This window comes from Lampris incognitus, chromosome 16 (assembly GCF_029633865.1).
Source record: "Lampris incognitus isolate fLamInc1 chromosome 16, fLamInc1.hap2, whole genome shotgun sequence".
Taxonomy (NCBI): domain Eukaryota; kingdom Metazoa; phylum Chordata; class Actinopteri; order Lampriformes; family Lampridae; genus Lampris; species Lampris incognitus.
In genome coordinates, this window is record NC_079226.1 from 36,439,974 (window position 1) to 36,512,062 (window position 72,089).

General features: G+C 45.5%; 1 protein-coding gene and 1 long non-coding RNA gene across 3 annotated transcripts; one reads left to right on the plus strand and one right to left on the minus strand.

Annotated features, from left to right (window-relative positions):
• Nucleotides 1-19,045: 19,045 nt before the first annotated feature.
• LOC130126598 (uncharacterized) lies at nt 19,046-53,623 on the minus strand. 2 transcript variants are annotated; one of them, XM_056296191.1, is made up of 19 exons: nt 53,484-53,623; nt 52,963-53,003; nt 34,828-34,903; nt 33,348-33,496; nt 32,964-33,038; nt 31,840-31,899; nt 31,499-31,696; nt 29,962-30,171; nt 28,573-28,719; nt 28,155-28,212; nt 27,957-28,047; nt 27,725-27,866; nt 26,555-26,659; nt 25,508-25,616; nt 25,230-25,425; nt 24,924-24,998; nt 23,375-23,477; nt 22,656-22,774; nt 19,046-20,348 (listed from the first exon to the last, which is right to left on the minus strand). In XM_056296191.1, the coding sequence occupies exons 1-19, from the start codon at nt 53,485-53,487 to the stop codon at nt 20,216-20,218; spliced, it is 2,091 nt and encodes a 696-aa protein (XP_056152166.1). In that variant the 5' UTR covers nt 53,488-53,623; the 3' UTR covers nt 19,046-20,215. The 2 variants fall into 2 exon arrangements, with proteins under 2 accessions (XP_056152166.1, XP_056152167.1); XM_056296192.1 differs by lacking the exons at nt 34,828-34,903; nt 52,963-53,003; nt 53,484-53,623 and having other exon boundaries at nt 33,312-33,470.
• A 5,236-nt stretch (nt 53,624-58,859) lies between these two features.
• On the plus strand, nt 58,860-60,043 carry LOC130126122 (uncharacterized). The gene is made up of 3 exons (XR_008811704.1): nt 58,860-58,982; nt 59,264-59,384; nt 59,933-60,043. It is a non-coding gene; the product is annotated as an uncharacterized LOC130126122 (long non-coding RNA).
• The last annotated feature ends 12,046 nt before the right edge of the window (nt 60,044-72,089 follow it).

Genomic DNA, 72,089 nt, shown 5'->3' on the forward strand with positions numbered 1-72,089 from the left:
AAGACATATTTCAAATTCATATGGTTTATATATATATATATATATGTGCAGTTTGCACATTTGTATAGTTAAATATTGCTATCCCTCATACATCTGTCATTACATCACACCGAACATTTTAGAGAGCAACAACGTTTTTTCAAACAACAACAATGTGGTTGCCATGGAAATGAGAAGTGCCAGAGGCGCATGAGCGGTCCAGGCAGAAGCATGACTTTTTCATATCCACAAATGTACGTAATTTGAAGATTTATATGTCCTGGTCTGAGAGTATGTTTATTAGGCGTCATTACCAAACAAGTTACTAACTTGAGTATTTTAGTTCAGAAATAAGACGTGACATCACCATCACGTTTTGCTGTTACAACTTTGAATAAAGCATCATAATATCAAACTTAGTTACTGGGAACAAAGTCCTTCCTGTTAATATCCCTCATCCACTTCTGGTGAATCTCCTGGTCCTCTGCCCAGGGACTCTGTGTAGAGAGTGTGGTCTCAGACAGGGGCACTCTTCATGAAGTAAAGCCTTGTTGAAGTTTGCCACTAGTGCTGGCGAAGCTGAGAACTGCACAGGCTCCTCCCGAAACCATAGACATTGTTGTCAAAAGTATTATTATTACATAAAAAGTAAAGGTAAACATAGAAAATTGTACACTTCTTACGACAGCTTGCATTCACACGCGCACATACTATACGACAACGCCGCCACAGTAATGGCGACTTGTTTACTTCTGGTACTTCCCCGGATACTTGTGTGCAGTGCCGGATTTACCGATAGGCTTGGCAGGCTGAAGCCTAGGGCCTCACAATCTAGGGGGCCTCTGGCAAGGTATATAACATTTTTGACACTGTCGTAGGCCTTTCTTACACATGCTGTCGTAACACACTGTAGTCTCTAAACGACCGTTCAGTAACGTTCCTTGCACTCCATTTCAGAATAATACCGTCTTAAGCCAATAACTCGCCACTAGCATTGATTTCTGTATTGAATTTGTCCTCCCAGGGGAGCAGTGAGATAGATAAGTTGAAAACACAGCTGTGCAAGTATCTGCAGAGGACCTTGCCGTTTTCACCAGCCAGGTTAGTAATAAAACTATGCTGATTTATAGCGTCTTTGTTAATGACAGGAAAACGCATACTCGTTTTGTAAACTGTTTTTGGAAGCAGATTTGATTCAGGTTTTGCAATATAGTTGTCAAGAAGGAGCAATTCTTTCAGGAGAAAACCTCCCAAAACAGAAACAGCGAAGCAGGACGTGGAACAGCAAGCTGATTATGAGGACGCAGCCATGATGCCGGCTCTAAATGAAAATATAAAACTAAGTCAAGAGTCACTTACTGGACAGGGAGAGGCTAAAGAGCCACAAGAAAATAATGTGGATAGTCAGAATTTTCAGCTCACACCTGGTAAGATAGGCCAAGTATTCCAGACGCAGATTTAGTCGATGATGCCAAACACAGGTCTGCTGTAGCAGACGCTGGTTTGTGGACGGAAGTATCACATGAGGAAGTATCTTATTGGGTAGAGAGGGACTCCTCTCAAGTTCCGCATCGTTGTGGACCATTTCAAATTCCAAGTGAGTGTACAAAAAAGAGTCCAGGTTTTGCACAAAAGCGCTTTTCTATTCAACAAAAGTCAATGGGGAAGCATATAGCCGAGAGTGGCTTGTGTCGTCTCCCTCAGAAGGCCGGATTTACTGCATTGTTTGTAAACTCTTTCCAACCCTTACATCCTCTGCTACAGCTTTAGCTTCTGAAGGGTTTGATGATTGGCAAAACTCCTATCTTATCCAAACTCATGAAAACTCAGAGAAGCACAGGAATGCCATGTTGACCTACCCAACACGGAAGAGAGGACAAACGTCAACTTCAAAGCTAGAGGAACACATAAAAGCACAGCAGCAGTACCGACGGCGTGTCACGGAGAGAATTATCGCTGTAATATCTTGCAGAGCGAGGCCTACCATTCAGAGGAGACAACGAACAATTTGAATCTCCAAATAACGGCAATTATCTTGGTCTTTTAGAACTAGTAGCAAAATTTGATCCATTTTTACTGGCTCATATCAACCGGTATGGATATTCCAGATCAGGAAATCCCCACTTATTTGTCAAAACTGTATGTGAGGAAATGATTTGACTCATGGCTAAAAAAGAAAAGAAGGTTACAGACGCAATTCCGGCTGACGTGAAAAAGGCTGAATATATCAGCTTGTCGGTAGATTCCACCCCTGACATTTCACACACTGATCAGTTGACTTTAATTATCAGATATGTACTATCACCTCAAGACGGTTTACCAAGTGGGAGATTTTTAACTTTCCTTGAGCTAAAAGACCACACAGGAGAAGGCATGGCTGACTTAGTGTTTAACTATCTCACTATTACTGAGCTTGAAATTGTCTTTACAAAATGCCGAGGGCAGTCTTACGGCAATGCTGCCAACATGGCTGGTAGGTACAACGGTATGCAGCAAAAAAATCATCGAAAAACACATTTGCAAGATTTATTCCATGCACTGGCCACTCTTTAAAATTGGTGGGCTGTTCAGCTGTTGATTGCTGCCTTGATGCAGTGAACTGTTTTGGCATTATCAATAAAATGTATACCTTCTTTTCATCCTCCACAAAGACTCAGTCAAAGTGCCTAAATATTTATCAGACACTAGGTGGGAGGCACTTGCAAGAGCCACAGAAACTATTTTGGGTAGTTACAGCGCTATCACTGAGTCATTTGTACTCTGACGTTAATGGGAAGGGTGATACCAGGCTTCAAGCTAGTAATCTTTTGCAGAAAATGGAAGAACTGTAATTTGTGTTCATGCTGCATTTTTGGACCCGTGTGCTAGGTCATTTTCACAAGGTCAGCGAAGCCGTTCAGAAATCAGAACTGTAATTGAGTATTTGTGCAAGTTTGTGCAGTTCACCTCAGGATTTTTTAAGCAAAATTAGAGAAGATTTTGATGAGCTTGAGCAACAAGCAAAAGCCACCTTGCCAAATGTCAACTACAGAATTATCACAAGGAGACAGAGTGAGGAAACGGCAAGGAAATGATAGAAGTGCACCTGGTCCCAGTGCCTTAGATGAACTCTCTTCAATAGATAAGTTTAGGTTAAAATCCTTTATTCCTATACTAGATGCACTTGAAGCCAATTTAAGAAGAAGAGCTACCGTGTCCAGTGAAGTTGCACAAATGTTTGCCTTTCTTGCTAATCTGGCAGCATCTAAGCAAGAAATTCAGCAAGGTGTTGAGCTGTTGATAGAAGCATACCCAGAAGATATTGACCTGAAACTTACTGATGAACTTTTGCACTTTCACTTGTACGTAAGACAAAGCCACAGGCCTACAGAAAAGCACTCTCTGTCCCATTCAGACCTTTATCAAATCATATACAAGGAAACAATTCAGAAAGCCTTTCTTAATGTGGAAGCAATATTGCGGCTATTTCTTAGCTCAATGGTCACTAACTGCTCATGAGAGAGGTGTTTATCAAGACTCAAAAGAATTAAAAATGAATTAAGGGCCACAGTGTCTCAAGGAGAGGTTGTCCGCACTGAGCATTCTGTGCATTGAAAGTGACAGACTTAGACGAACAAATTTGGTTGAACTTTTGGGTGATTTTGCTATGAGGAAGGCTAGAAAAAAACTTTTTTAGTCTTAGTGTATTTGATGATTGTAGTTTTTTTTAATTTTTTAATATGTATTTTAAAACCGACTGTTTGGTGACAACAAAGTAGAATCTAAAAGTGCCACATCGTCACTGCCAGGTAGTCATGATCATCTTATTAACATTTCCCAGGCAATTAAATTTTAAGCTCAAGGTTTTTTTTCAAAAGAATATAACAGTAAACTTACAATTTCATTTTCCTAAAAATTCCTGTTTATTCCACAAAATGTCTACAAAGTTTGGTTATTACAACAGTTTTTTACAGTGTCAATTTTAACATTTATGCATGTTTTTCAATCACTACGGTATTTAAAAATAGCATCTCATGTCCTTCAAAGGAGGAATTGTGAATTGAGGAATTTTAAACAGCCGTCATCATCCTCGGCTTTACTCGGTTTTGTTTAAAACACTCTTCCATCTTCCTCTAGTCGTGCAGGTGGGGGATTGGGAGGGGTCTCACAAGTGGAATAGCCTAGGGCCTAGGGCCTAGGCCCTAGGGCAGGGGCGGGCAATCTTATCAGAAAGAGCCGGTATGGGTGCAGGTTTTTGTTTCAACCAAGCAGTTGCACACCTGATCCCACTAGTCAACATGTAGAGTCTTTGCTGGGGAACTTGATTAGGGGACACAGGCGTGTAACGGCTTGGTCGGAACAAAGACCTGCACCCACTCTGGCCCTTTCTGGATAAGACTGCCCACTCCTGCCCTTTGGCCTCCCTTCATCTAAATCCGGCACTGCTCATGTGTACCGTCGGCGTTCTAATGAATCTCACTACGCTTCTAGGCAAGACACGCCCCGCGTGGCATTCAAGCGCTAGGATTGGCCAGATTGGCCAGTACTCGTTGCATCCGTTGGTTGGGTTGGTTAAGGTTAGGGTTAGGCGTTAAGGTTAGCTAATCAGAGGCAGAGTTGGGCGGGTCTTCCTACAATCCTAGCGCCTGGATGCTACGCGAGACGTGTCTTGCCTAGAAGTGCCGTGGGATTCACAATAACGCGCATCTCGTATCTGTCACATACACATGCGCATGCGCAAAACAAATCGGGTTTCCATAACGGATCGGATGACGACAGTATCAGCGGGGTACTCTTTTTTTACTCAGGTTCCAAAGATGGGCCCACATCCACCCAATCGCAGTAGCAACAGACCCTTTTACAGCTGATCACGTGATTTTGCTGCCAAAATGCGCGCGCATACTATGCGTGACTAGGTCATAAAAGGGCCTATAGTCGACATAGCCCCTCGTAGTGGCGGGTACTTATAGTGACACATACTCAACACTTGACTTATACTTTTCCTACAAATTATTTTGTGAGAGTAAAGGTCGCCTTTCTAAACTGGAAATTCATTTTGTAGCAAGCCTCTTACTGTAAAAGTCAGCAAAGCTCAACCTGAAAAGGTCATATCAGTGCTTCTTGTGGTTCTTTGTAGAATCCGCACACGCACAAGAAAAACAAAACAACAAAACATCCAGAATCTCTCTTTGCAGGCTTATTCTCCCGTCTACGCTTCCGCGGCGCCGGATGATGACATAACCAGGACACGTTGCTTTGTTTTCTCGCCTTTCCCACCTTTGCATAACGCAACCCCAGCGAAGGGGGAAACAAACTTCAGACAAGCTTTCATCTCTTTTCTTAGCATCAGACAACAGGGCCTGTGACCTGACTTACCCGCGTCTCGTCTTCAGCCCTCCGTGTCATCACAACGATCACAGCCCCCCCCCCTTTTTTTATAAACCGAAGTAAACAAGAATGTGGTCTCGTTTGAGCTAGTGTCCTCATCCTCGTGGAAGGTCGGTCAGCTCATTCATTTTAGCCCCGAAACTCTTCGGGTTTAATATTGTAGCGAATTTCGGGGGACAACGCAACCACAGGAACTGCCGCGGCCGGGAAGCGAACCCGTACACTACCCTCCTCCTTCGGGAAGCGCGTCCCCGCGCTTAAGCGTATCAGCTCCTTCACGCCTCAGGGCGCATGCGCTTCCGATGGCCTTACGGTCGCTCCATCCCACTTCTGACACCAATGTAGCGAATTCGGGGGACAACGCAACCACAGGAACTGCCGCGGCCGGGACGCGAACCCGTATCGCCCGCACCGCAGGAGACATCGCTGACCGCTAGACTAAAGGGTCAGACCCGCCAGCCAGCGGCCAGCGTGTCTTCTTATCCATGCACGTTACAGTATGGTTCAAATTACAAACAACCAAGACGGCCATATGCTGAGAGAGAACAGCGCGCGCGTCGGTCTTCTTCTTCGCTCGTGTCTCAGGTGTTTATCGGTTCTCACCTGGAGATACAATTTCGTTCAGCACACGCTGTTACCCAAAGCGACGTGCCTCTGAGAGTTAGGGGAGTTTTTCCTAATCCGATGCGAGGGTCTAAGGACAGGATGCCGTGTCTTGGGGCAAATGTGTAATGTGTGATAGTGGGCTATACAAATGCAACTGACGTTGACAAGCAAGGGGCTATAGTCAGGGGGCGACAACGCAAGTAAGCGCCCAAAAACTAGGTTGAAGTCTGATGGGGGACACAGGTGTCTACAGGCAGTGCACAGAGGCAATGCATAGGGTGCATAGAAGCGGGGTTTTTTCACACTGTAGCGAATTCAACCATTTGTTCTCTCTCTTTACATGTTGTTCGCTTCATTTTGGCACCCCCCCCCCACCACCACCACCGCCGGCCTCGAAAATTCCATGCAACTTCCTAACACTGAATCAGTCCTTCGGGGGGAGGGGGAGGGGGAGGGTGTGGAGGGGTATGTACATGTAGGAATCAGGGAGGGTGAGGGTGGGGTGGGCGGTATATACATGTATGACGCACCAACAGATAAAGAGAAAGAACAAATTTTGTCGCCTTGTCAAGATAAGGAATGGTTCAGGTTGGGGGTTAAGGTTCACCCTTTGTAAACCAGTTTATTTCCTTTGGGGACCGATGCCAACACGTGTACAGACGGGGCCTTTCATAGGAGGGGGACGTATTGAGAGATGTTCTAAACATGTATAAGATTTTGGATATTAAATCTTCCTCAACTGTGGGCCCCGTTTCTGCAAAACAAAGGCCAATTCATTCCGCCCTTGCAGCCAAACTCTAAAACAGATGGTTTTAAAACGTTAAAAAAAAGGATCCATGAAATATTTCTTACACTCCTCAGATGTATATCATTTTCTTCTAACACTTTCTGGGGCCTGAAAGGCACAGACTTTCAAAGCGCTCTTATCTTGGCAGGTTTTCGGTGACAGCCACGGGCTTGTCTGATGAAGTTATCCATGCCGACGCGTCCCTCCGCTCAGGGAGGCCGAGCTGCAGATGGCCTCTTTCTGCTTGTTGCTCATGAAAATCATCCTTTGCATAATCTGTCCATTAATCACAATCACAAACGTCAGGTGAACAGTAGGCTCGAATAACTGCAGGCCGGCGGCAGCTGGAAAGTGTAAATGTTAGGGGGCGGGAGTTTACTCGTCTCCAATGGAGACGCAGAAGCAGAGGCAGAAGCCGGAGCCAAATCTCTTCCAGATGAACAAATGACCAGAACCTGAACTTGTGGGTTGATAACAGGCTTTTTGATATTAGAGAAGGAAATAAATGCAAGACTTCTCAGGGTGCAAACTGGGAAACAGCAGATCTGCTACTGTTGGGGCAGGGGGGGGGGGTCTGAGGGGATAAGAGGGACATAAGGTGTAGATGCATTTGCGCGGGAAGGGGGGGCTGAAGCACCCCTTAGTGATGGGTGCAGCCCACGACCCCCCCCCCCAGTAGTGGCAGGTGGGTGTGTAACATCTTAGACCCAACGGTACGCCCAACTTTTCCCTAACGTACAAACGCAAAAAAGATAAAACACCTTTATTTTACACAGTGGGTAGCGCCGCGTGGGATGTACATGTTTAATAATAAAGTGAGTAAACACTCCCTTCCTAATCTGCCACACACGCGCCTTACAAACAAAACAATGACGTCATAATGTAGCGACCTGGAGGAGGCGGTCGCTCTGACTGTCGGCGGTTCTGCGCTGGGGGAGCGCAATGGCTGATGGGACTGTTAATGTAAGATGTAAGATTGCGTTTTAATGATGTGGTGTTCGTGTTGTGGCTATTCTTGTGTTGTTGTTTTGGGGGTTCGACTCAGACTAAGCAGGAGACCGTTTACTGACTAACTGACTCTAGAACCGTGACTGGGACTGATGTCGCCACTTGGGTTTTTTTTGGGGGGGGGGTCGTTACGTCGTTGTCAGCTCCGTTCTGGCCGGTGTGAATAAAAGAGCACCCCCGGGGTCGTGCGGTGTTATGGGGGCAACGGGAGTCACGATAAAACAGACATCGCTGCCTCTCGACTCGTTCCCCCACGCCGGCTCGCCACGATACTGTAGCGAGTTCGGGGGACAACGCAACCACAGGAACTGCCGCGGCCGGGAGGCGAACCCGTGTCGCCCGCACCGCAGGAGGCATCGCTAACCGCTCGACTAACGGGTCAGACCCGCCCGCCAGCCAGCGGTCAGCGTGTCTTCTTATCCGTGCACGTTACACTACCCCCCTCCTTCGGGAAGCGCGTCCCCGTGCTTAAGCATATCAGCTCCTTCACGCCTCAGGGCGCATGCGCTTCCGATCGCTCCTTCCCACACCAATGTAGCGAATTCGGGGGACAACGCAACCACAGAAACTGCCGCGGCCGGGACGCGAACCCGTATCGCCCGCACCGCAGGAGGCATCGCTAACCGCTCGACTAAAGGGTCAGACCCGCCAGCCAGCGGCCAGCGTGTCTACTTATCCATGCACGTTACACTACTTTCCGTTTCAGTTGGCAGCCCCCCCCTGCTTAAAACACCTTCCCGCGCGCCTGTGTGTGGATGTGTCTCAGTGATGATTAACTAATTAGCTGAGCAGTACCTGGACTGCATGCCGGCAGGCCGTGTTAGATTAACGGGGGGGGGGCTCTGCTGAAAAACAGAACAAAAGCTCCCATTTCCGAGGTAATGAGTCGTTCGGGTACTACAGCGTCTTCGCGCCCCCGCGGCGGAGGTTCACCAGTAAAGCGGGGTGCGCTGCGGCGTTTTCAAATGGGGAAAAGCAAGCGCGCAGAAGGAAGTCTTAAATCCCCAGACATCTGGTTTCCTACACCGCCTCTAAGCAGTGGAGAGATAAGCGCCCTCTTGAATTTTTTATGTTTTTTTTCCCTCTCTCTTAAGTGGGTGGTAAACATTACACAGCAAAACCGCCCCGCTCGCCCTGCCGTGCTTCCACATTATGGGCCTTAGAGCAGAGCTCAAGGAGGCTTCAAGTGTTTTAAGTGACGGGAGTGGAAACGGTGCCTCTAGGGGAGGGCCAACGACGTCACTTGCCTTATATGTTGCTCAGCCCACGCACTCACAGCGCTGGTTGATGGGGGATTTGAACCGAGCTGTCCGTCACATGTGACGGGTCGTCACCGAGGGGCGGCTCACGCCACTTGGCGTGATGTATATCAGAGGAAGCAGGCCGTATTCCTACAGGAAGTAGCTGGGTACAGACTGGAGGGCATAGTTTTATTACAAGCGTCTCCTGTTGTAAATCACTGCCCACAAAATAACCCCAGAGATTAATGGTGACAATTTCTACCTTCTCTTTTTTTTTTTGTGGACCCACTCCCACCCCCCAAAGGCCCCGATAGAGGTTAATCTGCGGGTTAGGGAAATAAATGACGTGAGAGGGAACTCGGTGCCGGGTGAGACGCACCCTGGGACTCGAGAGGCAAAGGCGACTGGTGACGGACGTCAATCACTGGAAGTCAAAACTCCTCGAGGAAACAATGAGAGGATTTACAAGCGGTGACATTTTTTTTCTTCTTCTTCTTCTGTGCCCTTGAACGTGTTGCCTCCGGGAATGCAGGTCGATCGCCGGATGAAATATAACCCGACTGCAGGCTCTAATGATCGCAACACACACAGGCCACATATTTCTCCCTTATTAAGCCACAGATACGAGCCGAGGCACGCCTGCCTCTGCACCGCATGGTGTTCGGAGGTGGCAGGAGAACCCGCGGCCTTTTCATTTACAACCCGCCGTAATCATGTAAACGACACCGTCGCCATAAATCTCTCCATCTATCACACTCGAGAGACGGGGGAGCCGTGACACCTCTCCGGCGACTGCGCGCGTGGAAGTCTGAAGGAGATGAAAAGGGGTGAGAGATTCAACTTTTAACCTGCCATTAATCAGAAAAGCCAACAAAAGAGCGTCAATGTCATTATTCCACCGCCTCCTCCCATCACCCCTAAAGCCACCGCTTTAATTATGCCACAAATAAATCAAGGGGGCGGGTGTAGGTACATACACCCCCCCCCCTCCCCCCGTTCTGCCTCTCCTTCTAATAGTCTTACAAAACAAACTAAAAGGCGTCCGGGTAGCGTGGTGGTCTACCAACACGACACTCGCCGGTTCGAATCCCCGTGTTTACCTCCGGTTTGGCCGGATGTTCCTACAGACACAATCGACTCTGCGCATAACTGTGGTCCACTGACTTCCGGTTTCTACCGGCGTGCGCTGTTGACAATGGCGAATTTTTCGCGATGCCTGCAAAGGTGTACCATGGATAAATGTTATAACGACATGCACAGAATTGTCGACAGACTTTCATCTGCGCGTAACAGCAAACGGGTGAAAAGTTTCAAGTTGTGCATATTGTAACGTGCATGGATAGGAAGACACGCGGGCTGGCGGGTTCGCTTCCCGGCCGCGGCAGTTCCTGTGGTTGCGTTGTCCCCCGAATTCGCTACAATATCAAGTTACGTCTACAATTATGAGGATGAGCGTCCTCATCCGTGTGGAAATTGCAGGAAAGTAGAGACGGACAACTCTCGTTCACTACACGAACGCGTTTATCGTTTATTCTTCCGTACAAAATCACAATCCTCAACCACATGGCGCTGCTCCAACCAACCTAGTCCTCGCTCCGCCTTCTCAACCCGGAAACCCTTTCTTAAAGGGCCCGTCCGCTACATACGTCCCCCAAGAATTCACCATAATAAAAAAAAGTCAATGTGGAGGGAGGCGGATGGCCCGGCTGCAACGGCTGTGGCGAACTGGTGCAGGGGCGGGGGCTAAAGGAGGGGCCTTAAGGACCCTGTGGCGGTGTGGGGGTAGGACGGTTGGTGGAGGAACCTTAGGGGCCTTGTTGGGGGGTGGGGGCAGGGTAGAAGGACGCCCCCGCCATGGGAGCTGGGCAAGTCCAACAGGTCGGTCCAAGTCCAAGACAGCCAGTTTAAGGCGATCTACTGAAATGCGCTCTGACTTGTTGCTGACTTCCATAACAAAGAGCTTGTTTCCGGTCTCCAGGACATGGAACGGCCCGTCATAGGGAGGCTGAAGGGGTCCATGGTGGGCGTCGTGACGGATGAAAACATATTCTGCCATCTGCAGACTTGCGGGGATGTGGGACTGTGGGAGGCCGTGTTGCGAAGTGGGGACCGGTGTGAAAGGTCTGGCATTATCCAGGAGTGTGGTCCGTTGATGGGCTGCAGACCAGGGAGCTGTAGTGTTGGGGACAAAATCCCCTGGGACCCGCAGCGGCTGTCCATAAACCAGTTCAGCGGATGAGGACTGGAGGTCCCCCTTAGGGGTGGTCCTGAGGCCCAGCATGACCCAGGGGAACCTGTCGACCCAGCTGCTATCCTTGAGGCTGGCCCGAAGAGCGGCCTTCATAGAGCGACAAAACCACCATTGGCCTGCGGGTGGTATGTGGTGGTGTGGTGGAGTTTCACCCTTTTGTTCTCTGCGACTGCGTTCCAGAGCTCAGATGCAAACTGTGAGCCCCGGTCTGAGGAGAGGTCACATGAGGTGCCGAACTGGGCGACCCAGGTCCCGATGAACACCCGGGCTACATCAGTGAGCGTCGTCGATGACAGTGGGACGGCTTCTGGCCATCGAGTGGCCCTGTCCACCATTGTGAGGAGGTAAGTAAAACCGTGGGAGGGGGGCAGGGGGCCCACTAGGTCCACGTTTACATGATTGACCCTCCTTTCTGGCACCGGGAACTGTGCCAGGGGGGCCCTGGTGTGGCGGTGCACGTTAGAGCGCTGACACGCCACGCAGGTGTCAGCCCAGTCTCTCACATCTTTTTTGAGCCTGTGCCAGACGAACTTGGCTGCCACTAGTCTTTGAGATTGCTTTTTGCCAGGGTGGCAGAGGCCATGGACAGTGTCGAAAACCCGCTGCTTCCAGTCAGTGGGAATGATGGGTTGGGGCCGGGGCCGACCCGTGGAGACGTCGCACAAGAGTGAGGTGCCAGTATCGTCGAAAGCCATGTCCTCTAAGTGCAGCCCTGTGACAGCCATCCTGAATGCCTGCATGTCCGGGTCGGTGGCCTGGTCAGCTGCCATGCGGGCATAGTCAAGACCCAATTGAACAGCCCCCGCAATGGTGCGGGAGAGGCAGTCAGCGACGAGGTTGGTTTTGCCAGCAACATGCTGTACATCCATAGTGAACTCCAAGCTGTAGGAGAGCTGTTGTTGCTGGCGGTTGGACCACGGCTCACTCACCTTGGTCATGGCGAACATCAGTGGTTTGTGGTCCACAAACGCCGTGAACTGGTGGGCCTCCAGCAGGCAACGGAAGTGTTGAACGGCGAGGTAGAGAGCAAGGAGCTCCCGATTGAAAGTGCTATACTTCCGTTCGCTGGGGCGTAACTGTCGGCTGAGGAAAGCAAGTGGCTGCCAAGCACCGTTCACCCACTGCTCGTGCACCGCCCCGACTGCGTAGTCTGAAGCGTCTGTAGTAATGGCGATCGGAGCTTTGGGTGACGGTTGTGCCAGCATTGTTGCATAAGCCAGAGCAGCCTAATGTCCACAAATGCCCTGTCCCTCTCTGCAGACCAGTCCACAGTGTGTTTGGTGGCCTTGTCTTTCAGGGCCTCATACAGGGGTCCCATGAGTTGAGCAGCTTGGGGGATAAAGCGGTGGTAAAAGTTCACCATGCCAAGGAACTCCTGTAGGGACTTGACTGTGAGTGATCACGGTAACTTCATGATAGCGTCCACCTTGCACGGGAGGGGTACTGCCCCGTCTTTGATTTATCTCTGGAAACGTCCAGCAGACAAACATTGGGGTCATCGGTGTGGAAATTGCAGTAAAGTAGAGAGGGACAATTTCTCTCACTGACTATATGAATGCGTGTATCATTTATTCTTCTGTACAAAATCACAATCCTCAACCACATGTCGCTGTTCCAACCAACCTAGTCTTCGCTCTGCCCTCTCATCCCGGAAACCATTTCTTAAAGGGCCCGTGTCTACCTATGTGCTACATACACTAGGCTATGTGACGTAGTTCCGCTTCGAAATAGTACTGCTTGTACATTTCCGCTCCCTTTGTTTACATCGCGCTGGCGCCGAGCTAGCTAGCTAGCATGATAGTTTGCTCATCATCATGAGTCTATCCAGAAAAAAGTTCAAGACCAAACATGTTCAAAAACAACAAAATATATACTCTGAGCATTGCTGTGTCCCACTTTGTTCGGCTAGCTCCAAGTTTAACGGCATACTAAGTTTCCATGGCTTTCCAATCTATCCTGACCTGAGAAGACAGTGGCTGGTAAACATACGCCGGGATCATTTCACCATCACCTCTCATATTAAGGTCTGTAGCAGACACTTCTCCACTGATCAGCTCATAAAGCCAACAACACTTGATGGTCGAAGAAGGCTTGTTAAAGGTGCTGTACCGACGCTCTTTGGCTATACTGTTAAGACACCACAGCGCAGTGTGTGGGAGAGAGCAAAACGGCCCATTGATCCAGTCCCTCCTGAGGAGCAACACGACAGCACAAGGGATTACGACTATTGCTCTGTCCCTGAACCACCTGCACTGGACATGTCCTTGTCATCTGTAGAAGACAAAGACAAAGAAATTGAAGACCTGAGAAAGGAATTGCAGGAGTTCAGTGTCCAGAGAGAGTTTTGGTTACAGTGGTTTGCAGGCTCCGATGCCGACATCCGATTCTATACCAGGTAACTTTAGGTCCAAGTTGTATGCAACTGTTAGTCTAACGTTAGCTAACTGTTTGACATCAACCATTAACATTGAACCTAAATTAAATTATAAAAATCCTAGTGTTGTGCATAGCGATGTTTTCACTCTCGACTACAGTACAGTCACAGGTGATTAATAGCGTATACATTGCCCTGCTGCTATATAGGTAGCTGTGCGCAACTCAACTTATCTGATAGCTAGCTAATCGGCTAAGCTAGCTATCTACACACTACTGTTAGCCTAGCTAATCTCTTGACACTAGCTAGCTAGCTAATGTTAGTCTAGATTCAACTAACTTTTTACAGCATGGTATTTGAAGTAAATAGCTAACTAGCTACGTTTTAGCTATCAAATGGTAATATTACGTTAGCTAACGTTAGCTAGCTAGAAGACGACAGCTTTAATCATACTAGGTAACGTTAGCTAGATACCTTCTACTACTAGTGTTATGCATAGCGAGTGAACAGTGCCTAACAGCCTGCTAAGGCTGATATATATTAATGCTGGTTAAGAATATATGTTACAACGTTGTTGTAGCTAGAGAATTAACAACTGATAAAGCACAAAGCATTACCCAACGTTAGAAAGACAATTAGCAAGCTAATGTTAGTAGCTACAACAAAGTGTAACGTTAGCTTAGCTAGCCTAGTATTTGACATTCGTTACCATTAGCTAGCTAGTTACTCACTCATCCATAGTTGTTTTCTTACCTTCGTAATTGTGAATGTAGGATGCAGCATACAACCTAAAGCCCTTGTCCAATTTGCTGGTTGGTGTTGTTGTGGTTTGCTGGCAAATTCTGTGGACATCTGTTACTTTGAGCTTTGGGAGCTCCTGCAAAGAACGGGTGTAAAACAGCGCCATCAATAGACCGGAAACACACAAGCAGTATTAGGTAGAATGCGGAAATGATTGTGCAAAGAGCGCATTATGGTGAATTGTGCCCATAGAGTCCGCTACATCCTCATAGTTGTGGACGTACAATAGCACACAGGAAACTGGTATGACCGCTGCAGTAGCAACCGGCAGTCAGTGGACTAGAGCTATGCACAGAGCCGATTGGCCGTGTCTGCGGTTGGGAAGCCGGATGTGGGTATGTGTCCTGGTCGCTGCTCTAGCGCCTCCTCTGGTCGGTCGGGGCGCCTGTTCGGGGGCGGTCGCGTGATATAGCGTGATCCTCTCACGTGTTACGTCCCCCCTGGCGAAACTCCTCACTGTCAGGTGAAAAGAAGCGGCTGGCGACCCCACGGAGGAGGCATGTGATAGTCTGCAGCCTTCCCCGGATCGGCAGAGGGGGGGGAGCAGCGACCAGGACGGCTCGGAAGAGTGGGGTAAAAAATTGAGGAGGAAAAAAAAAGGGGGGGGGGACTGAAGAAATAATCATTTATTTGAAGCAGTACAAGATGTAGTGAAGATGAAGTCAGACGATTTCGTGAGGCTTTCTTGAAATCTAGGGTGCCCAAATAAGAAACGAAATTATTCAATCGCAAAGGTTGTGGAGGTAGGCCAAAGACATGCTACTGTAGGTGTGTGGTTGTATCGGCATCATGTGGCGCCATGCACAGCACCTACAGCAGTCCCACTACGAGGTGTGTTTCCAAGGGCAGACAAAAGGCTTTTCTCTCGCAGTTTCTCACAATAGATATTCCACCATCACAGATGACAGTGTGCACAAAAGACTAGACGTTCATTTATCTTCCCAATATGACCCCGATGCAAATGAGGGAAATGAAAGCAAGCAATCAATTCCTTAATTTGGCGCTGCGCTATTTCAACTTGTTAAGTGGGGGGAGCCTCTGTCCACATTCAAAGCGAAGGTCAATTTCTCATTGTGACAATTACTGTATGCAATTTACCACGAGACAAAAGAAATACAGCAAAAGTTGCCAAGAGCCCAGAATGAGCCAGATGCGCCCCGCAGCGCTGGCCTGACGTCACGACATCTTCTACATCTCCATCAGCGGGCTCACAAGAAAGGCACACACACACACACACACACACACACACACACACACACACACACACACACACACACACACACACACACGCACACAAGCACACACAGACACACACGCACACACACACTGCGCAAACACACACATCCATGCACAAACATACACACTCACACACTGCAAACACACACTGCGCACACACACACGCTTTGCAAACACACTCACATGCACACTGTGCAAACACACACACACACACACACACACACACCCACATGCACACGCACACACAGAGGTGGGTAATACTGTGTGTGCAAACCAATATAAAGAAAGACCACTATTGTTAGAAACTGACGGTTGGAATGAGGGGTAAACATGTTCCGGGTCGTTCTTTTACTGAGGAGTCATCTTCACACTTTAGCTCCATTATGTTTTGTTTTTTTTATTGTTTTTGAAAGGCTGCCATATTTACACTTTCCAAATCCATCCATTATCCAAACCGCTTACCCTGCTCTCGGGGTCACGGGGATGCTGGAGCCTATCCCAGCAGTCAGTGGGCGGCAGGCGGGGAGACAACCTGGACAGGCCGCCAGGCCATCACACAGGGCCGACCTATACTCTAGGGCCGATATTATATATATGTAGATAGATAGATAGATAGATATGTAACCGGTTATTTTCTTGGCCGGTGCGGGATTCGATACGAGGTGTACTGCACCACAAGGCGACATCACTAACCGCTCGGCTAAAGGGTCAGCTCCGTTAGCTAGGGGCTAACGTGTCTTATTAGTAGTTTACAGTCGTCACCCTCCCCGGAAGCGCGCCGTCGCGCTTTGTTATTCCCGCGCTCCGAAGAGACTTCTGAGGATCTGCACACTTCCGGATCCCACCGCTGCCACCAATGTAACCGAGGGTTTGTAGACGTCGCCTATACTGTATGAAACTATAAAATAACAAATACGGAGGCTCCACCTTCACACGAGGACCACTTTATTTGGATTCTTCCCCCAACCGAACTCCACAGCAACAACGCTGCGTACAGCACTTCCGCTCTCTCTTCAGCCTTCAAAATAAGAGCTCACGGCATATACTCTGGCAACAGCTTATAACAGGAACTTAAAATCACTAACAGGCAAGTCCAGAAAAATAGGTTACAGTGTCTTTCTTTTTTTAAAAATGTATTTCTGATTTTTTCTCCTCCCAATTTAGTGGCCAATCGATCCCCATTTTTAGTTCAAACACCCACCCTCGTCCAGCACGCGTTCGCCAACTGCGTCTCTCCAGCCGGCCGTCTCGAAGGAGACGCCTCCCCGCTTTGGTGACAAGGCGACTCCGGGCCGAACCACTGCTTTCCCCCCACACACACACACAGAGACGAACACAAGCCGACTCCGCCCCCCTCCCGAACACAGCGGTGCCAATTACTGCTGCTTCACCGAGTCCGGCCGTAGTCGGATCTGACGAGACCGGGGCGCGAACCCCCGCTCCCCAGTGGGCATCCGCATCCACACAAAGCCGATGCTTAGACCGCTACGCCACCGCGGACTCACACGTGTCTCTTTTGCCACCAGCGTTGGATGACCGGCGTTTTACGCGTCTTGCGGTGTGTAACGTGCATGGATTAGAACACACGCTGGCCGCCGGCTGGCGGGTCTGACCCTTTAGTCTAGCGGTTAGCGACGTCTCCTGCGGTGCGGGCGATACGGGTTCGCGTCCCGGCCGCGGCAGTTCCTGCGGTTGCGTTGTCCCCCGAATTCGCTACAGGTGGAAACCGGGGTACAGACGCGGTGCCGGACCCGACGCCGACGGGCTTTCTTCGGGGGGGGGGGGTCCGTTCAAACAGGGCTCAGCGCCGAACAGAAGGTCACGCGGGTTCGAGGCCGAAACCCACAAAATTTTAATTATGTCGAGTTTTGCAACTGAAGAAATTGCATTCATTTCCTGCTATTGTGTGTGAGGTGCTGCATTGCAACATTACCAAAAGAAACCCCCCCCCCCAAAAAAGAGTGTTTTCTTGTCCTCGGTTCCTCTGAAATCAGTAAGATCCTCGAAGCTGCAGAAACCACACAACCCTTTAACAAGACGCACTTAATCTTTCTGCTGTTTGCTTCCGCCGAGCAAAGGGGGGGGGGGGGGACTGGCTTTGTCTGGGCGGACAAGAGAGGCAGGAGGTCTATTCTCGCTGGCTCGCGACCTCTGACCCCTTATCTATTTCATCTGCGCTGCAACTGGCTGCTTGCGAGGCAAGAGCCAAGAACGCCGATAAGATTAAACACGGGCCCATTCTGCGTGGAGGTAGTAATGTACCGACCGCAGGTCTCGGCACCGCCTCCGGGTTCAACTCCAGTTCATGTTATTAGTATTACAGCGCCTTTCATGCGCTCAAATCTCCCACGGATCAAAAGGGCTTTTGTGAGGTATGCCAATGTCAGCCAATTAATGCCCGCAAGAACAGAACCGCTCCCTGGAAGGTCAAGACTTAAGGCTCGCACTTTTCGGCTAACGGCCTAAACTTTTTGTCTGGCGGTAAAGTCCCTCTTTCTTTTCTGTTTTTTGAGGTCATTGTTCGGTTGTGTGGTTTAGGTTTTGTAATTCACACCCCAAACATTGCGTAACCAGGCTCAAAACGTGACCTCGGGGTCGTTGGGTCACAGGGCCGGCCTGCCCGGCCGGGCGGGCTGAAGCGGGGGAAGCGCCCAGCTCCTGCCCACGTACACCGTGAGGTGAGAAACTGAAGCGAGGCCTTTCAGGATTCAAATAAATCAAGGATTGAGAAATTTAGAAAATCGTTTTAGTTATAGTCAGAACTTGGAACGTTCGGATAGTCCATCGGGGCGGCACGGTGGCCCAGTGGTTAGCGCGGTCGCCTCACGGCAAGAAGGCCCTGGGTTCGAGCCCCAGGGTAGCCCAACCTTGGGGGTCGTCCCGGGTCGTCCTCTGTGTGGAGTTTGCATGTTCTCCCCGTGTCTGCGTGGGTTTCCTCCCACAGTCCAGACATGTAGGCCAGGTGAATCGGCCGTACTGAATAGTCCCTAGGTGTGTGTGTGTGTTGGCCCCGGGGTGGGCTCGCGGCCTGTCCAGGGTGTCTCCCCGCCTGCCGCCCAATGACTGCTGGGATAGGCTCCAGCATCCCTGTGACCCCGACTGGGAGAAGCGGCTTGGATAATGGATGGATGGATGGATGGATGGATGGATGGATGGATGGATGGATGGATGGATGGATGGATGGATGTCCTCTTCAGACGGCGCCCCACAGTAGATGGCCGCATTTGCTGCATTTAACCAGGATCTATCCACCGGTAACCTGGTACTCCTTGGAAAGGCTTCGGGATCAGGGGTTGGGAATGTTTCACTCAAGGGCATTTCCAGATAATACTTGGTAACCGGATTTGAAATGAGTTAACCGCTACTCAAAATCAATGGGAAAGTGCTCCGCCGAAAACCCAACCTTCATTCCAGTGGGGCTTTATGGCCGGTGATGCAGACGCGCTGCCAGGGTTCAGGTTTCAAATCCCTCTGGGGTCACCTTCGGTTAAAACAAGGCATACCCCTTCGGCACAGGGAGGTATTTGAAATAAAAGCATTTACCGGTAAGATATTGCAGCAGATTCTCTTTCTCTGGCAGCGTCTTTAATTTTGAGAGCGCATCAGGAAATGTGCAAACGGTGACCGTCTCCACCGAACAGCTCTATTAATCAACCCGCAGCCCCTTTTTTTTTAAAAAAGTAAGCAGCAAATCCTCCAAATCAAAATGAAACATAAAAAAAACAGCAGTGTCCAAAAAAAAAACCCCATAAAGATGCAAATTACATTCAAAATAGACATTTTTTAACAGTCTTACTGCAAGGTATTCAAGTTAGCGTTGCCACCTACTGGCCATTAAAAGTAAAACCTAACCAATTAGTTTACAGTATGGGTTAAAATAAAGAGCTTTTGGCATCAATTTGGATAAACACCTCGTATAAATTGTAATGACCATGGCAACCAACATGAAAACTGACAGGAAGTGTGTGTGTGTGGGGGGGGGTGGGGGTGGGGGGGGGCATGAGGCACACAAGGTAACTTACATGCAGTAAAATCTTCCAGCCTATTTACTCCTGCAGTTTCAGTTAAGGCATTTTTTGCTCGGGTGTGCACGGAGCACTCTCTGAGACGTCGGTAAGCCATCTGCTGACAGCGTCCTTGTGAAAGCGCTACCTGGAAACCCTTGTGCAAAGGAAGGCTTATAACAGGGCCCGCATTTCAAATGGACCTGGAAGGCACACGAAGCATCTCTCGGCGCTTCCTCTGGAGTTATTCAGCATGGACGCACCACCACACCAGACAAACTGCAACTACTAACTAAGCTCTTGTTATTGAAGAACTGAACATTTCCTGATAAAGTTAGAAAAGGGGAAAAAAAGTGTCTCTGCAACCTTGATTCGTGCTGAACTTCCAAACCAGATGTGAAATCCCGCCCCAAGTTAGTCCCAAGCAACCGCATGGAGTCAAATCGCAGAGGAACCCCGGTAACGGCAGCCTTTTGACTTTGTGAGGACCCTCCGCTCTGGGGCATTTAGGTGGCAGTGTGCGATTTGACAGCCCTCCCAGACATACTCTGTGATATTGGGCTACAGTAAATGTTTATTTGACTTGACTCGGTCCACGTCGATGTTCCTGTGCTCTGGGATGTGCTTATAGTTGCACGACAGTTTTGCGCAGCCGATGGTCCTCCAGAAGAAGCACTCGTCCTCAATACTCGTGCTACAATAGAAAACAGTGTAACGTCACAAGGGGCTGCGTCCAACTTTAAGGAGGTTCATTCTTTGAATAGTCGACATTTTCACTTTGGTGCAACATTTTCTGTTTTTAGAGGTACAGGAGCAACATTTGACAGTCATTGGGGGGGTGGGGGTGGGGGAGCTGAAACCCCAATAAGTATGGCTTGCCCCAACACCTCAGCTCTCAATATTCAGAATCCCAAATGAATAAGATTATAAACTGCAATTATATCACTAGGCACAGAAATGACTTAATGTGCTCAAATATAGTTTTAATATGAAATTTATATTCATAAATATAAATATATTTATAAACTTATATTCATAAAATTATATAATGTTATTATAATTTATTTATAATACATTTATTTATTATAATAAATTATTAATACATTTATAATAAAATTACAGATATATAATTATATTTCTAAAAATATAAACTATAGCTCAGATATGATTTTCCAGATTAGGTTTAAAAGCCTAAGCATGGTGGAGGGGATAAAGAGTCCTTATAACTAGGGTTGTGTGATATGACGATTTACATCACGTGACGATAGAGAAACGTCTATCATTTCCTGTTAGATCACACTCTTCATGGCACTATTTTTCATCATTTGGAGTCTGTCCATCTTTTGCGCGGATAACATTAATAAATTACTCTTATTGGCATTTTAGTCACGAAGCTTTTACTGCACTTGCCGTGAAACAGAGAGCAGAGGAGAGGAGACGAAAGTATCACCACCATAAATGACAGCAAAATGCAGTAGACTACGTTTACTTATGTTACGCACTGAAGTTATGTACATTAATTTAATTTCAGCTCACCGAGAAATTCTCACTCCGCTTCCGGTGTGGGAAGATGGTGGCGCGAATCCACGTTTGCGGCGGCCTCACCCAGTACCGGTGTGGGAAGATGGCGGCGCGAACTTACATTTGTGGCAGCCTCACCCAGCATCGTCCATGCAGTGTCTTTGTCCACGTCTGCATCTAAGTTTGTGTCTTCGTTTGATGGCTGGGAGAGCTTGGTTGGTCTGCGTCCTGTGGGCCCAGGGACCACGGCCCTGCCTGGAGCTGCGGTCGAGGAGAAAACACCGAGGGCGGTGTGACAGGACGCGGAAGCGGGGCAGGCTAAGCTAACTGCTAGCCCATGCAGACCGGCAGTTCCGATAACACCGAGGGCGGTCTGGCAGCGGCCTGGCCTAGCGTTGACTGTGTTTTTGGTGTCGTCATGTGGAGTGTGGGGAGGTGGAGTGTGGGGAGGTGGGTCGAAGGTGTCTGGCTGGGACAGCTGGTGCTGGATCGGCTGGGGGAGCCTGGTCTGCTGCTTCCTGTAGCTGCGCCCGAGGAGGAAACACTGAGGGCGGTCTGACAGGACGTGGAAGCGGGGCAGGCTAAGCTAATTGCTAGCCCATGCAGACCGGCAGTTCTGACAGTCATCCTGGTGTGTCACTCTTGGACAGTGATTTTTTATTTATTTACATATATATATATATATATATATATATATATATATATATATATATATATATATATATATATATATATATATATATATATATATGTTGGATGTGTTCTTGTAGTTGTGTTCTTGCTGGGATAGGCTCCAGCATCCCACGACCCTAAGTAGGATAAGCAGCTTGGATAATGGATAATGGATAGATGGATGGATGGATGGATGGATGGATGGATGGATGTCCTTGTAGTTTGGATGTGTTTTTGTCTTTGTGTTGCACTGCTGCAGGAAACGATATTTCGTTTCACTTCATGTGCGCAGGTGCTTGGAATGAAACGACAAATCAATGTTCCTGATTCTACTGCGTTTTGCTGTCATTTATGGCGGCATTAGATTCTCGTCTCCTCTGCTGGCTGTGGTTTGGCGAGGGCGGGCTGCTCCTCCTCACACACGGACCAGACACTATTTAGTCACTGAATTTACAGAAAGCGTGCTGTATCGTGGTATGGGTAAACCCTTTCCATCCATCTGTCAGCGGCACCAGTGAACTAAATGGCGTAATAATTCATGTAGCGTTTGGTTCTCGACTGCCATTTTTGGTTATAATTCACTTGCTGTTATCCAGCTTGTTTTCTGACTGCTACCTTTTTCTTTCTTCTAGAGCAAGATGCTTTGTGTCATCTCTGCCTTGTTTTCCTTCTACGTTTTCATTTCTTAACCTGTCTTCTGTGCTGAGTATCTACGGATAACTGACAGGAGACAGTCAGATGAAAACGCTCTACCAAAGGGGAGCGTCGCTTCCAGTGTTTCTAGGCCGAGTCAGCGGCGTGTCCTTACCCAGACACGGAGATGAATCCTAAAGATGGATCAGTCTTGGCCAACTGGGATGCTCCATACTCCGGGTGAATCCTATTGGGATAGCGCACTACCAGAGGCCTGCCACCCACCACCATCCCCTGAGGAAAGAGGCAGATAATTGCTGATAACACTTTAACACTGCACTAATTAACTAATTCATTTAATTAGCACCAGAACGACCGGGATTTCACTCCTACGTAGAACGACCGTGGGCGGTCAAAATGACCAGCGGTTTTTAAATTCTATATTCTGTCAAGATAAATACCCAGTTGAGATATCAATGCATTACATATGTTAGTATGTCTGTTATGAAACTAACTTACACCAAAATTAACATTTTAACAACTTTAATACTATTTTTCAAACAATTTAAAATGGCCGCTGTTCAACGCCTGTAAATACTGCAACGCCTCGGTGGTAGTCATGGTGCGTCTGTAACAGCGTCTGTACCCAGACATGTTGGAAATAATCAATAATCAAGTTTAGACTATTTCTCTGCGCTGGAGAACACTAGAGTGTTTCTAGGACAGAGCGATGAACTTCGCCAAGGAAATGACGCGCCAACACATCATAAATAGTGACATGACGAGCACGAACACGGGGATTCGAACCAGCGATCCCCGTGTTGACCGCCGGGCCACCCGGACAGGCAGAGTTTGACTCGGCTCATTGTCAGTGACAAAAGAAAATCAACGTACATTGATCAGCTGAATGGCTTTCTCACAGTCTTCACTTCTCGTAAAGTTCACAAAGCCACACTGGTTCTTGGGCAGCAACTTCACTGTAGAGACAACACCAACCCTGAGGGAGAGACAGCCGGGGGGGGGGGGAGGAAGGAGGCGACAGGAGGAGAACACATGAGTCGAGAGAGAGGTAGATTAAATCTTTCATCTTTGCCTAAGGGGGAAAAAGTATAAGTGATGGGATACGAGACCCATGGCAGTTAAAATGTTTGCTACACTATATTCAAAAGTGTCGACCATTTACACACTAGCTGTAATCATGCGAGTTAAAGCAATTTGCTGTTCAGCTAGCAGTTAAAACTAGTGTAAAACCCGGAGTATGGCTGGACAGCGACTACATGAAGCGGCTGTTTTGACATCGGTTGCATGAACAGCGGCTGTACCGGACAGCAGGTTGCAAACCCTTATTATTTATGTCGTTAAATAGCGCGAATTTATTTGATATGAAATAATGCGGCACGGTGGCGCAGTAGTAAGCGCAGTCGCCACACAGCAAGAAGGTCCTGGGTTCGAGCCCCGGGGTAGTCCGACCTTGGGGGTCGTCCCGGGTCATCCTCTGTGTGGCGTTTGCATGTTCTCCCCGTGTCTGCGTGGGTTTCCTCCCATAGTCCAAAGACATGTAGGTCAGGTGACTCGGCTGTACTAAATTGTCCCTGGCGGCCTGTCCAGGGTGTCTCCCCGCCTGCCGCCCAATGACTGATGGGATACGCTCCAGCACCCCCATGACCCTGAGAGCATGATAAGCGGTTCGGATAATGGATGGATGGATGGATGGATGGATGAAATAATCACCTGGCTACAATCACGGCTGCCATGATCACCAGAAAGTCTGGGCGTGACACAGCGACCAGGACACATGCCCACATCCTGCTTCCCACCCACAGACACGGCCAATTGTGTCTGTGTGTAGGGACGCCCGAGCAAGCCGGAGGTAACATGGGGATTCGAACCGGCGATCCCCATGTTGGTAGGCAACAGAATAGACCGCCACACCACCCGGACGCCCCTTCACGTGTGATTTAAAGGGGGCGTGTGTGATAATTCAGCTCTTCTGACACATATCAGGGCTTTTTAGTCATAGCGATTGAAAACAAAGTCAACAATGCTAACAGGCTTGTGGCTCAACGCTGGGTTTCTGAATTCAGTTTTGTTGTGATTTATACTGACGTATTGCTTTAAGTCAGCACCAAGGTAGAAACTGCATAACCCCTTCAAGCAACATTTCTGAAATATCTTGGAAAAATGAAAGAAAAAAATTAAATAGATGGGTTTTCATCTGCCGAGGAGAAAACGTACATTCACAAGAGAAGAACATTCACAACGTTACTCCAAGTAGTAAAGAAACTCAACTGAAATTTATTACTTCATAGCTGGCACCAATAAAATGTAGATGGAAACCCAAGAAAATGTAGCCCGATTAAAAGAGCTTCTGATTCTGAAGAGACATTTGAAAAAAGGAACCTTAAAAAAAAACTGACAGGGAGATCGGACAGTGTTACTGTACCTGCTGAAGATATTGTAGAGGTCCGCTTCAGTGATAATGGAGTCCAAGGATCCAACCCAGACAGGAAAAAGCGCTCTTCAAAAATAAGTACAAGATGAGGAGGAATAACCAAACTGTTAGTGTCCGACTGTGTCGCCCCATGACCTGATTCAACCCAACCCAAGATGGGAGGTCAGCCATACGATCCCTTCGACTCTTACCCCAACTGAACGGTGAGCATTAGGTTACAGATGCTCTACAACCCCTGACTCAAAGGACACAACCTCTTCTCTCAGAGGAACAGGAAGTAAGAAACATCTTACTTACGGTTTGGCACCACTGTTTGAATGGGAACTTGGTGAAGGAGAATTCGGCCTAGTTGCGCCCACAGCACCAGCGACATTCTTGCGCTGTGCTTTTGGCCGACTCTTTGTTAGAACGGTCCAATCTCCCTCAGAGTCATCCTTCTCTGTCTTGTTTTCCTCCGTTGGACAATTTGAGTTGTCCTGACTGGAATGACCAGCTGTAGAGAAGTGACAAGAGTGAGAAGATGGGAACATCATCTTTTGAGCTCTGAACATGGGGAGACATTTTGCCACTGTTACCTTTATTGCCCTGCAGATTCAAAGAGCCAAAAAGAGCCTCGACAGCTTCTTCCAAAGTAGCATAGGATTTTAAGGCTTCACAGCTCTGCTCCTGGGTGAATCCCAGTTCCTGCAAGGCAAACAATCGCAGTAAGTTTCAACCGCAGTGACATTTACTTCTATTTCAAGGGAGGGGTTGACTTAACTCCAACTACCAGACATATTTTGAATTTCAGCCCAGGATTCCCACTCACTTTAGTATTTTTTCCACAACTTTTCAAAGACATTTTCAGTGACTTTTGCTTGGATATACATGACAGCCATTGCTCATGGATGGTCATATTATTAAGTAATAACTATCCATGGAAGCCTCGACAGTTTCTAAACAGATTTTGTTACCTTTAGTTGGCCACTGAACTTCTACTACTACTTTTGGCTGCTCCCGTTAGGGGTCGCCACAGCGGATCATCCGTTTCCATTTCTTTTTTTTGTTACCTTTAGCTGACCACTGAACATACCTCCCAAACTTCTAACACTGATGTGCAATCTGAGCTATGAAATCTGGATTATAACACACGATTTCAGCTAAAAATTACGCTGAAAATATGCCATCTCATCTGGTAAACATATGGTTTTATAACCGAACTTAATTTTCCATGATTCTGATAATATTTCCAAGACATTTGATCAAGTTATTGTCATTTTCCAGTTGTTTTCCATGACTGGCGAACGTATCTATAAATTTCCAGGTATCTCAGGACACATTCAAGGGTGTCTAGGTTTTATCAGTGTAAATTCAAAACCTTTGCCAATTTTTTTAATGGAAGTTTGGTTTGAATGAACTAGAAGAACCATGTTCTAAATGAAATATTCAAATAAAAAAACCAAGACCTATAGGACTTAAAATGCAACTTGCAAAAATAATAATGCCATACCCAACCTAAGACCTCGAATGGAAAATTCACTATGGCAGTCTATTTAGTATGGACAATGGATGAGGAAATGAGTAAAAAAAAAAGAAAAAGGCCATGGTGTGCCGCTCATGATGATCATGACATTAGGCAGTACCATGAGGTGCAGGGTCTGTGTCCGCTTAAACTCAAGGGTCGCTTCTGCGCTAGAGCTGTTCTGCTTCAGTACTTCCTTGTAGACCAAAGAGGCTTCGTGGTACCTCTGGAAAGGAGGGACATAATGGAAAGGAAAGAATCATAGGCATGGTTTCTGATCAAATCCCCTCAAGGACTGTCTCCTCTGTCCTCTCTCTCCTACGTCTCATCAACAATAAAAGTGTATGGAGACTGCTTTCAGAGTTTTCTTGCAATTAATGTCAATAAAAAATATTCTGACTCGCAATGAACATTTAAAGACAACACATTTAGCAATAATTTGCAAATGATAAAATATGTATATAGATGTTTTATTCCTTTCTATATTGTTTGTTCCCTGTGTCAGTTTTATGCAGTGCACATGCACGGTTTTGTCAAGATGTCGTCAGTTGCTGTAGAACTTGGAAAAAAAATCTCAGCAACAAGAATTGCAAATTTCTTGAGCTGATTTAAGACTAAGGAGAAAACAACAAAAAATAATGAGTTTTGGGGGGCGTCCGGGTAGCGTGGCAGTCTATTCCGTTGCCTACCAACACAGGGATCATCGGTTCGAATCCCCATGTTGCCTCCGACTTGGTCGGGCATCCCTACAGACACAATCGGCCGTGTCTGCGGGTGGGAAGCCGGATGTGGGTATGTGTCCTGGTCGCTGCAATAGTGCCTCCCCCGGTCGGCCGGGGCGCCTGTTCAGGGGGAGGGGGAACTGGGGGGAATAGCGTGATCCTCCCACGCACTACGTCCCCCTGGCAAAACTCCTCGCTGTCAGGTGAAAAGAAGGGGCTGGCGACTCCACATATATCGGAGGAGGCCATGTGGTAGTCTGCAGCCCTCCCCGGATCTGCAGAGGGGGTGGAGCAGGAGCAGCGACCAGGATGGCTCAGAAGAGTGGGGTAGCTGACCGGATTCAATTGGGGAGAAAAAATCAACAACAACAAAAAAGAGTTCTGAAAGAAGCTATGAAAACAAGTCGTTAAGTGCAAATGCATAAAATAAGAAAGCAAAAAGAAAACAAAGCACCAAAGAATAAAAAAAAAATCGTCATCGGGTATGAACTTAGACCTGGGGAACAGCAAGTAGAGCTTGTCTGGAGGACCCCCCGAGGCTAGACTGAGTGTCAAACACATGGTCGTACCTTTAATCCACTGAGCGCTTTCCCCTTCCTGAATAAACCTTTCACCCAGTTTGGCTCAAAGGAGAGGGCTATTTCCGCGTCACTCAGAGCTCTGTCGTACTGCTGCATTCTCTCAAGACAGAGCGACCGATTTCCGTATAACCTGAAATGAGGCGTAAAGCAAATTCCTGGTCACTAATGGTGACGGCTGAGCTCTCAAGGCACCAAGCCAATGCAAGGCTGTTGCTCTTACTTCAGCTCTGTTGGGTTGCATTTAATGGCGTCTGTAAAGCATTTCACAGCCATCTCGAACTGACCGCCAGCGGCAAAACGATTTCCAGCACCTGGGAAGCAGAGGAAAGGCGGCTGGGTACGGTTGCACGTTTTCAGTTCCAAAGGAAATGTAGGTTTCCGTCTTAAGCAAACGTTAAATTGTGAAAATAAAACTCACACGCAAACTCGGCACTCCTTTTGGCCAAATCTTCCCCTTCGTAGTCCTCGTTATTTTTCTAGAAGGATTAGCGATAGTGGAGACACATTAGCCTACGAGCAAAATATGTGCCCCGGGTTGGCAAAGATTTATGTGAACCCTTTGGCAACTAAATGGCAGCTGCCTTTTAAACAATTTTGTACGCTAGAATAGAGAAAAAACATACCAATTTTCTGAATTTTTGTACATTTACCCAAAATTAAACTCAACTAATTTGTGAGTTGTGAGAGTCTGAGACATACCAGCGTTTGGTGTGCAAGGTTAATGGAGCACATGCCATATCTAGCTCTTGCTTTCTCTTCTATACATGGAAAAGGTTTGGTACACATATGCACTACGAGAAAAACACTAAAAACCTGGGCTGTACAAAACACTGTACCTCGGCATCCTTAGGGCTTTTCTCTTTTCTAGGCTGCAGAACTACATCCTTTTTTTTCTCCTTTTTATCTGTTTTAGGGGTATGGCCAAGTTGCTCCTCGGCAGTAGATGCGGTAGTTGGAATAACTGAGTCATCTAAATTCAAATCCTGGGGAGGAAAGCAAAAGAACAGGCCGGTTTTGAAATGACGAACATCATCATCAGATTCTGTGCTGCTCACAATATTATGAAGGATCCAAGACTTAAGGAGAGTATTTCAAAAATGTGGACATAAAAAGCTACTTTTACAGTAAACTTGAGGTGAGCAATTTTCTTGGTTGCATATGCAACCAATAAGAGCCCACCAGAGTAATCTACTCCATAATGTCAACATGCCAAGTTTCTTTTAACATGGTCAAAACCAAAACATGGTTCAGTGCAGGTACACAAACTCCTCTGCATTGCAACACAGTGGAGGCTTTTCTGGGTAACTGCAGCTTGCAAACACCTATTTGAAGACATCTACGCTACACATGAGCAGATCACCACTTGACAACAGCATCAAAGATTTAGTGTCATTGTCCAGCCACAAAAGAGCCAGAGGTTGTGGCTCCTTCTCAGTTAGCGGATCTGATACTTCAGTCCAAGGTTCATCCCGAACCCAGTGGCGTGGACGGTTGGCGGCTGCGGTGCTTTTGCAGAGGTGTTGGCTGTTGCGACGGTACTCCTTGTTCCCACAGTCCACAACATAGGACCGCGGAGCATTGCGTGGTTTAACCACAACTCCTGGGGACCATTTGTGGTTGCCAGGATAGGGTTGCATCCTAACCTCATCCCCAGACTTAAGGGCAACACGAGGTTAGCCTGCTCTCTTGCGGTCATAGTAGAACATCTGGATGTCCTTACTTTTGTCCAGCAGACGCTTTACTTTGAGAGGGTCATAGGCTGTTGGTGCAAGAAGCACACGAGTAGTAGTGTGTTTTAATGGGTATCAAATTAAATCATAAACTTGGGCAAATTACAGGAGTGATTTTGCCACATGTTGACGGAGGATTTACAATGTACCATAAGGTGGCCGAATGGATTCCTCTCGTGGAGAGTCAGTAATGCTGGATAACAACGGTATTAAAGGAAGTAAAACGAGTGTAAAATGGTAATATGTTAAATTAAACAGCCAGTGACTGGGGTGCGGGCACATGGGTATTATGCTGTGAAAACAAATGTAGGACTGTTGGAACAACTAGAGGACAAGGTATTTGAATGCACACATTTTCCCGCTCTATCTTTCACCAAGAAACAAGGAAATATGTATTGGGAAGAAATTTACACACTGAAATGCAAAGAAAGACTCCCAAAACGTGTTAAGTTAGGCATTACAGAGCTAAATAAGGCCTAATGAGTCTCACAGTACCTCTTTAATTATAGTTGGATTTTTCTTCTTCTTCTTCTTCTTCTTCTTCTTCTTAACTTTATGTTCCTCAACAACCTCCGAGCTTTGCTCTGCAGGCTGCAGAGTTACTGAACATACATCTTTTTTTTCCCCCTTTTTCTCCACTTTAGGGAGCTGGTCAAGTTGACCCTTGGTAGCAGTAGAAACAACAGATCCATTTAAATCTAAATGCTAGGGAGGAAAAGGAGAGAAGAGAGATTTTGAGATTGCCCTTAAAGGCTCAAAGGTTATACAACACATGATCTGGCAAAATATAGTAAACTATTTATATGGCAATGTTCAAAGCTAGAGTTACAAAATGCTTTACATAAAGCAATTAAAAAGAGTAAAGCCATCATTTTCAGAAATGAAAAAAAGACAAAATAAAATTATGTTATGAACTAGCAATTGAGACCACAATGAGAAAAACAGTAATAAAAATACACGAAATTTTTACAAAAATGTCACACTAAAAAAAAAGTGGGTCTTAATTAGCTTTTTAAAACTGGTAACGACTGTGCTGATCTCTTTGGGAATTCTAGCAGCAGCTCTTTTGACAAGCTGAAGGTGTCAGATTAGCTTTTGTGTAATGCAGAAATAAAGAGAGTTGCAGTAGTCTAGGCAGGAAAATATAAATGTATGAAAGACCTTTTCCTAAATCATTAAAACACAGGAACAGCTTGTTTTTAGAAATAGTTTTTAGAAATAGTTATAAGCTGAAAACAAGCGTGATTTCACAGTTTTCTTAACCTGCTCCTCAAAGTTAAGGTTTGCATCAAAAACTATACCATAGTTCTCGGCAAAAGGCTTTACATAAGGACCCAAAGAGCCAGAGTTATTCAGACGATAAAGGGTGAGGTGTGGCAGGCCAATGAGAGTATCTCAGATTTGTTGTCATTCAACTGCAGATGGCTTTGTGATATCAAACTTTTAATGTTTGTCAGGCAATTCTGTAGGGAGATTAGTCTATCAGGGTCATGAGGTGTGATGAACAAAGAGCGCCATCAACATAGCAATGAAAGTAAATGTCATGTTTCTGAATTATATTACCTGATGGGGATATTAAAAAGGGAGAGGAGAACTGGACCCAAAATTGAACCTTGTGGCACTCCATAATGTAGGCAGCAGAGAAAGATGAGCTACCAAGCACTAAAAAGTATATACTACTTGACAGAATGGATCTAAACCAATGAAACACAAGGCCAGAGATACCAACTCAGTTGTTCAGATGCTTCACAAGAATATTATGATCAACACTGTAAAATGTTGTACTAAGATCGGGACGAACTACAACAATGGCCTGTATCTGCAATAAAAAGAAGTTCATCAGTCTCTTTAAGAAGTGCTGTCTCTAATATGCATAGAATGGTAGACCAATTTTTTTTCAAAAATTATAACCTCATGTTAACCATCTCCTTCAGCGTCAAATGTTCTGCAACATGAAAAAATACATATAAACCTACATCTTACCGTAAGCCCACCAAGTTAGGAAAATAGAAAAATCGATGGCGCCACAAACCTTTGACTTATTGTCGGCTTCTTTATTCACCTCCGAAACACTATCAGCTTTACTACCACCACCGCTTTCACTACCAACTGCCAAATATTGATCAGGTATTTCACCAGTTACAGCTGAGGCAGATTCCTTCATTTCCTCATTATTTTCAATATCATTTTCTTCATGACTGTCTGAAGAATCAGACTTGCTTTGGCCCTCCTGTTCAAGACACAAATAGATGACAAATTTGTTTAAAGAACAACTAAGTTTTTTGTCTGCATTAATTTTGCTGAATGTAAGCATGAAGTCAATTCTCTCCAATGGTAAAAAAAAAAAGTCATTATAATTAACATAGCACTTACAGCCAAATGATCTTTGAGGGCATTCTTCTTTTTTTGCAGTTTTTTTCTTTTTTTTTGACCCTGTAAAATAGAAGAAGGATCTGCAACCTACTGCAAAGGGGAGCAGCACCACTTTTCAGGATTAACTCTACATCCATGAGTTGCTCAAGTAATGTCAAACAGCATTTTATATCGTCAATTCCCAGATTGCGGTTACTGGTCCATTTAAGTGTGTGAGGGAATATACACTAGACATATCTTACTTAAAGATGTCAGTGGAGCAGTAACATCTGCATAAAAATTTGCATGAATTACAACCAAAATGCTACCCCCCACACCCGTAAGTCCTTTTTTTGGGAGCTATTTTTACCAAACGATGGAAAAAGCATTAAAATCTTTGTTCAAGTCAGGAAAATGCTTTAGTTGTAGGGTTGAATTACTTAGGAGCAGTTAGGAACAGTATTTCAATCATTTCAGACTATGAGAATATCAACTTGCTTTTTATGATCTCATTCCTCCCATATTTTTTCTCATTAACATGAAACCTTAACAAAGAAATTCAAAAATTATCAAGATTGACTACTGTATTGTAATAGGCCAAGCAAGTTGGTGGTACCAAGTTCATTAAAGTCTGGGGGAAAAAAGGTTGAAAATGATGGCATTTATATTTTAAAATGTCCTTTGTAACACCAAGCAGCCAAACCAAAAACTACCCTCTGTCTCTGTGGCCACACTTTTAAAAAGGCAAATGAAGAAAAAAGTAAAAAGGTAGTTTTTTTATTCATTCTCTCAGTAGAATAGGTAACCACAATTTTGGCGTCCCCAAATGTCTTGTGACAGTGTTTCCCAATCAGGTCCTCAAATATCAACTACTCTGCAGATTTACTTTATAGTAACTGCATAGGTAGGCCTGCCTGTACTTACTCAACCAACCATTATATACAGTATGTTATAAAGAACTTCATTATGTTAGTGTACCAAATCTAACACAAGTGAGCCCAGATTGGTTGAATAAATACAAGCGGGTCTACCTATGCAGCACCACAAAAAAATTGCAGGACAAGCGGTACTTGAGGACTGGGTTTTGAAGCATTGCCTTAAGACATCAGTGTGCAAGGATAACAAAAACTTATCCATATACTGACCAACTTATTCTTCTTCTTCTTCTTGCTTTGTGCCATGTTTTTCTGCTGTACTCCAACACTTGGATCTGCAGCACCCTGGAAAATGTAAAAGCTTGGAAAAAGCTCCTTAAATTTCACTTATGTAACTCAGATTACATTGACTGGAAAGAGATGCCAACAATTTCTTATCCAATATGCCACAAATATTACAAAAAATAATGATAAGTTATATAAATCAATAACTTGTTTGAAATGTTTGATAATCTGGTCATCCCTTTGTTACCCAAGGATTTACATTTTATGCTCTCACACACACACACACACACACACATTTGTGCTTAAAAGTTATTTTTTAAGAGAAGTTGTCACCTATCAAATATATGGCCTCATGCTTCCAAGTTTTACCTCATCCTTTTTTTGAAGTTTAGAATCTACGATACCATTCTGACAAGCAGGGGGGTCCAAGGACTCATAATACCATGCAAAGTCTTCCTCATCGCTGTCAGAAAAATATTCTGTATCCTCATCAACACCAAGCGCCCACAAGAGGGAATCTTTAAAATATGACAAATATATAAGGTAAGGAAAAACCAAACAAAACAATTCTCTCATCGTCTCAACTAACTTTGCACGCCAGAACACTCTCATGAGTCCATCAACTTTATCTACACAGCCTTCTTGGACCGATGACTCTACCGTCCATTTTTTAGACTGTCCCAACATTTCAAAACTGCTCTCGCTAGTGGGATTTCCATCAAGCCAGTTTATGTGAAATCTGACATTTCGAATGGGAAAAGGCTGAATTGAAAACACCAAATTGTGAAAAAGAATCCAGAATATCATGAAAAAAGTTTATACGCTCCCTTGAGGGGTTTTTGCGCTTGTTGAAAAAGAGTTCATGAATGACCGATGGAAACACATTCACCGAATTGAAAAATGACATATGAATAGAATTTAATCACCCGATCAGCCATTTTTGTCGTGGGTGTTGAAGTATGGACATATGACGTAGGACACGCAAAACTACGTTCAGGATTTCATTAAACAGCGCCAATGGAATTAATTCATTTTATTTTTTGCAATTTTGAAAAGTTCGCTTAAAAATCACTTGCAGTGGTCACCAGCCTTGCTGCTGGAGCGTAACCATTCTGCCGGTTTTCACACCAACCCTCATTTAACACATCTAATTCTACTAATTACCTACTGACCAAGACCTAGATTAATTGAATCATCTCATCTCATCATCAGCCACTTTTCCGGGGTTGGGATGCAGTGGCAGCAAACTAAGTAGGCCACTCCCGACGTCCCTCTCCCCAGCAACGCCCTCCAGCTCCTCCTGGGGGATCCCAAGGCATTCCCAGGCCAAATTGGACATGTAGTCCTTCCAGCGAGTTCTGGGTCTACCCCGGGGTCTCCAGAAGGCACCCAGGAGGCATCCTAATCAGATGCCCGAACGACCTCAACTGGCTCCTTTCGACGCGAAGGAGCAGCGGCTCTACTCCAAGCTCCCTCCAGATGTCCGAGCTCCTCACCCTATCTCGAAGGCTGAGCCCAGACACCCTACAGAGGAAACTCGTTTCAGCCACTTGGATCCGCGATCTCACCCTTTCAGTCCCTACCCAAAGCTTGTGATCATAGGTGAGGGTTGGAACGAAGATTGACAGGTAAATTGAGAGCTTTGCCTTCTGGCTCAGCTCCCTCTTCACCACAACGGTCCAGCACAACGTCCGTATCAATTGAATCAGATGTGTTAAATTAGGGTTGGCGTGAAAACCGATTGAATGGGACATAATGAGAGGGATGCCCCAACCCACGAAAGATCTATGCAATCAAATAACAAGGCTGCTCTCAGCCTCACAAGGATATAATTTAAAGAGCATCTTACCAAATGTGTGACTGGGGGGGATAGCCATGAAATTGTTTCCAGAAGTACGTCCATGTAGAATATCAACCCAAGATTCCTGTAAGAAAAGGGAATCATTAACCCGAAATGCATCCAACAATGTGCACATCTTAACAGCATATCAAAAACAATGATAACAGTAAACTTGTCACCCTCAAATGATGCAGACCCCCCCCCCAGTTTAATCTTTGACAGTGCCAAATTCTAATCTGCCCCTCTTCTCCAATGTTTTTTCCAAGGCTAAACACACAACTTCCCCAAATGTTAACCCAACCATGGGGGGCAGAATATTCAGCTCGGAGAGATGCGTGCACAGATCAAATGCCTTGAGATTTGGCAAGGAAACAGAGACGCTTGTTCAAATTTGAGAGAAATCGGCTCACGAAGTCTATGACGTCCTGCAGGGAACGCCATGACAAAAACACTATGGTTGAGATTGTTGCCGTCCTCCGGAAATACTTGGCCCATATTTTAGAAACTTTCATATTTTAGATACTTTCACCAAGAGGAGATAAAGGCAAAAAGACCACGTGAATTAGCAGCAAACATAAGTGGATGGAGCTTAATGGTCCGAAAGGCAAAAAACATGTTCGGTCTGGGGAAATGTTTGAGTAAGATTAACTGCAATGGCAGAAGTTGTGCGTGTTTAGATGTTCCATGAAACGACACTGAAAGCACCACAAACTTCCACAATTTGACGTGTATCCAAATGAAATGGAAATGTTGAGTGGGATTTTGTGAGGGGAGGGAGCTTGACTTGACTTATCGCCAACCACGGCCAGGTGTTTTTAGAAGAATGCTGTGCTAACTGGCAAGTTTCAGCCTGGCGGTAAAACATCGCTCATGTTCTCTTAATCTTGCTCCCATTCGTTGCAGGCTTTTTTTGTTTTTTTTTTAAGCGTCTGACCACAAATGCAGGGTGACGTAACTAAAAAATTATTTGGTTGTGAAGAGAAAAACATTCTTGGGCACAAAAATAAAAGTTGTGGAACATAGTTTTAAACAGATGTAATTTAAATGCAGATTAAAGGTGTAATAAAAAGGCCAAATTTCTCATTTCACAGGACCTCTAAAGTTTGGGATCTTTTTAGCCCATAGGGGGAGCCATGTTGGACCAATCTCTGTTACTTTGAAAATGTCGCTTCGAATCCCCGTGTTGCCTCCGGCTTGGTCGGGCGTCCCTACAGACACAACTGGCCATGTCTGCGGGTGGGAAGCCAGATGTGGGTATGTGTCCTGGTCGCTGCACTAGCACCTCCTCTGGTCGGTCGGGGTGCCTGTTTGGGGGGGGGGGTGTAGCGTGATCCTTCCACAGGTAGCTACGTCCGCCTGGTGAAACTCCTCACTATCAGGTGAAAAGAAGCGGCTGGTGACTCCACATGTATCAGAGGAGGCATGTGGTAGCCTGCAGCCCTCCCCGGATCGGCAGCGTGGGTGGAGCAGCGACCGGGACAGCTCAGAAGAATGGGGTAATTGGCCAAAAAGTACAATTGGAGAGAAAAAGGGGGGAAAATTAACAACAAAAACAAAGAAGAAGAAACTGTCGCAGCACAGCTTTAGGATGCATCGTTTCCCAAAGTTTCACCAAAATTGGACCAGCAGTACCCGAGATAGTGTGTGTGAAGGACGAACACAAACCAGTACATAGCCCTCCATCTGTTTGTCCCAATCATGAGGAACAATGAGGATGATCTTTTTTTCAAGCAGGGAGCAAATAATTTCTTGGTTCAAAAAGCAAATCCAGTCGAAGCACCTGACCTTTTTTTTTTGGATAATGATAGTCAACCTATTAATATCTCCAGTGTTGTGGCCGGTGATCAGAGAATCAGTCAGAAGGAAGTGGTCGTTGAGACAAAAAAGAGCTTCTGGCTTTTATTGTTTACACTACAAATCCTGAGTTAGTCTGCGGAACAACTGCCCAACTGAGGCTGATCATCCTAATTTAAACCCCTGTATCATGTACATGCCCTTCCTTATGCAACCGGGCTCCACCCACTGATGTGTATGCCATTATGCTCTCACCTCTAACCATTCACTAGGTGCTCATGTTTTCCCCCTTAGAATGGGGAGAAACACTCGCCAGGGTGTTTGTGTTCTGCTTCTGTGTTTGTTTTGTTATCAGGTCTTTGACTTTAATGTCCTTGTGAAATCACAGTACTTTTCGGGTCATTCTGACCCTTTTTATTTTGGGTGGTTTCCTGTTGCACAAGGATGTGTGTGATCTTCATTTTTATGATATGCAATACAATCTACTTGTTACTCAATCCCCCGTCCTCGATCAGATGCTGTACTGATCAAACATATAGGTGGAGCAGGTGCTTCCCTGTCTAAACAAGAATCTCATCAATTATGCCTTTTCGACATTCTAACGGTCGCGTCGACACTCTAATGGGTCTACTGACATTTTGCAAGACCACTTTTCTTCCTGGTGTTTTTGGCAAATCATCCACACATAATCTTGTGCTTTTTGCTACAACTGTTTTTCTTACCCAAGTCAAACAGTTATGCAGATACATGGACGAATACACCATACCATCAACGTAGCCAACGGTAGCTGAGCAAGGTCAAATAGGGGGGAAAACCAACATAAAACGAAAGTTTATGTAACCTATATAATGTCTTGATGCATGCTCAATAATCCAGGTAAGAAAATCAAAGAAGGTTGAATCAGATCATCTGCATACAACGTTTATTGACAGATACGTTTCATCACTCAACTAAGTGACCTCTTCAGTCTAAATTGACTGCAGGCATCCCCACCCCTATAAGCAACACAGTTGCATTAACGACCGAAACCAACGACCAGTTTAATATGCAAATATGGGCGTGACCATTCACTAGAGTGTCAGTGGCCATGTGTACTATTCACAGAGGATTTGGGAATGTCTGCAATCACAGCATCGTAAGATGGTGACAGATGTATAATGTTTGTGTACACATATGTACAGATGTACAATCCCATATTGGCATATGAAACTGATCATTGGTTTCAGTCGTTAAGCAACTGTATTGTTTATAAGGGTGGGGATACCTGCAGTCAGTTTAGACTGAAGAGGTCACTTATTTCCATCACAGGGCCGACATATTCACACCAAGGGACAAGTTAGCATGGCTGATTCACCTGACCTACATGTCTTTGGACTGTGGGAGGAAACCGGAGAACCCGGAGGAAACCCACACAGACATGGACAAAACATGCAAACTCCACACAGAGGGCAACCTGGGATAACCCCCCAAGGTGGGATAACCCCGGGGTTCAAACCTCTGTCCGGGGTGTCTCCCCGCCTGCCGCCCAATGAGTGCTGGGATAGACTCCAGCATCCCGCAACCCTGAGTAGGATAAGCGGCTTGGATAATGGATGGATGGATGGAGGCCACTTAGCTGAGTGATGAAACGTATCTGTCAATAAAAGTTGCATCCAAATGAACTGATTCAACCTTCTTTGACTTTCTTACCTGGATTATTGAGCGTGCATCAAGGCATTTTGACTCATTTCAGCGAAAATTGCCATAAACTTGTACGTGAGTACGAGCAAACGGCGCGTAAAATGGCAGACTACAGGAACCAACGGAGATGTAGCCTCAGATGCAGACAGAGCGGGATTACACCTAAGAGCCTGCAAATGAAATCTTCGGTCAAGGGCCACCGAGCTAACCAGATCCTCCAGAAGGCACAGAGCCAGCTGTTGAACGAACGGGCGAGACAACCCAATTTTACTATCGACCCCTTGAAAGACAAAGAGGAGCAGATCCAAAAAGAGACTCACATCGCATCTAGATGAGACACTTCCCAACGAGTGGTTGAGTTCACGGATAAGGCTCGTCTAGCTCAACACGAAAAGTCGAAAACCAGGCAGCAAAAGAAGTTCAACCTATTTGCTACACGCCAGAAACATCGACAGACAAGACAGACAACGGCGGAGAAAGACATCCTTGTTAAGGGGCTGAGCTTTGCTGTCATCGCGGACCTGGAAGGGAAGCAACTGCGGACGAAAGTTTCAGCCTGTCTCAGCAATGCGAAGGCGTCACCAACCAACATCAGTAGAGATGAGAGGAATGCTCTCACGACTCTCAGTAAGGATAATAACATCATCCTCCTTCCAGCGGACAAAGGCAGATGCACTGTTATATCAAACCAGACAGACTATCATGAGAAAGTTATGACATTACTCAGCGACATAAATACTTATGAGCCCCTGAAACAAAATCCAGGCAGTGGTTACAAGAAAAAAAGTGATAGATTGTCTGAAGCTGTTAGAACAGGACAATGCTATTGACATAATTTTGTACCAGAGATTATACCCAAGGGAAGCTGCACTTAGTCTGTGTGGGTTACCTAAGACACATAAACAGGATCTGCCATTATGGCCTAGGTTAGTATGATTAACTCAGTGACCTATAACATCTCTTAAGTTTCTTGCATCTATTCTTAACCCGTTGGTAGGCAGTAATGAACGTCACATTCAGAACACTATGGATTTTGTGGATAAGGTGAGGGACATCATTATGGAGGGGGATGAAACAATGCTCTCTTATGATGTTGTGTCTCTCTTCATGTGCGTTCCTGTTGATGAAGCAGTGGAGGTAGTCCACATGAAATTACAAAATGACCCCACCCTTAGCAACAGGACCACACTTAACACTGATCAAGTGTGTCTGCTCCTGAAGCTGTGTCTTCAGTCCACGTACTTCACATACAGCGAGCAGTACTATAGGCAGAGGCATGGGTGTGCTATGGGTTCCCCAGCCTCTCCTGCAGTGGCCAACTTGTGTATGGAAGAAGTGGAAAAGAGGGCTCTGATGTCCTATCCAGGGACACCACCTAGCCATTGGTTCAGATTTGTGGACGACACCTGGGTTAAAATTAAATCTCAGGATGTACGACAGTTCACCAACCACATTAACTCTGTGGACAGCCACATCAAGTTCACCAGGGAGGAAGTGAAAAATGACAGATTAGTCTTCTTAGACTGAAATTGCAATTGGTAATGGGGGGGCATTTGATTGTTGATGTTTACCGTAAACCAACACATACTGATCAGTACTTAAAGAAGGTTTGACTCTCAACATCCACTGGGGCACAAACTAGGAGTCATCAGGACCCTGTACCACCGAGCTGACAACATCCCTACCGACACAGCAGCAGCCGGGGAACGGGAGAAATCCCATATTAAAAAGGCCCTGCTTAAGTGCGGTTATCCTAACTCAGCGTTTGTCAGAGCCAGGAAGACGCCCAAACAGTGCACCAGCGATCACAGAGAGGAGAAGGAAAACAGCTGTCTAACAGTAAATCAGTGATGATTCCGTATGTGGCAGGAGTGTTGGAAAAGTTGAGACGTGTATTTTCCAAACACCGCATCTCAGTTGCTTTCAAACCCCAAAACACGCTACGCCAGAAGTTGGTCCACCCCAAGGATCGGGTCCCCGAGCAATATGGCGTACGCGGTTGAGTGCCAAGAGGATTGCCATGACTTATACATTGAGGAAACTAAACAGACTCTGGCCAAGAGGATGGCACAGAACAGGAGAGCTAACATGTCAGGCCAGGACTCCACAGTCTACACCCATGTACAGGCCACTCTTTCAAGGATGAGGATGTGCATATTCTTGATGGGGCGGAACACTGGTTTGAACAGGAAGTCAAAGAAGCCATCTATGTTAAGAGGGAATGACCATCCCTGAACCGAGGAGGGGGGCCTAAGAGTACATCTGTCGCCATCTTAGCATGCTGTGATTGCAAACATTCCCTACTCCTCTGTGAATAGTACACGTGGCCATTGTAACGGTAGTTAATGTTCGCACCCATATATTTGCATATGAAACTGGTCGTTGGTTTCGGTCGTTATGCATCTGTTGCCATTTTAAAATGCTGTCATTGCAAACACTCCCAAATACTCTGTGGATAGTACACCCAGGTCCAGGTCATTTGAAATGCTGCATATACGTCTTGCAACTGTATCATTGGACAGAGGGACAACTTTGAAATTTGTGGTGCTTGTCTCATCAAACATAGTTCTAAAGCCGCGGGAAGTATGAGCTCCTCTGCTATTGTGTGTGGTTTCTTGCACTGGGCAATTTTGTATGATGCCATTAGTGCTTTGTTGTTCACTGATGCAGCTTTTACAAAGCAATGTTCCTGCTGACGGTATGCACCAAGTATTCTCTGAAAGAACTCGAGTGGTTTATTGATATGACTAGGGTGTAATGTCTCTAAGTGTCTTCTTAATTTGTTTGGTCTCATACTACCAGCTGCCAGTTTTCAGGCATAAAATACACACTGGTCTCTCTGCTCATCTCCCACCTCACTGTGAACCCAAGAGCAAGATAGGCTTCGTCATATTTTCTTAACTTGGTTTTTGGTCGATTACCGTCAGCTAAGCACTTTGTCTTGTTTGTCTCGGGAAGCATCGTCTTGTCTTTCTTTTTGTCCCTGTCAAATATCTCTCCATTCTGTGAACCTACAGACTCTCTTGTCTCATGAAAGCACGCTTCGTTGATTGTTCCGCCATAAAAATTATTCCAACGTCAAAACTGTAGTTCCGCACTACATCCCCCCATCCCAGTCATGTGCGCTGTCATGCCTCTGTGCTGTGCCCCCCCCCCGGGGGGGGGGACGTACCACACACTTTGAGAAACGCTGGTTTAGACTGAAGATGTCGCTTAGTTGAGTGATGAAACGTATCTGTCGATAAACATTCCGTCCAGATGAACTGATTCAACGTTCTTTGATAACCCATATTATGTGTAGTATGCGTATCACAACTAAACATTTTCAGATAAGCTTTCAAACTTTCCTGTGGAATATCCATCCATCCATTATCCAAGCCGCCTATCCCAACCGGGGTCGCGGGGATGCTGGAGCCTATCCCGGCTGTCATTGGGCGGTAGGCGGGGAGACACCCTGAACAGGCCACCAGTCCACCCCAGGGCCCCACACACACACACACACCTAGGGACAATTTAGTATGGCCGATTCACCTGACCTATACATGTCTTTGAACTGTGGGAGAAAACCTGAGAACTCGGAGGAAACCCACACAGACACGGGCAGAACATGCAAACTCCACACAGAGGACGCCCCAGAATGACCCCCAAGTTTGAACAACCCCGGGGTTCGAACCCAGGACCTTCTTGCTGTGAGGCGATCGTGCTAACCACTGCGCCACCTTGCCACCCCTATGGAATAGCCAAACTTTCCAAGTTCTGGCTATATCTAAAATTATTTCCCTATATTTCTCAATCCTGTGTAAGAGTCCTTAAGATTGGAATGTGTCCTAAACTTTGTCACAGCTATTGTCTTGCAATTCGAATTAAAGGAGCTATAGGCGGCCGCCGATTTTTGGCAAAACTTTAAATGTCTTATCATATCTCGACAGTAATCGATAGCACTCAAAAAATAAGACGTTTGACACCGAAATGGGGGAAAAAAAATCCGTCGTTCCTGTAAGGGGCAGGAGCTAAAACAACGACTTCCAATCAAACCAACGACCAAGTCAAATGATTGGAACGAGCGAGCTGTCTATCAAACCCTCAGCGACACGGCCGCCCACGCTGTTGCACGGGCATAGCTCCGACCACGGACACGTCCTCTTCATCGGGCGTTGTTTATGTTCATTATAATGATAAAGTTAGTTTTCTCTTGTGTGTGTGTGTGTGTGTGTGTGTGTGTGTGTGTGTGTGACATCCATTCGGCTCCGCTCAGAAAGAAGCTCGTCTCAGGTGAAATGCTTTCGCTTCAATCAGCTGGTGTGTCCGGCGCGTGCATGTGTTTTCGGGGCGTGGCTTTGGGGGGGGGGACATCCTGGTGCTTTCTGATTGGGGAGGGCGGTGTCGAATTCGCTTTGAAAACATTTCGAAGTTCTGCCCAAAATCAACGGCCGCCTATTGCTGCTGTACTACAAAACCCATTCCATCCCATTTCCATTGTCAATCACGACTCTACCTTGTCCAGTGCCCACATCAGTGTAGGCCGTATTCTCTACAAGACATTAGCAAATTATATCTAGCAATGGTAGTCAGAATAAGGTGCATTAGCCCACTAAAACTAATAATTCATTGAGCGTGTTTACAGGCAAACAAATAAAAGGAACATCTTGGACTTTTGAAATGGTCCCGTAAACCAGTGTTTCTCAACCGGGGGTCCGCGGACCCCTAGTGGTCCGTGGTGTAATTGCAAGGGGTCCGTGAAAATAAAATATCTTTTAAAAAAAAGATCCTATGACATTTATAGAAATAGGATTATTTTACTCAAATGTGACGGAGACCTTTATCCACCTAAACTATAAAGGGTAACAGGACTTTTTTCTCTAATTACATCTGTTTCACAAGTGTAATTTATTGTATTTTAATAAGAGATCTCGCTCCCGTTTGCATTGTTAAAAGTTACTGCATAAAAATTCTGTTGTTACATATATCTGAAAGTTACTGGATACATATTCTGTTTTGTTACACATATCTGAAAGTTACTGAATACATATTCTGTTTTGTTACATATATCTGAAAGTTACTGCATAAGAATTCTGTTTTGTTAACTATATCTAAGTTACAACTGAAAGCTCTTATTTTTGCCCCAAAGAGTGAATAAATGCTATAATGCAATTTAAAATGCAGTTTCTACTGTTTCTATCAAATTGCAACCCCCCTCCCCCAAGATCAGGTGGAGGGGTCCTCAGGGTAGATCAAAAATACGCAGGGGGTCCAGGACCCCAAAAAGGTTGAGAACCACTGCTGTAAACCACGGGTTCCCAGCATCTTTCATTGGAGCCCTCGTTTCATACATCTGAGAAAAGCAAACACCCTTCGCCCATCAAAGGTGTTCATCAACAACCTCAGAATGCTTTGGTTCCTGCTGTCTCTTCCGTTTGCTTGGCTTCATACCGTCATTATCTTGTTCCTTTAAACTGTGACACTGACAGAATGCCGGTGCGCCAAAAACGCAAGTCCTCCCATTCATTTTGAATGAGGGTAGTGCGTTTACACTACAGCAGTGCATGATTGCTGCGGAGGCCCATTGCGGCGATCACACGCCCACGTGGCCGCACACGACTGCAGCCAGATTCCACATTGCCTGATTCTGTGTGAATCCAGCCTGAAAGGCTCCTGTCTCACTGCCATTCCGCAATTTCAATCATAAGAATGTCTACGCACTTCCAGATGATGTAGAGGACTGGAAAGTATTGGGTTATAAAAACAGACACCCCTCTTATTTCTTCAGTAGCTGATTTAGTAACCTGCTCTAAAATAAAGTTGTCAGTCAACTATGTAACATTTAATGTCTCTCCTGATTTTACTGCTTTTGTCATTGAGACCCTGGTAGAGTGTGTGTGGAAAAACACCCTTGTACTAGCCGTTTGTCATAATTGAGCTCTGACCCACCCTGCTGAGATGCAAAGAGTACTCTCTGTTTTAACCCCATGGTTCGGTATACAAACTGCTGTGGGTTTTCTCTGTCCTGCTGTGTAGGATTACTGAGCTCCTGAAAAAGCTGTGCTGCTTTTATCTCTCATGTGTGATTTTAGGAACCGTTTTAACTCAGCTAAAGTGAGATGATCCTTGTTGACCAACATATCTCTAAATATGCCTGGTTTGATCATTTTCAACACTGAGTGAATGATTTCTGATTCTGAAATCCTCTTTCAACCCCTCGTCGATTTGCTTGCAAACACTGCTGTAACTCACATCTGAACCCAAATATGAGATTACACCACCATGCATTTTGAACTCTGCAAGGCGATAGTGCTGCAACATCTGTGAGTCTAACCAACCCAGGTACCTGTTCTGTAACTGATGGTTCAACAACACTCATCTCTCTGTCACTGCTCACTGTGTCCATGGCTGGCGTGTTGTCCCTGTTGACCTTCAGGCTCTCTGTCATTTCGTAGATGTTAAGGAGGGAATACATTCCCTCATCTTCAGGTTTGTTAGCTGGTCACTTTCCATGTAGTGGACAATGTATTCAAACAGTACAGGCTTGTTGCTGCCTGTGACTGCTGGAATGTCCATGTCTCTTCCATCTTCCAAGTGACATTGTAAGCTTGAAGAGCTGCTGTTCATTGAGAAGGTGCAGTTGCTTCTGGATGTCCCACAGCAACACATGACGAGGATTTGAAGACATCATCTCCACTGGATACCCGAAGCCTCTCAATTCACAGCACCGATAACTCTTGCAGCCGTCCTGGTCACTTTCGCGTCAGGTCTACGTGGTTCAGGAATCAGCAACTGTCCAGTACGTGCCGCTGGATCCCGGACAAGCCCCTTAAATGTTACCAGTCTCAAATGGGAAGTGGCACTTGAGCAAACAAATGGAAGTCCCGACACATGCAGATGTGTCGAATGTTCTCGCTTCAATTAAACAAGTAAAATCAAACACTACAGGCAAGTATCCATGAGAAAGGTCCACCAATCAACAAACACAATCCTAAACCATCAAACCAAAATGCATGGGAAATAACAGTGCTAATGACAGCTACTTAATTGAACACACAAACACATTAGAAATTAACCACACATAAACATAGAAAGAATAGCATGGGTGCGTAAGATGGCATCGTTCGACTTCCGACGTACGACTACTTGCACAAGAACTTCCAGTCTGGTTTGTTGAGAGAAGAGATGGTTTTGTTTTACATTCGCCGTTTGCAGGACCTCCCTAAAAATCACGGTCAACGATGTACATCGCATCCTGAGTGCTTTCTCGGTAGCTCAGATGAGCAAAAAAAGAAAAGGGGTTTAAGATGTATATTTCGAGCTACATCGACAACTACGAGGGTGAGTAATGGCATCATTAGAACTATGCTAGTGCTAGCTAGCTAACCTTAGCTGGCTGCCTTGCAACTAGCATTACCTTGCTACTTTGTTTTTATTAGTCAGCTAATGTTGCTAACTTACATCTACACTCAGAATCACAAAATCAGTAACCGTCCATTATTGACTAACTTAAATCTGTCTTTTCAGTATCAGTGGCAGTATACAAGTATATGTTTATTTATATATATATATATATATATATAAACAATCAACACCAACCTGGTCTCTTTTCAGCTGCTGCTGCTGCTGCAGGAGAGGCAGGGAGAGAGGTCTGCACCCTCACCCACACATCCACAGTTGCAGGTCAACATTGTTTACACAGACTCAGCCAGGCATGTTGACTGATAAATTTGTTGTCCTTTGTGTCTCACTGGAAAGACGTTGTGAGGGTGAAACTAACGCTCCCTTTTCCTCCGCTCATTTGATAGTGTATGACAACACTATCAGGGAAAGGGAGGTGATTTCTATTGGAGCCACCCATGATTAATGATGTATTTTTTTACAGTTTGACTAAAAAAAAAAAATCAAGGAAACATAATGTTGGTTTAGACTAAGATTGGCTACTGTTACTGGTTTGGCTCCCACATCATTGCGTATTAAAATGAGGAGGAGGCACAGCGCATGATCGCTGATCAGATACTGTGTGGAGCAGACAAACCCGGACTCTTTCGTTATTGTCCTCGGCAATTTTAATAAAGGGAATCTCAGCCATGAACTACCTAAATAATGTCAGCTGATTAAATGCTCAACCAGGAAGGAGACCACTTTAGAATAGATCACTGTTTACACTACAATCAACATTGCCTATCCATCGCGCTGCACTGGAACACTGACCACATCATGGTTCACCTGATTCCTGCATACAGGCAGAAATTAAAACTCTCTAAACCTGTTGTGAGAACATCCAAAAATTGGACCAGTGAAGCTGTGGAGGATCTTCATGCGTGCTTGAACTGTACTGACTGGGATGTTTTCAGGACAGCCACCAACAGTCTAGATGAGTACACTGAGGCTGGGATGTCTTAAATCAGCTTCTGTGAGGACATCTCAGTACCATCATGCACCAGGGTTAGTTACAACAATGGCAAACCCTAGTTTACAGCTAAACTCAAACAGCTAAAGTTGGAAAAGGAAGAAGGGTTTAGGAATGGGAACAAGGTCCAGTTTAAAGAGTCTAAACTAAATACAGGTTTGGCAAAGTGGTGAGAGATGCTGAGCGACTTTACTCTGACAAACTTCAACAATAGTTCTCAGAAAACAACTTGGCCTCTGTCTGGAAGGGCCTCAGACAGATCACCAACTACAAACCGAAAGCCCCCCCCCACCACCACCACTAATAACTTGCGCCTGGCCAATGACCTGAATGAGTGCTACTGTCGATTTGAAAGAAAATGGGACAGTCCTGATACCACCCCATCTACCAACTCCAGACCAACAGTTCCTCCTACGCACCACAGCAGGGGCCTGGGCCTCTCCACAACTGCTCACCCTAGAGGCCCCCTTCTCCCCTAGCCCAATCACAACTCTCTCCATCCTGGAGAGAGATTTAAAGAGGCTGTTCAAGAGACAGAACTAACCCAGCCACTGATGATGCACAAGCCAGTGCATTCTTAGTGCCAGTTCCAAGCCCAGATAAATGGGTAGTATTGCATCAGGGAGAGCATCCGGCATAAAATCTTTGCCAAATCAAATATGTGGATCATAAATCAGATTTCCATACTGGATCGGTTGAGGCCCGGGTTACCAACAACCACCACTGGTACTGTTGGCCAACAGGGTGCTGGTGGAAACTATGCTACTGTTGGGTGAAGGAGAAGGAGAGGGGGAAGGCATGTTCAGAGGCAGCGGGAGAGGAGGAAGGGTAGGAGTGTTGAGGTGAGGTCGGAACTTTGAATGTTGGCACTATGACTGGTAAAGGGAGAGAACTGGCTGATATGATGGAGAGAAGAAAGGTAGGTATACTGTGTGTGCAAGAGACCAGGTGGAAGGGGAGTAAGGCCAGGAGCATCGCAGGTGGATTCAAACTCTTCTTCTATGGTACGAATGGGAGGAGAAATGGGGTAAGGATATTTCTGAAGGAAGAGTATGTTAAGAGTGTGCTGGAGGTGAAGAGTGTTGGACAGAGTGATGAGTATGAAGCTGGAAATCGAAGGTGTACTGATGAACGTTATCAGCGCATATGCCCCGCAAGTTGGGTGTGAGATGGAAGAGAAAGAAGAATTCTGGAGTGAGTTGGATGAAGTGGTGGAGAGTGTACCCAAGGAGGAGAAAGTGGTGATTGGAGTAGACTTCAATGGGCATGCTGGTGAAGGGAACAGAGGCAATGAGGAGGTGATGGGCAGGTATGGTGTCAAGGGGAGAAATGCGGAAGGACAGATGGTGGTGGATTTTGCGAAAAGGATGGAAATGGCTGTAGTGAATACATATTTCGAGAAGAGGGAGGAACACAGGGTGACATATGAGCGGAGGAAAGTGCACATGGGTAGATTATATCTTATGCAGAAGGCGCGATCTGAAAGGGATTGGAGACTGCAAGGTGGTGACAGGGGAGAACGTAGCTAGGCAGCATTGGATTGCGGTCTGCAGGATCACTTTGGAGACCAAGAAGAGGAAGAGAGTGAAGGCAGAGCAAAGGATCAAATGGTGGAAGTTGAAGAAGGAAGACTGTTGTGTGGAGTTCAGGGAGGAGTTAAGACAGGCACTGGGTAGTAGTAAAGAGTTGCCGGATGGCTGGGTCAACCGCTGCAGAAATAATGAGGGCGACAGCTAGGAAGGTACTTGCTGTGTCATCAGGGCAGAGGAAGGAAGACAAGGAGACTTGGTGGTGGAATGAAGAAGTACAGAGGAATAGGTTGGCAAAGAAGAAGTGGGATAGTCAGAGAGATGAAGATAGTAGCCAGGAGTACAAGGAGATGCAGCATAAAGTGAAGAGAGAGGTGGCTAAGGCAAAGGAAAAGGCGTATCGTGAGTTGTATGAGAGGTTAGACACTAAGGAAGGAGAAAAGGACTTGTACCGATTGGCTAGACCAGTGTTTCTCAACCGGGGGTCCGCGGACCCCTAGTGGTCCGTGGTGTAATTGCAAGGGGTCCGTGAAAATAAAATATATTTTAAAAAAAAGATCCTATGACATTTATAGAAATAGGATTATTTTACTCAAATGTGACTGAGACCTTTATCTACCTAAAATATAAAGGGTAACAGGACTTTTTTCTCTAATTACATCTGTTTCACAAGTGTAATTTATTGTATTTTAATAAGAGATCTCGCTCCTGTTTGCATTGTTAAAAGTTACTGCATAAAAATTCTGTTGTTACATATATCTGAAAGTTACTGAATACATATTCTGTTTTATTACATATATCTGCAAGTTACTGCATATGAATTCTGTTTTGTTAACTATATCTAAGTTACAACTGAAAGCTCTTATTTTTGCCCCAAAGAGTGAATAAATGCTATAATGCAATTTAAAATGCAGTTTCTACGGTTTCTATCAAATTGCAACCCCCCTCCCCCAAGATCAGGTGGAGGGGTCCTCAGGGTAGATCAAAAATACGCAGGGGGTCCAGGACCCCAAAAAGGTTGAGAACCACTGGGCTAGACAGAGGGACCAAGCTGGGAAGGATGTGCAGCAGGTTAGGGCGATCAAGGATAGAGATGGAAATGTGCTGACAAGTGAGGAGCGTGTTGGGAAGGTGGAAGGAGTACTTTGAGGGGCTGATGAATGAAGAAAATGAAGACAGCGAGAAGGTTGGATGATGTGGGGATAGGGAATCAGGAAGTGCGGCGGATTAGCAAGGAGGAAGTGAGGGCAGCTATGAAGAGGATGATGAGTGGAAAGGCAATTGGTCCTGATGACATACCTGTGGAGGCATAGAAATGTTTAGGAGAGATGGCAGTGGCGTTTTTAACTAGATTGTTTAACACAATCTTGGAAAGTGAGAGGATACCTGTGGAGTGGGGAAGAAGCATACTGGTACCAATTTTCAAGAATAACGGCAATGTGCAGAACTGTAGCAACTACAGAGGTATAAACAGGATCAGCCACAGCATGAAGATATGATTAAGAGTAATAGAAGCTAGGTTAAGAGGACCGGTGACGATTAGCAAGCAGCAGTATGGTTTCATGCCATGAAAGAGCACTACAGATGTGATGTTTGCTTTGAGAAAGTTGATGGAGAAGTATAGAGAAAGTCAGAAGGAGTTACATTGTGTCTTTGTAGATTTAGAGAAAGCATATGACAGGGTGCCAAGAGAGGAGGTGTGGTATTGTATGAGGAAGTCAGGAGTTGCAGAGAAGTATGTAGGAGTGGTGCAGGATGTGTATGAAGGTCGTGTGAAAGTAGTGAGGCGTGCGGTTGGAATGTCAGATGGGTTCAAGGTGGAGGTGGGATTACATCAAGGATCAGCTCTGAGACCTTTCTTGTTTGCAATGGTGATGGACAGGCTGACGGACGAAATCAGGCAGCAGTCTCTGTGGACTATGATGTTCGCGGATGACATTGTGATCTGTAGCGAGAGCAGGGTGCAGGTTGAGGAGAGCCTGGAGAGGTGGAGGTATGCACTGGAGAGAAGAGGAATGAAAGTCAGTAGGAGCAAGACAGAATACATATGTGTGAATGAGAGGGAGGACGGTGAGGTGAGGATGCAAGGAGTAGAGGTAATGAAGGCGTATGAGTTTAAATACTTGCGGTTACTGTCCAAAGTAGCAGGGAGTGCAGAAGAGAGGTGAAGAAGAGCGTGCAGGCAGGGTGGAGTGGGAGAAGATTGTCAGGAGTGATTTGCGACAGAAGGGTACAAGAATTAAAGGGAAGGTTTACAAGATGGTTGTGAGACCAGCTAGCTTATATGGTTTTGAGACAGTGGTACTGACGAAAAGACAGGAGGTGGAGCTGGTGGTGGAAGAGTTGGAGATGCTAAGATTTTCATTGTGAGTGACGAAGAAGGACAGAGGGACAGCTCAGGTTGGATGGTTTGGAGACAAAACAAGAGAGGCAAGATTGAGATGGCTTGGACATGTGCGGAGGAGAGATGCTGGGTGTATTGGGAGGAGGATGCTGAATATGGAGCTGCCAGGGAAGAGGAAAAAAGGAAGGCCAACGAGGAGGTTTATGGATGTGGTGAGAGAGGACATGCAAGTGGCTGGTGTGACAGAGGAAGATGCAGAGGACAGGAAGAGATGGAAACGGATGATCCGCTGTGGTGACCCCTAACGGGAGCAGCCAAAAGTAGTAGTAATAGTCGTAGTAGCAGTTCTCGTAAAGCAGCTATGACCAGAATCTGTCTCTTCCGCAACCCTTAAGCACTGTGCTCATCAGCTGTCACCGGTGTTCACGGACATTTTTAACACCTCACTGGAGACATTCCACATACCAGCCTGCTTCAAGATTTCCACTATCATCCCCCCCTCAAAAAAAAAACCAAGGCTCACAGGACTCAGTGACTACAGACACATCACCCTGACCTGTATGGTAATGAAGTCTTTTGAGCGTTTGTAGTGTCCCACCTTAAAACCATCACCAACCCCCTGCAGTTCGCCTACAGAGCCAAAAAGTCTGTGCACAATGCAGTAAAGATGACACTCCCCTTCATCCTCCAGCACGTGGACTCTGCCAGGATCTTGTTTGTGGAATTCTGCTCTGCCTTCAACACCATCATCCCGGATCTGCTGTAGGAAAAGCTCTCCCAACTGCACATGCCTGACTCCACCTGCGGGTGGGTCACCAACTTCCTATCTGACAGGAAGCAGAAGATTAAGCTGGGTAAACATGTCTCCTGACTCCTGACTCATCAACACCGGTTCCCCTCAAGGCTGTGTCCTCTCCCTTCTACTCTTCGCCCTGTATACAAAAAGCTGCACCATCCAGTGACCATTCAGTCAAGCTCCTGAGGTTTGCTGACGACACCACCCTCATTGGACTCATCTGTGGTGGGGATGAGTCTGCCTACAGGTGTGAGATTGACCATCTGGTGTCCTGGTGTGATCAAAACAACTTGGAGCCCAACACTCTAAAGACAGTTGAGATGGTTGTGAACTTCAAAAAGAACCCAGCCCCACCTGCCCCCATTACTGTTTGGATCCTCAATCGACACTATAGAATTCTTCCGCTTCCTGGGCACCATCGTCACCCAAGACTTGAAGTGGGAGCTGAACATCAGCTCCCTGCTCCCTCACCAAGAAGGCATAGCAGAGGTTGCACTTCCTGTAGCAGCTGAAGAAGTTCAAACTGCTAAAGCCAATGGTGGTGCACTAATTAAGTCTACCCTCACCTCCTCCATCACTATCTGGTACATTGCTTCCACTGCCAAGGACAAGGGCAGACTGCAGCATCTCATTCACTCTGCGGAGAAGGTGATTGACTGCAACCTGCCCTCCCTCAAGACCTGTACAACCTCAAGGACACTGAGGCAAGCAGGAAAGATCATGGTCGACCCTTCCCACCCAGACCATGGTCTCTTCAAAACACTCCCCTCTGGCAAGAGGCTAAGGTCTATAAAAACCAGAACCTTGCGCCACAAGAACAGCTTCTTCCCCACAACAGTAGGCCTTTCCAACAAGCCCCCAGCCACCCACAGATACTGACACTGCCCCCATCCACTATCCACCCCCTTTGACCCTCTCTTAACACCACAACATGACATACATCTACACACACGTGCACACACTCACATACACAAACACAGTGCAATATATCTACCTGCCCTACTGTGCCCTTTGTACATGGACACTTTGCATAAAGCCTGCACAACCCTGTAAATAACTCTTATGCTATAACAACTGCTCATTCTGTAAATAACTTCTTATCTAAAATTTTTCATTTAACATTTTGTAAATTGACTACTTGCCATATTCCCAGTGTGTCCCCATTATTGAACCTTATTGCACCTATTTGTATCTATTTTTCTTTTTATCTTATATATACATATATAATCATTAATTATTATTATTATTATTATCATTCTTTTAACTTTTACCTTACTGTTTGCTGCTAATTTTTCCCTCTTGCCCCAACATAGCAAGTCAAATTCCTTGTATATTCTTGAACTACTTGGCAATAGACATGATTCCGATTCTGGACTTAATGAATTTATTGATTCGGGGGGGGGGTGGCAACAATTTCCTCATGTAGGCCAAGGAAGAACCTAATTGACTTTTTTCAAGTAACTCAAGATACAAGCCTTTTAAATACAATGTACAGCCCGTTTACTCTTTTAGGGTGTTGACGGTTGCCTTTCATTTCCACATTTACCAGTTAAGGTCAATAAAGCTCCCAATAACACCAGTGACATGTATTAGAGGGCATTATACTCACGTGTACACCCATTAGCCTCGAATTCTCATTATGCCTGGGGCCTGTTTAGGGATGAAATGAAACCAAAACCATACAACCGAAATTACTTTACTTCAAACGTTACAGCTTTGTATTATCGCAGTCAGATACACCACTTTACACGCGCTCAGTAATCCAGGTGAGAAAACCAAAGACAGGTTGAATCAGGTCACCTGGACACAGTTTTACTGACAGATAGGTCTCATCACTCATCTAAGTGACGTCTCCAGTCTCCGCCAGACTCTCGAGAGACTGGCCTCTTCAGTCTCTCCCAGTCTCTGACTCCGACTAACACTTCGGTCGTTGGTCAGACTGCGAGACTGGAGAGGTCACTTAGACGAGTGTTGAATCCTATCTGTCAATACACGTTGTGAGCAGACGACCCGATTCATCCTTCCTGGATCTGACAACGTTTCCTTGATCGCACGCTTCCTCATAAACGTGTACATTTTTGAGGAAGCCTCTGTAGCCGCCCAGCAGAAAGTTAAAAGTTGTTCTCTCACCCATGGAGAGCTCGCTCCTTCACCACATAATCAAGTTTTTGTTTTTTTATATCATTATTTTTTTTTTTAACGTGAGCATCCGGAAGCTGAGCTGATACGAGCGCACCGCATTCGAGAGCTTGACCGGCGACGACGCAGCTCCAACCGGAAATGATCATATTCGCTCGATTTACTGCCCCGGACAGCCGGCGAGCGCGCGGCTCCGCGGTGCAAGCCTCCAGAGGAGACGCGCATCGCTCGCGCGTCTGTCATTTATAGCTAAACTCCTTGATTCAGCACATTCAAATCAAAGTCACTCGAAAACGAACAAATATGAAATACAGTCATAACATGCGCAGGATTTACCAAGTCTGAAACGCAAATATATATCCAAGCTATTCTTTTTGGGGACTTTACAGGATGGTTGTTGTTTCTAAGTTCAGTCCTCTCAAATGTATTTGGGTCACGGATTCGAACTCATGTTACATTCTGTACAATATCTCTTGTCCTTAGACCCTCGATTCAGATGAGGAAAAACTCAACAGAAGAAAAGGCCATTGTTGCCCATGTCAAATCTTACTTTATTCAGACACATAGGTCCATAAAAAAACAACAACAACAAAAAACAACAAAAACAAAAACACAACACAGCACAACAACACAGAGATATAGCTAAAACAGCAGTTCACAGGTCCACGGTGATTAAAACCTATACAGACATTTGTTCCAGTGTTTCCAGAAACAAGATGAGTACCTTGTGTCACTTTGTGTGGGCTCAGTTAACAGCATTATAAATACCTTCTTGGAATCAATTAATCGACACATAAATGTGTACGTAAAATTCATCAGCACAGCATGAAAAGTGGGAACATTACTAGTCACAAACACATGACTTGCACTTATCCATCTTGGAAGCTTGAGCAAGAGTCTGAATGCATCATTATATGCCACCTGCAGCTTTTTCATTTTTGCTTGGCTATAATTGCGCCACAAGTGGGCTGTATAGAGTGGAGTGGAGTACAGTAGGCCCTAAAAAGAGCAGTTTTAACCTCATCTGTACACACGTGAAATTTGCGTGCCAGCATATTGGCTTGTGCATACAGTTTGCAACACTGGCGCTGCACATTATCGTCATCACATAGATCATTCCTGATGACGTGACCCAGATATTTCACTTTGTTCACCACATTTAGTGCTTGGTCTGCCATGAAGAATGAAGGACAGTTTTGCTTCTGATCCTCTTTGGTTTTAGCAATCATCACAACACTCTTTTTAGAGTTACATTTAATGTCATGCTGCACACCATAACTTGAGCAGACTCTGAGCAGTTGCTGTAAGCCAGCACTATATAAGGAGACAGGACGACTAAGTCATCAGCATACATCAGATGGTTAGTAAGACTATCCCCCACCATGCACCCAGTCTTACAGTCTTCTAACTTTTGGAAAGATCATCCATATACAAACTGAAGAGAACAGGCGACAGTATTCCACCTTGTCGGACCCCATTGGTCACTGGGAAGGGTGCAGCTATACTCTTACCCCATCTGACTTGCATGGTTTGATATGAATACCAAAAATGCAAGATCCTTATCAAATAAGACGAGACCCCTCGCTCTTGTAGTTTAGCAGACAATTTACCATGATTAACTTGGTCAAAAGCTTTTGACGCATCCAGAAGACACATATTGTAGTGTTATTGTCTTCTATACTTACTAACAAATTCCTTCAATGCATATATGCACAAATCAGTGCCATGTTTATTTTTAAAACCAGATCGATAGTCAGTAGTTGATATGTATTGTTGAAATGGAAATAGGCAAGGCAATATGTAAACCTAACATGTCTTTATGCATGTTCAATAATCCAGGTAATGAAATCACAGAAAGGTGAATCAGTTTGTCTAGATACAACGTTTATTGAGAAAAATGCTTCATCACTCATAAGTGACCTCTTCAGTCTCAACTGACTGCAGGTCTCCCCACCCTTATAATATAAATATATCCCTGGCACAAACAGAGCAATATCGTGTACGCTGTTAAGTGCCAGGAGGATTGCCATGACTTGTACATCGGGGAAACCAAACAGATGCTGGCGAAGAGGATGGCACAACACAGAAGAGCTAACACATGAGGCCAGGACCCCTCAGTCTACACCCATCTACAGGCCAGTGGCCACCATTTCAAGGATGAGGATGTGCACATTCTTGACAGGGAGGAATGCTGGTTTGAATGGGGAGTCAAACAGGCCATCCATCTATATGTTAAACGGGAACGACCATCCCTGAACCGGGGGGCTAAGAGTACGTCTGTCACCATCTTACAATAATGTGATTAAAACTATTCCCCAATCCTCTGTAAATAGTACACATGGCCATTGAAACTCTAGTTAATGCCAATGTGCATATGAAACTGATCATTGGTTGTGGTCGTTATGCCACTGTTGTGGAAATTGCAGGAAAGCAGAGATGGACAATTTCTCTCATTGACTACATGAATGCTTGTGTCTTTTATTTCTCCACAAAACTAACACCCCGAGCAACATGGTGACGCTCCAACTAAACATTGCCGTAGCTCACCCTGTCAACACGGAAACACTTTTTCTTAAAGGGACCAGCACCTATTATGGTGCATTATGTCCACAGAGTCCGCTACATACAGCCCCCTAGAATTTACCACAGTAGAAAAAGTCAGCGTGGAGGTGGGCGGATGGCCTGGCCGCAACGGCTTCGCCGAACAGGTGCGGAGGCCAGGGGGCCCACAGGAAAAGCCTTAGGGACCTTGCGGCGGCATGGGGGTAGGGTGGGGGGGGTGGAGGAACCTTCGGGGCTTTGTTGGGGAGGTGGGGGCAGGGTAGGAGGGCGCCCCCGCTGTGGGGGCTTGGCAAGTCCAACAGGTCGGTCCAAGTCCAGGTGAGCCGATCCACTGAAATACGCTCTGGCTTGCTGCCAACTTCCACCACAAAGTGCTTGTTACCCTGGCCCTTACCCTTGTTACCCAGGACCGTCCCCCTGGCGAAACTCCTCACTGTCAGGTGAAAAGAAGCGGCTGGCGACTCCACATGTATCGAAGGGGGCATGTGGTAGTCTGCAGCCCTCCCCGGACTGGCAGAGGGGGTGGGGCAGCGACCAGGACGCCTCGGAAGAGTGGGGTAATTGGCCGGGTACAACTGGGGAGAAAAAGGGGGACAAATCCAAAAACAACAACAACAACTTTGTGTCCAGATGAACTGATTCAACTTTCTGTGATATAAGCCTAAAATGATATAAGCCTACTCTACTATAGATTCTAGTGCACCGAGTTACCACCGCTACTGGCACGTATGCATGCATACTGTTTTTAATCTTAATTGAATTAAGTTAATTCAACAATAAAGTACACGAAAAAGGAATTAGGTCTAACTGTCCTGATTGAAGCAGTGTGCTGACCAAATGTTTCGCACTTCTGATGTTGACACCACTCACTAGACCTTTGGACCACAAGCTCCACTACAACACCGATCCTCAAAAAGCCAAGGATAACCTGCAGGCCTGAATGAATTCAGACCTGTCACCCTGACCTGTCAGTAACAGGTTATAAAGACCTGTCAGCAACAGGACCTGTCAGTTACTGACAAAAAAAATAAAATAATAATAATATACTTGAAGTTTATTTTGTTAAGTAAACTTCAATTGAAGTTTCAAGTATGTGCACTAGTAGTATACCTGTAAGTATAGTTAAATATTATAGTGAATTCGGGGAACAACGCAACCACAGGAACTGCCGCGGCCGGGAAGCGAACCCGTATCGCCCGCACGAGGCATCACTAACCGGTCGACTAAAGTGTCCGACCCAGCAACTAGCGGCCAGCGTGTCTTCTTATCCATGCACGTTACAGTATAATTATTTTTTAGTATTGTAAACTACTAATAAGACACGTTAGCCCCTAGCTAACGGGTCTAACCCTTCAGCCGAGCGGTTAGTGATGACGCCTTGTGGCGCAGGACACCTCGTATCGAATCCCGCACCGGGCAAAAAATAACCGGCTACAACACTTTTTTTGTAAGGGAGGTTTTAAAGGCTTCTTGTCCAACTATTATAAACCGCAGTGCACCTTGGATGTCCTGCAGTTTACACAAATATTTAAAAAAAATGTAAATGAAATTGTAAAAAAAAAACAAAGATTAATTCGGTTACAGAAGTATTTTCAAAATATCTTCGAATTGGTGAAAAAGTTGCGCTTTTTCGGCCGTTTTCCGCGTCGGCCCCACATCGGCTTGTGAGCCGCCGGTGGGCGAGCGCCGTTGCGCTCCCGCGGGACTTCAAATCCCCCCCCCCCCCCCGCGTAAGTTTCCGGGTTTTTAAAACTTCCTAGCAACGCTTCCTGGATACTGACCGCGCGAGGGAAACTCAGCGGACCGACGACAACAACAACAACAACACAATGGAGCCGGAGGAGGTAACGTACGCGACTCGCATTGGCGTGAATGTAAATATGAATGTAATGTAAAAATGTTGGGCGCCGGAGATCAATATTCACCATTCAATGTAAATCTACACGTGTAGGCTCAATACAAGCGACGCCCTCGCCCGCCTAAACCCACCTGACCTGCCCTGCACAACTGTTGCTACCTTTAGCCGCTAACTCTGCTAGCGGCTAATACCAAACTTCTCGGCGGGCCGCCTTGTCGCCGCCTTTATGACTGACGCTACCGGGGGTGTCAGAAAATATTTATTCGAAAATGTCCCACTTTCATTTGTCGGTGGTAATTTTGAAAGCACGGACGCGGCTTTTAACTTAACAAGTAGTCGCTCTAACGTTAAAGTTAGCCACTGTGACCCGGAAGCCTTACGCTCTGCGTTGTCATGCGCATCTGGTTAAACGTCACACCAAACGTTTCAATGCGTGCTCAATAATCCAGGTACGAAAATCAAGGAAAGTTGAATCAGTTCATCTGCATGCAGCGTTTATTGACAGACACGTTTCGTCCCTAATCTACTCACAGAGGACACAGTGCCGTGATTGCAACCATTCCCAAAGCCTCAGTATGCACATGGCCATTGAACCTGAGTTAACTTTCACGACAATTTGCATATGAAACCGATCGTTTTCGGTCGTTACGCCACTGTATTGTTTATAACGGTGGGGACGCCTGCAGTCAGTTGAACCTGAAGAGGTCACTTTGCCGAGTGATGAAACGTCTCTGTCAATAAGCGGTGTGTCCAGATGAACTAATTCAACTTTCTGTGGCATAGAAATTAATGCTGTATAAACCCATATTTAGATTTTAATTTCAACAATTATCCATTTTACTGTATATGCATATAAGTAATATGGGGAGGGGGATCATGGCTGATATTTAAAAGGTCAAATGCTTTGACAACGCTTTGACAACTTGGCTTTATTTTGTTTTACTCTCAGAGACCAGACTCTTTCAGTCCATTGCCAGTCGAAGCAGATTTGACTCAATCATTTGGGCAAATGTCAGTGATCACACAAGGAGACCAAAGCCAGGATCATAGGCACCTCCAGCTTACAAAAGGTGATGGGGGGGCTTCAACAGTTTAGTGAGCCATCTTTGCAGCTTGGTATGTTCAGCAGTACATTTCTTTCATAGTATGTTTTTGTTTTTGTTTTTCAACAAAACGATTCTCAGTTTGTCATGCCATGTGCAGTGACAAAGGAGGTAACAATGGCAGTTGCTTGTACACCTATAATTTGTGGATGTGTCATCAATTTTTTTTTCTGAATGAGTAAAGCTATGCATTCATGTAGTTTTCACAAATGCAATGCGTTGACTGACTTCTCAATTTTCGTCATCAGAATTTCAGGATAGTCACCTGTCACCAGCCCTCCCTCTGTTGCCATCAAACTCTGGAGTACAACACAACTTCACCGAGTGTTCTTTTTTCAACCAAAGTAATATGGAATTTGCCCCTTTAAGGTAAACAAAGTTTAGAACAAATTACTAATGGCTGTATAACTATTTCATAGATTAACTTAACCTGTGATGAATGAATCTAATGAAGCGGTAATATCCATAGCATTATTTGCTCAGAATATTTTTAATGACAAATTGAAAGGGATTCCGAAGACTGGTGAAGGAAACAGTCTTTGAATCAGTTAGTGTGTGGCAGACTCAGTTTTTCTGTGGAATCAGAATCGGAATCAGAATACTTTATTCATCCCCGAAAAAGTTTTTCTTAGTTTTCCTTCACTTTGCAAGCACCACAAAGTGTTATATCTGTACACAGATTCTACCTTAGAGTAGAATTAAGGTCAACTTAATGTCAACTACAGTAATAATTATAATAAGTTGATATGTGGGTTGTTGGGAGAGCCATACATTTACTTATGTGTGTCTGCGGGGATTCATGCAGAAAAACGTCCAAATTACACCATGTATAAAATATTAAAAAAAGTTCTAAATTGGTAACAATTCTGTTTTCTCTTATTTTTTGCTTTATGTATTTATTTATTTATTTTTTGCAGAGCATCTCCAGACGTTTCTATTACATCAGAGAGGTTTCACAATCTATCCCAGGGCCGCATCACTGAGGCCTCTGAGCTTGGATCACTGTCCCAGCATCCTCTAGCCCAGGCAACCATCCTGTCTGGAGATCTCTCGAGTACCAGCAGCTGCTGCTCACTCTCCCACCACAGTATTTCACCAGGAGATGAGGGCAGACAGAGAGAGACAGCTCGTTTTCTGGTGACCATCACCACTGAAGACATGCAGCACACACAACCTTCAACAGACTATATGGGGAGAGAAGAGGAAGATGGGCAAAGACTGAGCTATCCACCAGATAATCCACTGGGGGGAGCTAATAAGGAGGACACTTCCTTCTTGAGTGGAGATATCTCTGCTCGGCAGCTTCTGGAGGACCTACAGAAGGAAGTTAATGTTCCCAGTGGCAGCAGTAGCGCTGTCTCCTCTGCCTCGGAGACCTCCCTGAAGAGGACAGCATCTTTCAGCGGGCGGACCAAAATCGCTGGTGTCCCCGAACCCAATATTGACCTAAGTACTGAGAGAAGACAAGGTCCATCGGGTGGCACCACTCTCTCCCAAGAGCAGACACAGCAGCTGCAATTATCAGACATCTCCAACATCACTGTAGGTCCTCGCAGCACACAGCCAGATGACAGCAGTGAAGCATTGCACAGAGAGCTGCTCTCTGAGGCAGGGAAACTTGGCATCTGCGATGGCGGTCCTACATCGGGCCACAGGTCTCTGTCACCCAACCTCCCTGAAACATTGAAAAGGAAAACATGTGCAGCCACAGAGATCCCAGCTGGTGTGTCCAGGACAGGCTCCTGGTTTTCAGCAGGTTGTAGTGTGGAGCAGGGTCACAGGAAGAGGGACCTTTGGTCCTTGGGGAACCAAACTGGGATCAGTGGATCCTTTCTTGACTTTTTACCGCAGTCTCAGTCCACTCCAGCTGTTTTTAATGGAGCACCTAAGTTCAGTGTCAAAGCTCCTCAAGGCGGAGTCTCTTCCATAGAATCCAACACGGAGACATCACACCAGACAGATTCAGGAATGTCCCCACGTCCTGGCATTGCTGTAGATGGTACTGGTGCTACTGAACCAGATGATTGTCATTCAAGCGCAGGAGCACCACGTCAGGACGAATCTGCCTCAGGGAAAGTTCAGTCTCTCCCAATGCTTAACTATATGCAGAAAGTGGATGCATGGAGGGCGAATCAGGTCCCGGGCAAGACTTCACTTTTTGACAGCCTGGCTCTGCAAAGCCTCTCTGGTGTCTCTCCGAAGAAGAAAGCCTCTGATGAGATATCAGATTCCCTGAATTGCATCCTGAGTCAGCAGGCAAAGACTATGCAGCCACTTTCGGTTTTGGTTGCACCCAACCGCAGTGTTGTACAGAGCACAGTGCTGGCTCGAGCTGGTTCCTCCTCCCCCAGAAGAGGGGAGGCAGTTGGGAGTGCTCCCAATGACAAGGATGACACTGGTTCTGCAGCTGGCCCCTCCACGTCCCCTTTTGTCAGGTCACAGTCCCACTCCTCCCTCAGTACAGTCATTGCATCAACCCAATGCGCTCAAAGGCCAGAGGGGACAACAGAGCAGGGGAGCAGCCAGGCGTGGGAGCGCACCCTTCAGCAGACTAATGTCATAGTCCAGCCCCTGCCCCTCATGAACCTGGGCCGCTGCAGCGACATGTCACTGGATAGGGATGCAAGCGGCACACTCTCAAACTCCCAGGACAGCTACAACAGTGGGCAGAATCTGGGAGCTTCAGTCGGAGCGTCTTCTGTTGTCAGCCTGGAGGTTGATAACTACACCCCTTACTGGAGTTCCAACCCTCTACCATCACCACCCCCAGCCCAACCACGGGAGCTGAACATTGATGAAAGAATTCCAGTAAGTAAAACCAAACTATTCAAATTTGGATTTTGTTTTTTGTTTTTTTGTTTTTTCTTTATGCAGAAGTTAATTGTAGGGTTGCACTACAAATTGCTTTTGATTGTTTTAATTTCTGTATATGTCCAGTTTCCACAGTTTATAATTGTACAATATTTGCTTACAAGGGAAACTGAAGCATTTGTTTTCTCTTAACAGAATTACTTTAAAATGAAAACTGAAATTATCAAGATGATGTGAAAATAATCAAGATGATGTGAGATGCAAAATTAAGAGCTGAATTGCTTTGTTCTTCATATTACCAAAACGTAAAATCGTTATCGCAAAAAAATTTTTTTATAAAAAAATCAGTTAATCAAGTTAGCCATAATTATGTGGTCCCTCCTATTAGTTTTACCTTGTTGTTTTATCTCTGACATTGCTTAGTTTGGCTGATGGTGACATGTTGTGTTTTTTCATTTTTCTTGCAGTTGTATCTTCATAACCTGGGCATTGATCAGTCTCCCTCCACCATCCTAAATCCTTTTGCACACAGGGGGCCCATTAGAGAACCTGAATTCTCACCCACAGACCTCATTACAATCAAGGGATCTGTTGGAACTCCAACCAAAAGTACACAACCATCTGAAGGTAAGTTATCCCAAATCCAGTCCTCTGAATGGGAACATCTAATTTCTGTTTGAAGGGTTCATCGCCTGGGTTTATCTTATAGGAGGCTGCTAAAGACAAATCTAAATTTGGGAGGTCCTGTGTCTGCTTTCCACAGAAAACTTTTTTTGGGGGGGTGGGGGTCAAAATAAAAGCTGAATATCCTTTATCTCTGCATGTGTTTGAAACGTCGTGAGATTCACTGAATGTTGCATAAATATGAGAAATGCTGATGTAACTATTAGAGGAATGCTCCCAAGCTGTGATGCAATAGCATGCAATTATTATTTTCAATTTAAAGACTTTACTGAAGAAGACAAGCAAGGACGTTTGATTGTGTGTGTGTGGAGTATAGTTGGTATGCTTTTGTGTGGTTTGAAATTTATTTCAGTTGATACCTTTCCATGAAATTCCATATTTATGCTAATGTTTTTCAGTGGCATTTCCCCCTTAGGGTTAAGTTACCTGCTGTCCTGTAGAAGTAGAATAATATGTTGTCTTGCTGTCAGTCATTGTGCAGATAAGTGCCACTTTTCAAATGGTGGGTCTGTTCTATGTAGTGAAACTCTCTTGTGTGATAACACAAATAGTCTCATAAGAAGCACTACAGATTGAATCGTCTTCATAAAGTCAACTTTAAGGATCCAGTGAGAAGGACGTCAGGACATTGTGTGACATAGTTCAGAAAAGAAGATACGGGTGGGAATATATTTGTAATATGAAAGGTGAGGATGTTAATTGCTTTTGTGGCAGTGTTAGCCAAATGTCAAGTCATGTCACATTTATTCATCAAAAGGCTAAATCCCAGTTACAGTCTGCTCGCAGGAAGAGATGGGTAGATGCATAAGATGACACCCTCTGTTCTTGAACCCTTGACTTGGGTAAGGAAAAATGCCACAGAAAAAATGGGAGAAATCGCAAGATCAAATCAAATCAAATGTCTTTATTTCGAACAAGCAAAATAAAAGAAAAAAATGACCAAGCATAAATTTGAAAAAATAAAATAAAACAAATGATAAAAATAAAACCAGAATAATTCAACATAAGAACTCTCAGTAGAGAATCCATCTAAACCTAAATAATAAAATTAGTTTTTCACACATCAGAGTATGTCATTCTCAATAGCTATCTCAGATTGACTCAGTAAAAAAACAAAACAATAAAAGCCATAAAAAAGAGCATCCAAAGAAGGGATCCATATTCCAGGGTGGATAGACGTACAATAGATGCCAAATGGGCAAGGCAGACAGTGTGTTGACAGATCTAGAAATAAAGAATTTAATAAAAACATTTGATGATAACACTTGATAATAGATAGATGGATAGATCGTTTTATTAGCCACATGACCAAGGCCGATGGAATTTGTTTTCGGTACAGCATGTTAAACTCTGCAGCACAATACATCCATGGCCAACAGCACAACACTCCACATATTATCATGAACAATACAGTCACACAATGGCAGAAACAAACATATTACGCACAACAATTAGGTGAATGGTAGTATGCATGCCAGTGGTGTGTGAGGAGGGGACTATAGGGCAGAATTCAGAGTCCTGATAGCTAGGGGGGAAAAACTGTTTGTGAAGCATTTAGTCTTAGTGGACAGTGACCTGTAGCACCCCCCTGAGGGAAGGAACTGGAAGAGGTGAGGAGCAGGACGTGAGGGGTCTTTGCTCACTTCACAGTCCGGTGAGTATGTAGAGATTTAACTGAGGGGAGTGGGTTGCCTATGATTTTGGATGCCTTGTTGACAATCCGCTGCGGTTTTTTTCTGTGTTTGACTGTCTGTGCCGCCGTACCATACTGTAATAGAAGATGTTATGATGGACTCGATAATGGCTGAGTAAAACAAAACGAGAATTTGATGTTTGATCCAGTATTTTTTAAGCTGCCTAAGAAAGTAAAGTCATTGCTGAGCTTTTGCAATGATGTGTTCAGTGTTCATTTTTCAGTTCAGATTATTGCTGATGTACGTTCCAAGGAATTTAAAAGAGTCGGTGATGTTGACGGGGTTTCCGTTCATTTGTATGGGTGTTTTGGGATCCGGCATGCATCGGTATTCAATAATGAGCTCTTGGGTTTTGGCTGTACTAAGCAGAAGCTCGTTGTTTACGCACCAACTGACAGCTTGGTCTACTTAAGTGCGGTACTGGGTTTCGTCATTGTTGGAGACGAGGCCTACAGTGTTTGTGTCGTCTGTGTATTTCATTATTTTCACAGAACTATCCATGGATATAAAGTGGGTTTTGTAAAGTGAGAAGAGCCAGGGGGAGAGAGGAGCACCTGTACTGAGGATAAGAGGGTGTGAGGTTAGGTTATTAACCTTCGCCCCCGGTGGCCTGTTCCACAGGAAGCTCCAAATCCAGTGGCTTACAGCTGAGTCAATGTTCATATCCAAGAGTATGGTAAAGAGTTTGAGTGAGTTGATGGGAGTTTAAGGCGGATCTAAAGTCTATGAACAGGATGCTTGTGTAGGTGTTTGCTGATTCCAGGTGTTGCAGAGCATGGTGGAGGGCTATGCTAACTGCATCCTCAGCAGACCAGTTGGCTTGATAGGCATATTGATATGAGTCCATCATTGGGGAGGTGCAAGATTTCAAGTATGACAGAATGAGATGCTCAAATGCTTTCACACAAAATATCACAAAACAAAAAAGAAAGTGGGCTCTGGGATAGCAGTGCATGCAAAAATATGGAGGACATCCCCCTCAGACATCACCACAGAACAGCACTGTCCCACGCAGCAGCAGCATCGAAGGGTCAGCCAAAGTAATACAAACCCCAATTCCAATGAAGTTGGGACGTTGTGTAAAACGTAAATAAAAACAGACTACAATGATTGGCAAATCCTTTTCGACCTATATTCAATTGAATACACTACAAAGAGAAGTAATTTAATGCTCAAACTGATAAACTTTATTGTTTTTTTTGCAAATATTCACTCATTTTGAATTTGATGCCTGCACCATGTTCCAAAGAAGCTGGGACAGGGGCAACAAAAGACTGAGAAAGTTGAGGAATGTTCAAAAAACACCTGTTTGGAACATTCCACAGGTGAACAGGTTAACTGGAAACAGGTGAGTGTCATGATTGGGTATAAAAGGAGCATCTCCGAAAGGCTCAGTCGTTCACAAGCAAGGATGGGGCGAGGTTCACCACTTTGTGAACAACTGCGTGAGCAAATAGTCCAACAGTTTAAGAACAACGTTTCTCAACGTACAATTGCAAGGAATTTAGGGATTTCATCATCTACAGTCCATAATATCATCACAAGATTCAGAGAATCCGGAGAAATCGCTGCACGTAAGCGGCAAGGCCGAAATGCAACATTGAATGCCTGTGACCTTCGATCTCTCAGGCGGCACTGCATTAAAAACCGAAATCATTCTGTGAAGGATATTACCATGTGGGCTCAGGAGCACTTCGGAAAACCACTGTCAGTTAACACAGTTCGTCACTTCTTCTACAAGTGCAAATTAAAACTCTACCATGCAAAGCTAGAAGCTTCAACAATTAGTGTCCTCAGTTCCCAAACGCTTATTGAGTGTTGTTAAAAGGAAAGGTGATGTAACACAGTGGTAAACATGCCCCTGCCCCAGCTTCTTTGGAACGTGTTGCAGGCATCAAATTCAAAATGAGTGAATATTTGCAAAAAACAATAAAGTTTATCAGTTTGAACATTAAATATCTTGTCTTTGTAGTGGATTCAATTGAAGATAGGTCAAAAAAGATTTGCAAATCATTGTATTCTGTTTTTATTTACGTTTTACACAATGTCCCAACTTCACTGGAATTATCGATAATAGAGGGGAGCAGTAATTCGATATTGTCATTTATTGTCTCAGTGGTATTGTATCGGTATGAAATTTTATTACTGTCAAATCATGATAGTTTTGTTGTTTAAATAAATGATAATGAAAATCTACCATTCACTAAAATTTCTCATAAAATGAGGTCTGAAATATTTTAAGGGAGTATTATTTGAAAACAAGTGTTGGCTTGATATTAACCTATACTTTACCAAACAGTTCAATGTGATGAACCTAGTTGCATTTTTAAATATGGCATTTTTTCATATAAGCAGAAATCATAAAATATATCAATATGGCATAAAATTCCCAGTGATGTTTTTTTTCCCATATCACCTAACATTAATAGTTGGCTCATAGAAATCAGTGCAACAGTGGTGGGATTTGATTATAGTCAAAATGTAGGCACTAGCAGGCTAATCTGATTGTGATGTAGACCAGCAGGCAGAAATGTGTATGCATGTCAGCTTGGGGCAACACGGTATATTAACGTGACTACAGTGCTCCTTAAGCTTACTAAGACATTGTAGTCAAATGTTTCACTTCTTCAGCACTGGATTTGTCATATCAGCTCTTCAATATTTCAAAGTAAGAACATTCAATAGACATTGAAAATATTTAGAAATGGTAGAATTATAGCTTTGTGATGCTATCAAGTAGCAACAGACAAGCCTGATGACATACATGCCCCCTTTCCTTTAATATTCAATATTCCCCAACATGGGGATCGCTGGTTCGAATCCCCATGTTACCTCCGACTTGGTTGGGCACCCCTACAGACAAAATTGGCCATGTCTGCGGGTGGGAAGCCAGATGTGGGTATGTGTCCTGGTCACTGCACTAGTGTCTCCTCTGGTCGGTCGGGGCGCCTGTTCAGGGGAGAGGGGGAGCTGGGGGGAATAGCGTGATCCTCCCACGTGCTACATCCCCCTGGCGAAATGCCTCACTGTCAGGTGAAAAGAAGCGGCTGGGGATTCCACATGTGTCAGAGGAAACATGGTAGTCTGCACTCTGCAGCCGTCCCCGGATGGGCAGAGGGGTTGGAGCAGCAACCAGGAAGGCTCAGAAGAGTGGGGTAATTGGTCGAATACAATTGGGGGGAATAAGGGGGGAAAATCCCCCCCCAAAAAAGTGTTCCCATCAGATTAAATTAATAGAAAGGTGTACTTAAGAGAGGTCCAGATGTCCCTACGTGTTTTATATGTTCACTTTTTTCTTTTCCTCCCCTCAATTTGTATCTGCAGGTGGCAGTCTCCACAAAGGGGAGTTCTCCAGATCCAGCCTGCTGTCAGTGGATTCAAGTATGTCAGTACCACTGAGCATTGACAGCTTGTGTCCAACTGTACCCTTTCGAGACCAGGCCATGACCTCACCTCAGCCAAACACAGCAGGAACCCAGGCAAGCCTGAGAACACCATCAAACCCTCGGCCTCCAGAAGCATCTAATCTCCCTGCACTACAGCCCAACCATCTGCAGCAAGGAGAAAGTGATGGTAGCAGTAGCCAGAATACAATACAACAGGGTGACAGTTTTGGCTCTGATAACTCATTGACTACAGAGACGAGGTACAGGGATAAGGGCTTGGAGTCACAATCGCAAGCTAATCACAGCGTTGGGGAAAGCATTGGGAACTCTTTTGGTGGCTCCAAGACCTTGCAGGGGATCCGTAAACTACTTGGCCAAGCAGAGACTATTGTCTCGGGAGGGTCTTCAATGGTGTCCTCATCCTCTTCTGCAGGGTCCCATTTGCGCTCAGATGACAACATACTCCTCTCACTGGGGAAGAAAGCAAGCAGACTCTATGACTCCTCTTTTACCACCTCATCTACTGGAGGGGGTACTGAAACTCACTCCTCCTTGCTGTGGGCGAGGTCCTTCTCTGATTCCATGCTTACTTCAGAGTGCCTGAAAGAAAGCTCCATAGGTAAGGAGTGTGGAGTGTCATCTCAGCAACCAGACGATCCGTCCAAACAAGCCTCAGCTCCCACAGATGCCTACATGACTCCAGCGGATGGAGCTGGAAAACCATCCCTCCCTCTGTTTACCAAATCAGCCCGACGGGCAGAGCCCGAAGGCTGTAGCGCCGCACCCCCTGACAACACAGGTCCAGCTCAGCCACCTGTCAGTAAACCACATCTAGCTGCAAACCGACCCCAGCTGGGCCCTGGTCTCAGGAAGACTGTAGGTTCCACGGAGGATACGGGAAGCGGACAGGACAGTCCTACCGAGAGCAGCACCTCCCATCCTGTCTCTGTGGATCAAGAACAGGACCAGGGGGCAATAAGTGATGGGAGCAGTGAGAGCTCACTGGCAGCCCGAGTGGCCAAGCTACTGCACAGTGAGTCTTCAGCCACCGCCGTGTCCAGCACAGCCAGCACCACTGACCAGGAGGAGAGCCAGGGCAGAGGTAATGGAGTGCACCAAGTATTTCTGGTCGTTAATGATGGGATCCAGACAAGAGATGGATAGTAGTGGATTATAAATCATTGTCTTCCCAGTCCTTTCTCTCCCCTCTCCGTGCCCCTTTACTGCTTAGTAATAATGAAGAAGAAAAAAAAACTTCGGAAATTAGGAATCAGAAATCAGAAAAGTATTTTGCTCTCGCAGACTTAACTGCTTCTTGAGTTTGTGAAGATTGTTTCTCAAATTTTGAAAGAAATTTGAAGCTTATCATTCTTCTACTTTCGTTCAGATATTCTGCACTCCCTCCTCAGGGCTGTGGTGGTGTCATTAAGACAAGGCAGACCTTTACGCTTAGGCTTTTTCGGTTTAAAGGGAGCAACAGTATTCAGAATAAGAAAAGCAGGTGGTATTAGATAAGGAAGTGAGTTCCTCAGTACTGAGATGGGGGGAGAAGCCTCAATTGTGCAAGTATTGGGATCAACTATGAGAGCCTCAGAGAACTTACTGGCAGTTGAAGAGTTAATGTAGTGAGAGTACCATACAGGGAGATGAGGTTTAGTAGAAGTTGAAAGTTGATAAATTTCTTTGGCTCTATACTTACCTTTAAATTATGACTACACAAATTCTATACAGTTTTTTTTATATTTGTGCAAACTTGGCGCTGATGCGACCTTCTTCTTTTTTTTAAATCCCCAAATTTCTGACTTCTATTGCCAAGTGCCATTCCTATCTCCTATCCTACCAGATATCTTGGTCCAGCGTTGAGTTAAAATTGAATGTATGTTCGGGCATTGCAGAGTGGCTCAAGCTAAAGGTGTCGGGACAGCGGTGTGAATCCCTGGAGCTTGACATAGAGGACAGAAAACGGATTGAAGAGATCAAGAAGGAGCTCCTGCTCACACATCCAATAAAGGTAACTGCATACCAAATACAAGGAAGTGGTTTATCGTCCTCAAATATCAACAATTATAATGATAAATGAATGGCTGTTTGTAGTAAATCAGAATCAAGTTTACTGGCCATGTAGGTTTGCACATACATGGAATTTGACTCCGGTTTTATGGCTCTCTCAGTGTACTTAACATAGAATAACAACACAACAGTCTTCAGAAATATAAACAAGGATTGACTATATACAGGCGAAATAAGAGGCAATAAAGTGCAATCGTGCAGAGAATATATCAGAGATGCTGAAATAGACGTTCGCAGGTTACTTACATACATGCCTGAGGTAGACGGACATGACTGTGTGTACCAGTATATATGTACAATGTACAGTACAGTATATACAAAATGGTTGGATATATTTTAACCGTTTTAAGTGTTCATTTGAATGACAGCCTGTGAAAGGAAACTTTTTATATCTGGTTGTTTTGGTATGCAGTGCTCTGTAGCGCCTACCAGAGGGGAGGAGTTGGAACAGGTTGTGACCAGGGTGTGTGATGGGTCTGCAGTGATGTTGCCTGCCTGTTTTCTGACTCTGGAGATGTATAAGTCCTGAGTGGAGGGCAGGTTGGCACCAGTGATTTTCTCTGCAGACTTAACTGTCCATTGTAGTCTGTCCCTGTCCTGTTTGGTGGCTGATCCAAACCAGACAGTGATGGATGTGCAGAGGACAGACTGGATTATTGCAGTGTAGAACTGAATCAGCAGTTCCTGAGTCAGGTTGAATTTCCTGAGCTGGCGGAGGAAGCACATCCTCTGCTGGGCCTTTTTGATGATTGTATCTATGTTGGATGCCCACCCTGTGTCCTGGGAGATTGTGGAACCCAGAAATCTGTAGGTTTTCACTGTAGACACCGTGCTGTTGAGTATGGTGAGGGGGGGCAGTGTTGGGGGGCTCCTTCTGAGGTCCACTGTCATCGCTACAGTTTTGAGTGTGTTCAACTCCAGGTTGTTATGGCCGCACTAGAGGGCCAGCTGACTAACCTCCCATCTATATGCAGACTCGTCACCATCTCGGATAAGGCCAATGATGGTTGTGTTGTCCACAAACTTCAGGAGTTTAACAGACAGGTTTCCTGAGGTCATTTATGTAGAGGGGAGAGCATACATCCCTGGGGGGCGCCAGTGGTGATTTTCTGGGTGCTGGATGTGATTTTTCCCCTGCCTCACCTGCTGCCTCCTGTTTGTCAGGAAGTTTTTAATCCACTGGCAGATGGGGGGCAGGTACAGTGATCTGGGTGAGTTTGGAGTGGAGGATATCTGGGATGATGGTGTTGACCACTGACCTGCACAAACAGGACCCTTGCGTATGTCCTTGAGGAGTCGAGGTGTTGGACGATGTAATGCAATTCCATGTTGAATGCATCATCCACTGACCTGTTTGCTCGGTAGGCAAACTGCAGTGGGTCGAGCAGGGGGCCTGTGATTTCCTTCATGTGGGCCAACACCAGTCTGTCGAAGGTTTTCCTTACAACAGACATTAGGGCAACAGGCCTGTAGTTATTTAATCCTGCGATACAGGGTTTCTTGGGGACCAGGATGATAGTGGAGCTGTTGAAGCAGGAGGGGACTTAAAACAGCTCCAGTGATCTGTTGAAGATTCGTGTGAAAATGGGGGCCAGCTGGTCAGCACAGACCTTCAGACATGAGGGTGACATGCCATCCGGGCCCGGTGCCTGCCTTGTCTTCTGTCTCTGGAAGAGCTGGTGCACATCCTCAACACAGATCCTGGGTGCGGGTGAGGGGTCAGTGGGGAGGGGAGAGGCGCCGGCAGGGGGTGCAGCTGGTTGTGTATTGTGGCCAGAGAGGGCGAGGGGTGTGAAAGTGCGCTCATCAAAACCTGTAGTAAAACCCATTTAGATCGTCAGCCAGTTGATGGGTCCCTGCAGTGTGGGGAGGGGGGGTCGCCTGTAGTTGGCAATGTCTTTCAAACTTCTCCAGACTGATGCTGGGTCATTGGCAGAAAACCTGTTTTTCAACTTTTCAGTGTAGCACTTTTTTGCCATTCTGATCTCCTTTGTGGGTGCATTTCTGGCTTTGTTATACCGGATCCTATTTCCACCCCTGTAGGCTTCCTCTTTGGCCTGACGAAGCTGCCTGAGTTTTGCTGTGAACCAGGGCTTATTGTTGTTGAAGCTACAAAACGTTTCGGTGGGCACACACATGTCCTCACAAAAATTGATGCAAGATGTCACAGTGTCAGTAAGTTCATCCAGGTTTATAGATGCAGCCTCAAAAACACTCCAGTCAGTGCAGTCGAGGCAGGCCTGGAGCTCCAGTTTTGAATCCTTGGTCCACTTCCTCAGTTTTAACCACAGGCGTTGCAGATTTTAGTTTCTGCCTGTAGGCTGGGATAAGATGAATCAGACAGTGATCAGAGACGCAGGGCTGCACGGGGGACAGAGAGATAGGTGTCCTTTAATATTGTGTAGCAATGATCCAAAGTGTTTTTGTCC

Bases quoted from the DNA above. Each gene is read 5' to 3' on its own strand.
- LOC130126598 (XM_056296191.1), bottom strand. The intron at 31,900-32,963 runs GTCAGTATATGG...TCTATTTTACAG, and splicing joins AGAAGAAGAAGAATAAGTTG to GGTCAAAAAAAAAGAAAAAA. The intron at 22,775-23,374 runs GTACGTTGATTT...CTCTTTCCTCAG, and splicing joins AAGCCATTCAGCTGATCAAT to GGGATGGTGGTGGGTGGCAG.